The sequence below is a fragment of the Capricornis sumatraensis genome, chromosome 11 (assembly GCF_032405125.1).
Source record: "Capricornis sumatraensis isolate serow.1 chromosome 11, serow.2, whole genome shotgun sequence".
Lineage (NCBI taxonomy): Eukaryota > Metazoa > Chordata > Mammalia > Artiodactyla > Bovidae > Capricornis > Capricornis sumatraensis.
This window is the reverse complement of record NC_091079.1, coordinates 3,841,427-3,913,129: the sequence shown is the minus strand read 5'-3', so window position 1 is coordinate 3,913,129 and position 71,703 is coordinate 3,841,427.

Genomic DNA, 71,703 nt, shown 5'->3' with positions numbered 1-71,703 from the left:
AATTCCCGGCGTTCCCGTCGAATCTCAAGAGGAGGCACTCTCAACAGGAAAGGCGAGAGGAACTCCATGGTCGTACCACCATTCCAAGAGTCCCCCAGATGTCTCAGTCCATTCCAGAGGAACCTCTTTTCCTGCACTGGCTCATCTTTCACGCCGAGGATCGACTCACACCACGGTGGCACGTGGGACAGCCCTGTGGGAAAGCCTCGAGGGAAAGCCTCGAGGGAAAACCGCAGATCCTTTGATCCACGCGACGGGAAGCGTGACATTGCTGCTACAGCCTGGAAGGAAAGCGCACGTGCATGCCCCCACTCGAGACGAGGCCTGACTCCCCTGGGGAGACTCCTGAAGTTCCCAAAGATCCATGTCAGCCCCTGAGAGGAATCCTCGTTTCCGGCCCTGACTCCACACAAGGTTTTTGGCCCCGGTATCGACGGGAGAGGAATCCCGAGAGGCCCCCTAGCAACTCGCATGGGGACTGGCCTCTCCTGAGGCCACCAGGGCGGGTCCCTGAGGTTCCCGTCGTAACTCGGGAACACCTGCCGCAACTCGAGAAAATCCTGGAAGTTCTCCCTTCCAGGCGAGATGAGGCCTATTTCCCATGAGGCGTCTGGAGACTAATGACACCTAACCTCTGGAACTTCAAAGGGTCTTTCACACCCTTGCTGCAACTCAAGAAGTTCACCGCCATACCCGTCTCCACTCGAGAGGAAGCACGATGGTCCCGCCCACATCCAGAGGAGCCCCGTTTCCCCCTCGTAGCTCGAGATGAGGGATCCTTTCCCTGCTTTCAACGGGAAAGAATTCCCGGCGTTCCCGTCGCATCTCAAGAGGAGGCACTCTCAACAGGAAAGGCGAGAGGAACTCCATGGTCGTACCACCATTCCAAGAGTCCCCCAGATGTCTCAGTCCATTCCAGAGGAACCTCTTTGCCCTGCACTCGCTCATCTTTCACGCTGAGGATCGACTCACACCACGGTGGCACGTGGGACAGCCCTGTGGGAAAGCCTCGAGGGAAAGCCTCGAGGGAAAACCACAGATCCTTTGATCCACGCGACGGGAAGCGTGACATTGCTGCTACAGCCTGGAAGGAAAGCGCACGTGCATGCCCCCACTCGAGAGGAGGCCTGACTCCCCTGGGGAGACTCCAGAAGTACCCAAAGATCCATGTCAGCCCCTGAGAGGAATCCTCGGTTCCGGCCCTGACTCCACACAAGGTTTTTGGCCCCGGTATCGACGGGAGAGGAATCCCGAGAGGCCCCCTAGCAACTCGCATGGGGACTGGCCTCTCCTGAGGCCACCAGGGCGGGTCCCTGAGGTCCCCGTCGTAACTCGAGAACACCTGCCGCAACGCGAGAAAATCCAGGAAGTTCTCCCTTGCAGGCGAGATGAGGCCTATTTCCGATGAGGCGTCTGGAGACTAATGACACCTAACCTCTGGAACTTCGAAAGGGTCTTTCACACCCTTGCTGCAACTCAAGAAGTTAACCGCCATACCCGTCTCCACTCGAGAGGAAGCACGATGGTCCCGCCCACATCCAGAGGAGCCCCGTTTCCCCCTCGGAGCTCGAGATGAGGGATCCTTTCCCTGCTTTCAACGGGAAAGAATACCCGGCGTTCCCGTCGCATCTCAAGAGGAGGCACTCTCAACAGGAAAGGCGAGAGGAACTCCATGGTCGTACCACCATTCCAAGAGTCCCCCAGATGTCTCAGTCCATTCCAGAGGAACCTCTTTGCCCTGCACTGGCTCATCTTTCACGCCGAGGATCGACTCACACCACGGTGGCACGTGGGACAGCCCTGTGGGAAAGCCTCGAGGGAAAGCCTCGAGGGAAAACCACAGATCCTTTGATCCACGCGACGGGAAGCGTGACATTGCTGCCACAGCCTGGAAGGAAAGCGCACGTGCATGCCCCCACTCGAGACGAGGCCTGACTCCCCTGGGGAGACTCCAGAAGTACCCGCAGATCCATGTCAGCCCCTGAGAGGATTCCTCGGTTCCGGCCGTGACTCCACACAAGGTTTTTGGCCCCGGTTTCGACGGGAGAGGAATCCCGAGAGGCCCCCTAGCAACTCGAATTGGGACTGGCCTCTCCTGAGGCCACCAGGGCGGGTCCCTGAGGTTCCCGTCGTAACTCGAGAACACCTGCCGCAACTCGAGAAAATCCAGGAAGTTCTCCCTTCCAGGCGAGATGAGGCCTATTTCCGATGAGGCGTCTGGAGACTAATGACACCTAACCTCTGGAACTTCGAAAGGGTCTTTCACACCCTTGCTGCAACTCAAGAAGTTCCCCGCCATACCCGTCTCCACTCGAGGGGAAGCACGATGGTCCCGCCCACATCCAGAGGAGCCCCGTTTCCCCCTCGTAGCTCGAGATGAGGGATCCTTTCCCTGCTTTCAACGGGAAAGAATTCCCGGCGTTCCCGTCGCATCTCAAGAGGAGGCACTCTCAGCAGGAAAGGCGAGAGGAACTACATGGTCGTACCACCATTCCAAGAGTCCCCCAGATGTCTCAGTCCATTCCAGAGGAACCTCTTTGCCCTGCACTGGCTCATCTTTCACGCCGAGGATCGACTCACACCACGGTGGCACGTGGGACAGCCCTGTGGGAAAGCCTCGACGGAAAGCCTCGAGGGAAAACCACAGATCCTTTGATCCACGCGACGGGAAGCGTGACATTGCTGCCACAGCCTGGAAGGAAAGCGCACGTGCATGCCCCCACTCGAGACGAGGCCTGACTCCCCTGGGGAGACTCCAGAAGTACCCGCAGATCCATGTCAGCCCCTGAGAGGATTCCTCGGTTCCGGCCGTGACTCCACACAAGGTTTTTGGCCCCGGTATCAACGGGAGAGGAATCCCGAGAGGCCCCCTAGCAACTCGAATTGGGACTGGCCTCTCCTGAGGCCACCAGGGCGGGTCCCTGAGGTTCCCGTCGTAACTCGAGAACACCTGCCGCAACTCGAGAAAATCCAGGAAGTTCTCCCTTCCAGGCGAGATGAGGCCTATTTCCGATGAGGCGCCTGGAGACTAATGACACCTAACCTCTGGAACTTCGAAAGGGTCTTTCACACCCTTGCTGCAACTCAAGAAGTTCCCCGCCATACCCGTCTCCACTCGAGGGGAAGCACGATGGTCCCGCCCACATCCAGAGGAGCCCCGTTTCCCCCTCGTAGCTCGAGATGAGGGATCCTTTCCCTGCTTTCAACGGGAAAGAATTCCCGGCGTTCCCGTCGCATCTCAAGAGGAAGCACTCTCAGCAGGAAAGGCGAGAGGAACTCCATGGTCGTACCACCATTCCAAGAGTCCCCCAGATGTCTCAGTCCATTCCAGAGGAACCTCTTTGCCCTGCACTGGCTCATCTTTCACGCCGAGGATCGACTCACACCACGGTGGCACGTGGGACAGCCCTGTGGGAAAGCCTCGAGGGAAAGCCTCGAGGGAAAACCACAGATCCTTTGATCCACGCGACGGGAAGCGTGACATTGCTGCCACAGCCTGGAAGGAAAGCGCACGTGCATGCCCCCACTCGAGACGAGGCCTGACTCCCCTGGGGAGACTCCAGAAGTACCCACAGATCCATGTCAGCCCCTGAGAGGAATCCTCGGTTCCGGCCGTGACTCCACACAAGGTTTTTGGCCCCGGTATCGACGGGAGAGGAATCCCGAGAGGCCACCTAGCAACTCGCATTGGGACTGGCCTCTCCTGAGGCCACCAGGGCGGGTCCCTGAGGTCCCCGTCGTAACTCAAAAACACCTGCCGCAACTCGAGAAAATCCAGGAAGTTCTCCCTTCCAGGCGAGATGAGGCCTATTTCCGATGAGGCGTCTGGAGACTAATGACACCTAACCTCTGGAACTTCGAAAGGGTCTTTCACACCCTTGCTGCAACTCAAGAAGTTCCCCGCCATACCCGTCTCCACTCGAGGGGAAGCACGATGGTCCCGCCCACATCCAGAGGAGCCCCGTTTCCCCCTCGTAGCTCGAGATGAGGGATCCTTTCCCTGCTTTCAACGGGAAAGAATTCCGGGCGTTCCCGTCGCATCTCAAGAGGAGGCACTCTCAACAGGAAAGGCGAGAGGAACTCCATGGTCGTACCACCATTCCAAGAGTCCCCCAGATGTCTCAGTCCATTCCAGAGGAACCTCTTTGCCCTGCACTGGCTCATCTTTCACGCCGAGGATCGACTCACACCACGGTGGCACGTGGGACAGCCCTGTGGGAAAGCCTCGAGGGAAAGCCTCGAGGGAAAACCGCAGATCCTTTGATCCACGCGACAGGAAGCGTGACATTGCTGCTACAGCCTGGAAGGAAAGCGCACGTGCATGCCCCCACTCGAGACGAGGCCTGACTCCCCTGGGGAGACTCCACAAGTACCCAAAGATCCATATCAGCCCCTGAGAGGAATCCTCGGTTCCGGCCCTGACTCCACACAAAGTTTTTGGCCCCGGTATCGACGGGAGAGGAATCCCGAGAGGCCCCCTAGCAACTCGCCTGGGGACTGGCCTCTCCTGAGGCCACCAGGGCGGGTCCCTGAGGTCTCCGTCGTAACTCGAGAACACCTGCCGCAACTCGAGAAAATCCAGGAAGTTCTCCCTTCCAGGCGAGATGAGGCCTATTTCCGATGAGGCGTCTGGAGACTAATGACACCTAACCTCTGGAACTTCGAAAGGGTCTTTCACACCCTTGCTGCAACTCAAGAAGTTCCCCGCCATACCCGTCTCCACTCGAGGGGAAGCACGATGGTCCCGCCCACATCCAGAGGAGCCCCGTTTCCCCCTCGTAGCTCGAGATGAGGGATCCTTTCCCTGCTTTCAACGGGAAAGAATTCCCGGCGTTCCCGTCGCATCTCAAGAGGAGGCACTCTCAGCAGGAAAGGCGAGAGGAACTCCATGGTCGTACCACCATTCCAAGAGTCCCCCAGATGTCTCAGTCCATTCCAGAGGAACCTCTTTGCCCTGCACTGGCTCATCTTTCACGCCGAGGATCGACTCACACCACGGTGGCACGTGGGACAGCCCTGTGGGAAAGCCTCGAGGGAAAGCCTCGAGGGAAAACCACAGATCCTTTGATCCACGCGACGGGAAGCGTGACATTGCTGCCACAGCCTGGAAGGAAAGCGCACGTGCATGCCCCCACTCGAGACGAGGCCTGACTCCCCTGGGGAGACTCCAGAAGTACCCACAGATCCATGTCAGCCCCTGAGAGGAATCCTCGGTTCCGGCCGTGACTCCACACAAGGTTTTTGGCCCCGGTATCGACGGGAGAGGAATCCCGAGAGGCCCCCTAGCAACTCGCATTGGGACTGGCCTCTCCTGAAGCCACCAGGGCGGGTCCCTGAGGTTCCCGTCGTAACTCAAAAACACTTGCCGCAACTCGAGAAAATCCAGGAAGTTCTCCCTTCCAGGCGAGATGAGGCCTATTTCCGATGAGGCGTCTGGAGACTAATGACACCTAACCTCTGGAACTTCGAAAGGGTCTTTCACACCCTTGCTGCAACTCAAGAAGTTCCCCGCCATACCCGTCTCCACTAGAGGGGAAGCACGATGGTCCCGCCCACATCCAGAGGAGCCCCGTTTCCCCCTCGTAGCTCGAGATGAGGGATCCTTTCCCTGCTTTCAACGGGAAAGAATTCCCGGCGTTCCCGTCGCATCTCAAGAGGAGGCACTCTCAACAGGAAAGGCGAGAGGAACTCCATGGTCGTACCACCATTCCAAGAGTCCCCCAGATGTCTCAGTCCATTCCAGAGGAACCTCTTTTCCTGCACTGGCTCATCTTTCACGCCGAGGATCGACTCACACCACGGTGGCACGTGGGACAGCCCTGTGGGAAAGCCTCGAGGGAAAGCCTCGAGGGTAAACCGCAGATCCTTTGATCCACGCGACGGGAAGCGTGACATTGCTGCTACAGCCTGGAAGGAAAGCGCACGTGCATGCCCCCACTCGAGACGAGGCCTGACTCCCCTGGGGAGACTCCTGAAGTTCCCAAAGATCCATGTCAGCCCCTGAGAGGATTCCTCGTTTCCGGCCCTGACTCCACACAAGGTTTTTGGCCCCGGTATCGACGGGAGAGGAATCCCGAGAGGCCCCCTAGCAACTCGAATTGGGACTGGCCTCTCCTGAGGCCACCAGGGCGGGTCCCTGAGGTTCCCGTCGTAACTCGAGAACACCTGCCGCAACTCGAGAAAATCCAGGAAGTTCTCCCTTCCAGGCGAGATGAGGCCTATTTCCGATGAGGCGTCTGGAGACTAATGACACCTAACCTCTGGAACTTCGAAAGGGTCTTTCACACCCTTGCTGCAACTCAAGAAGTTCCCCGCCATACCCGTCTCCACTCGAGGGGAAGCACGATGGTCCCGCCCACATCCAGAGGAGCCCCGTTTCCCCCTCGTAGCTCGAGATGAGGGATCCTTTCCCTGCTTTCAACTGGAAAGAATTCCCGGCGTTCCCGTCGCATCTCAAGAGGAGGCACTCTCAGCAGGAAAGGCGAGAGGAACTCCATGGTCGTACCACCATTCCAAGAGTCCCCCAGATGTCTCAGTCCATTCCAGAGGAACCTCTTTGCCCTGCACTGGCTCATCTTTCACGCCGAGGATCGACTCACACCACGGTGGCACGTGGGACAGCCCTGTGGGAAAGCCTCGAGGGAAAGCCTCGAGGGAAAACCGCAGATCCTTTGATCCTCGCGACGGGAAGCGTGACATTGCTGCCACAGCCTGGAAGGAAAGCGCACGTGCATGCCCCCACTCGAGACGAGGCCTGACTCCCCTGGGGAGACTCCAGAAGTACCCACACATCCATGTCAGCCCCTGAGAGGAATCCTCGGTTCTGGCCTTGAATACACACAAGGTTTTTGGCCCCGGTATCGACGGGAGAGGAATCCCGAGAGGCCCCCTAGCAACTCGCTTGTGGACTGGCCTCTCCTGAGGACACCAGTGCGGGTCCCTGAGGTCCCCGTCGTAACTCAAAAACACCTGCCGCAACTCGAGAAAATCCAGGAAGTTCTCCCTTCCAGGCGAGATGAGGCCTATTTCCGATGAGGCGTCTGGAGACTAATGACACCTAACCTCTGGAACTTCGAAAGGGTCTTTCACACCCTTGCTGCAACTCAAGAAGTTCCCCGCCATACCCGTCTCCACTCGAGGGGAAGCACGATGGTCCCGCCCACATCCAGAGGAGCCCCGTTTCCCCCTCGTAGCTCGAGATGAGGGATCCTTTCCCTGCTTTCAACGGGAAAGAATTCCGGGCGTTCCCGTCGCATCTCAAGAGGAGGCACTCTCAACAGGAAAGGCGAGAGGAACTCCATGGTCGTACCACCATTCCAAGAGTCCCCCAGATGTCTCAGTCCATTCCAGAGGAACCGCTTTGCCCTGCACTGGCTCATCTTTCACGCCGAGGATCGACTCACACCACGGTGGCACGTGGGACAGCCCTGTGGGAAAGCCTCGAGGGAAAGCCTCGAGGGAAACCCGCAGAACCTTTGATCCACGCGACAGGAAGCGTGACATTGCTGCTACAGCCTGGAACGAAAGCGCACGTGCATGCCCCCACTCGAGACGAGGCCTGACTCCCCTGGGGAGACTCCAGAAGTACCCACAGATCCATGTCAGCCCCTGAGAGGAATCCTCGGTTCCGGCCCTGACTCCACACAAGGTTTTTGGCCCCGATATCGACGGGAGAGGAATCCCGAGAGGCCCCCTAGCAACTCGCATGGGGACTGGCCTCTCCTGAGGCCACCAGGGCGGGTCCCTGAGGTCCCCGTCGTAACTCGAGAACACCTGCCACAACTCGAGAAAATCCAGGAAGTTCTCCCTTCCAGGCGAGATGAGGCCTATTTCCGATGAGGCGTCTGGAGACTAATGACACCTAACCTCTGTAACTTCGAAAGGGTCTTTCACACCCTTGCTGCGACTCAAGAAGTTCACCGCCATACGCAACTCCACTCGAGGGGAAGCACGATGGTCCCGCCCACATCCAGAGGAGCCCTGTTTCCCCCTCGTAGCTCGAGATGAGGGATCCTTTCCCTGCTTTCAACGGGAAAGAATTCCCGGCGTTCCCGTCGCATCTCAAGAGGAGGCACTATCAACAGGAAAGGCGAGAGGAACTCCATGGTCGTACCACCATTCCAAGAGTCCCCCAGATGTCTCAGTCCATTCCAGAGGAACCTCTTTGCCCTGCACTGGCTCATCTTTCACGCCGAGGATCGACTCACACCACGGTGGCACGTGGGACAGCCCTGTGGGAAAGCCTCGAGGGAAAGCCTCGAGGGAAAACCACAGATCCTTTGATCCACGCCACGGGAAGCGAGACATTGCTGCCACAGCCTGGAAGGAAAGCGCACGTGCATGCCCCCACTCGAGACGAGGCCTGACTCCCCTGGGGAGACTCCAGAAGTACCCACAGATCCATGTCAGCCCCTGAGAGGAATCCTCGGTTCCGGCCGTGACTCCACACAAGGTTTTTGGCCCCGGTATCGACGGGAGAGGAATCCCGAGAGGCCCCCTAGCAACTCGAATTGGGACTGGCCTCTCCTGAGGCCACCAGGGCGGGTCCCTGAGGTTCCCGTCGTAACTCGAGAACACCTGCCGCAACTCGAGAAAATCCAGGAAGTTCTCCCTTCCAGGCGAGATGAGGCCTATTTCCGATGAGGCGTCTGGAGACTAATGACACCTAACCTCTGGAACTTCGAAAGGGTTTTTCACACCCTTGCTGCAACTCAAGAAGTTCCCCGCCATACCCGTCTCCACTCGAGGGGTAGCACGATGGTCCCGCCCACATCCAGAGGAGCCCCGTTTCCCCCTCGTAGCTCGAGATGAGGGATCCTTTCCCTGCTTTCATCGGGAAAGAATTCCCGGCGTTCCCGTCGCATCTCAAGAGGAGGCACTCTCAACAGGAAAGGCGAGAGGAACTCCATGGTCGTACCACCATTCCAAGAGTCCCCCAGATGTCTCAGTCCATTCCAGAGGAACCTCTTTGCCCTGCACTGGCTCATCTTTCACGCCGAGGATCGACTCACACCACGGTGGCACGTGGGACAGCCCTGTGGGAAAGCCTCGAGGGAAAGCCTCGAGGGAAAACCACAGATCCTTTGATCCACGCGACGGGAAGCGTGACATTGCTGCCACAGCCTGGAAGGAAAGCGCACGTGCATGCCCCCACTCGAGACGAGGCCTGACTCCCCTGGGGAGACTCCAGAAGTACCCACAGATCCATGTCAGCCCCTGAGAGGAATCCTCGGTTCCGGCCGTGACTCCACACAAGGTTTTTGGCCCCGGTATCGACGGGAGAGGAATCCCGAGAGGCCCCCTAGCAACTCGAATTGGGACTGGCCTCTCCTGAGGCCACCAGGGCGGGTCCCTGAGGTTCCCGTCGTAACTCGAGAACACCTGCCGCAACTCGAGAAAATCCAGGAAGTTCTCCCTTCCAGGCGAGATGAGGCCTATTTCCGATGAGGCGTCTGGAGACTAATGACACCTAACCTCTGGAACTTCGAAAGGGTTTTTCACACCCTTGCTGCAACTCAAGAAGTTCCCCGCCATACCCGTCTCCACTCGAGGGGTAGCACGATGGTCCCGCCCACATCCAGAGGAGCCCCGTTTCCCCCTCGTAGCTCGAGATGAGGGATCCTTTCCCTGATTTCAACGGGAAAGAATTCCCGGCGTTCCCGTCGCATCTCAAGAGGAGGCACTCTCAACAGGAAAGGCGAGAGGAACTCCATGGTCGTACCACCATTCCAAGAGTCCCCCAGATGTCTCAGTCCATTCCAGAGGAACCTCTTTGCCCTGCACTGGCTCATCTTTCACGCCGAGGATCGACTCACACCACGGTGGCACGTGGGACAGCCCTGTGGGAAAGCCTCGAGGGAAAGCCTCGAGGGAAAACCACAGATCCTTTGATCCACGCGACGGGAAGCGTGACATTGCTGCCACAGCCTGGAAGGAAAGCGCACGTGCATGCCCCCACTCGAGACGAGGCCTGACTCCCCTGGGGAGACTCCAGAAGTACCCACAGATCCATGTCAGCCCCTGAGAGGAATCCTCGGTTCCGGCCCTGACTCCACACAAGGGTTTTGGCCCCGGTATCGACGGGAGAGGAATCCCGAGAGGCCCCCTAGCAACTCGCATTGGGACTGGCCTTTCCTGAGGCCACCAGGGCGGGTCCCTGAGGTTCCCGTCGTAACTCGAGAACACCTGCCGCTACTCGAGAAAATCCAGGAAGTTCTCCCTTCCAGGCGAGATGAGGCCTATTTCCGATGAGGCGTCTGGAGACTAATGACACCTAACCTCTGGAACTTCGAAAGGGTCTTTCACACCCTTGCTGCAACTCAAGAAGTTCCCCGCCATACCCGTCTCCACTCGAGGGGAAGCACGATGGTCCCGCCCACATCCAGAGGAGCCCCGTTTCCCCCTCGTAGCTCGAGATGAGGGATCCTTTCCCTGCTTTCAACGGGAAAGAATTCCCGGCGTTCCCGTCGCATCTCAAGAGGAGGCACTTTCAACAGGAAAGGCGAGAGGAACTCCATGGTCGTACCACCATTCCAAGAGTCCCCCAGATGTCTCAGTCCATTCCAGAGGAACCTCTTTGCCCTGCACTGGCTCATCTTTCACGCCGAGGATCGACTCACACCACGGTGGAACGTGGGACAGCCCTGTGGGAAAGCCTCGAGGGAAAGCCTCGAGGGAAAACCACAGATCCTTTGATCCACGCGACGGGAAGCGTGACATTGCTGCTACAGCCTGGAAGGAAAGCGCACGTGCATGCCCCCACTCGAGACGAGGCTTGACTCCCCTGGGGAGAAACCAGAATAACCCAAAGATCCATGTCAGCCCCTGAGAGGAATCCTCGGTTCTGGCCCTGACTGCACACAAGGTTTTTGGCCCCGGTATCGACGGGAGAGGAATCCCGAGAGGCCCCCTAGCAACTCGCATGGGGACTGGCCTCTCCTGAGGCCACCAGGGCGGGTCCCTGAGGTCCCCGTCGTAACTCGAGAACACCTGCCGCAACTCGAGAAAATCCAGGAAGTTCTCCCTTCCAGGCGAGATGAGGCCTATTTCCGATGAGGCGTCTGGAGACTAATGACACCTAACCTCTGGAACTTCGAAAGGGTCTTTCACACCCTTGCTGCAACTCAAGAAGTTTACCGCCATACCCGTCTCCACTCGAGAGGAAGCACGATGGTCCCGCCCACATCCAGAGGATCCCCGTTTCCCCCTCGTAGCTCGAGAGGTGGGATCCTTTCCCTGCTTTCAACGGGAAAGAATTCCCGGCGTTCCCGTCGCATCTCAGGAGGAGGCACTCTCAACAGGAAAGGCGAGAGGAACTCCATGGTCGTACCACCATTCCAAGAGTCCCCCAGATGTCTCAGTCCATTCCAGAGGAACCTCTTTTCCTGCACTGTCTCATCTTTCACGCCGAGGATCGACTCACACCACGGTGGCACGTGGGACAGCCCTGTGGGAAAGCCTCGAGGGAAAGCCTCGAGGGAAAACTGCAGATCCTTTGATCCACGCCACGGGAAGCGTGACATTGCTGCTACAGCCTGGAAGGAAAGCGCACGTGCATGCCCCCAGTCGAGACGAGGCCTGACTCCCCTGGGGAGACTCCAGAAGTACCCAAAAATCCATGTCAGCCCCTGAGAGGAATCCTCGTTTCCGGCCCTGACTCCACACAAGGTTTTTGGCCCCGGTATCGACGGGAGAGGAATCCCGAGAGGGCCCCTAGCAACTCGCATGGGGACTGGCCTCTCCTGAGGCCACCAGGGCGGGTCCCTGAGGTTCCCGTCGTAACTCGGGAACACCTGCCGCAACTCGAGAAAATCCTGAAAGTTCTCCCTTCCAGGCGAGATAAGGCCTATTTCTGATGAGGCGTCTGGAGACTAATGACACCTAACCTCTGGAACTTCAAAAGGGTCTTTCACACCCTTGCTGCAACTCAAGAAGTTCATCGCCATACCCGTCTCCACTCGAGAGGAAGCACGATGGTCCCGCCCACATCCAGAGGAGCCCCGTTTCCCCCTCGTAGCTCGAGATGAGGGATCCTTTCCCTGCTTTCAACGGGAAAGAATTCCCGGCGTTCCCGTCGCATCTCAAGAGGAGGCACTCTCAACAGGAAAGGCGAGAGGAACTCCATGGTCGTACCACCATTCCAAGAGTCCCCCAGATGTCTCAGTCCATTCCAGAGGAACCTCTTTTCCTGCACTGGCTCATCTTTCACGCCGAGGATCGACTCACACCACGGTGGCACGTGGGACAGCCCTGTGGGAAAGCCTCGAGGGGAAGCCTCGAGGGAAAACCGCAGATCCTTTGATCCACGCGACGGGAAGCGTGACATTGCTGCTACAGCCTGGAAGGAAAGCGCACGTGCATGCCCCCAGTCGAGACGAGGCCTGACTCCCCTGGGGAGACTCCAGAAGTACCCAAAAATCCATGTCAGACCCTGAGAGGTATCCTCGGTTCCTGCCCTGACTCCACAAAAGGTTTTTGGCCCCGGTATCGACGGGAGAGGAATCCCGAGAGGCCCCCTACAAACTCGCATGAGGACCTCCCTCTCCTGAGGCCACCAGGGCGGGTCCCTGAGGTCCCCGTCGTAACTCGAGAACACCTGCCGCAACTCAAAAAAATCCAGGAAGTTCTCCCTTCCAGGCGAGATGAGGCCTATTTCCGATGAGGCGTCTGGAGACTAATGACACCTAACCTCTGGAACTTCAAAAGTGTCTTTCACAACCTTGCTGCAACTCAAGAAGTTCACCGCCATACCCGTCTCCACTCGAGAGGAAGCACGATGGTCCCGCCCACATCCAGAGGAGCCCCGTTTCCCCCTCGTAGCTCGAGAGGTGGGATCCTTTCCCTGCTTTCAACGGGAAAGAATTCCCGGCGTTCCCGTCGCATCTCAAGAGGAGGCACTCTCAACAGGAAAGGCGAGAGGAACTCCATGGTCGTACCACCATTCCAAGAGTCCCCCAGATGTCTCAGTCCATTCCAGAGGAACCTCTTTTCCTGCACTGGCTCATCTTTCACGCCGAGGATCGACTCACACCACGGTGGCACGTGGGACAGCCCTGTGGGAAAGCCTCGAGGGAAAGCCTCGAGGGAAAACCGCAGATCCTTTGATCCACGCCACGGGAAGCGTGACATTGCTGCTACAGCCTGGAAGGAAAGCGCACGTGCATGCCCCCAGTCGAGACGAGGCCTGACTCCCCTGGGGAGACTCCAGAAGTACCCAAAGATCCATGTCAGACCCTGAGAGGAATCCTTGGTTCCGGCCCTGACTCCACACAAGGTTTTTGGCCCCGGTATCGACGGGAGAGGAATCCCGAGAGGCCCCCTACAAACTCGCATGAGGACCTCCCTCTCCTGAGGCCACCAGGGCGGGTCCCTGAGGTCCCCGTCGTAACTCGAGAACACCTGCCGCAACTCGAGAAAATCCAGGAAGTTCTCCCTTCCAGGCGAGATGAGGCCTATTTCCGATGAGGCGTCTGGAGACTAATGACACCTAACCTCTGGAACTTCAAAAGGGTCTTTCACAACCTTGCTGCAACTCAAGAAGTTCACCGCCATACCCGTCTCCACTCGAGAGGAAGCACGATGGTCCCGCCCACATCCAGAGGAGCCCCGTTTCCCCCTCGTAGCTCGAGAGGTGGGAACCTTTCCCTGCTTTCAACGGGAAAGAATTCCCGGCGTTCCCGTCGCATCTCAAGAGGAGGCACTCTCAACAGGAAAGGCGAGAGGAACTCCATGGTCGTACCACCATTCCAAGAGTCCCCCAGATGTCTCAGTCCATTCCAGAGGAACCTCTTTTCCTGCACTGGCTCATCTTTCACGCCGAGGATCGACTCACACCACGGTGGCACGTGGGACAGCCCTGTGGGAAAGCCTCGAGGGAAAGCCTCGAGGGAAAACCGCAGATCCTTTGATCCACGCGACAGGAAGCGTGACATTGCTGCTACAGCCTGGAAGGAAAGCGCACGTGCATGCCCCCACTCGAGACGAGGCCTGACTCCCCTGGGGAGACTCCACAAGTACCCAAAGATCCATATCAGCCCCTGAGAGGAATCCTCGGTTCCGGCCCTGACTCCACACAAAGTTTTTGGCCCCGGTATCGACGGGAGAGGAATCCCGAGAGGCCCCCTAGCAACTCGCCTGGGGACTGGCCTCTCCTGAGGCCACCAGGGCGGGTCCCTGAGGTCCCCATCGTAACTCGAGAACACCTGCCGCAACTCGAGAAAATCCAGGAAGTTCTCCCTTCCAGGCGAGATGAGGCCTATTTCCGATGAGGCGTCTGGAGACTAATGATACCTAACCTCTGGAACTTCGAAAGGGTCTTTCACACCCTTGCTGCAACTCAAGAAGTTCCCCGCCATACCCGTCTCCACTCGAGGGGAAGCACGATGGTCCCGCCCACATCCAGAGGAGCCCCGTTTCCCCCTCGTAGCTCGAGATGAGGGATCCTTTCCCTGCTTTCAACGGGAAAGAATTCCCGGCGTACCCGTCGCATCTCAAGAGGAGGCACTCTCAACAGGAAAGGCGAGAGGAACTCCATGGTCGTACCACCATTCCAAGAGTCCCCCAGATGTCTCAGTCCATTCCAGAGGAACCTCTTTTCCTGCACTGTCTCATCTTTCACGCAGAGGATCGACTCACACCACGGTGGCACGTGGGACAGCCCTGTGGGAAAGCCTCGAGGGAAAGCCTCGAGGGAAAACCGCAGATCCTTTGATCCATGCGACGCGAAGCGTGACATTGCTGCTACAACCTGGAAGGAAAGCGCACGTGCATGCCCCCACTCGAGACGAGGCCTGACTCCCCTGGGGAGACTACAGAAGTACCCAAAGATCCATGTCAGCCCCTGAGAGGAATCCTCGGTTCCGGCCCTGACTCCACACAAGGTTTTTGGCCCCGGTATCGACGGGAGAGGAATCCCGAGAGGCCCCCTAGCAACTCGCATGGGGACTGGCCTCTCCTGAGGCCACCAGGGCGGGTCCCTGAGGTCCCCGTCGTAACTCGAGAACACCTGCCGCAACTCGAGAAAATCCAGGAAGTTCTCCCTTCCAGGCGAGATGAGGCCTATTTCCGATGAGGCGTCTGGAGACTAATGACACCTAACCTCTGGAACTTCGAAAGGGTCTTTCACACCCTTGCTGCAACTCAAGAAGTTAACCGCCATACCCGTCTCCACTCGAGAGGAAGCACGATGGTCCCGCCCACATCCAGAGGAGCCCCGTTTCCCCCTCGGAGCTCGAGATGAGGGATCCTTTCCCTGCTTTCAACGGGAAAGAATTCCCGGCGTTCCCGTCGCATCTCAAGAGGAGGCACTCTCAACAGGAAAGGCGAGAGGAACTCCATGGTCGTACCACCATTCCAAGAGTCCCCCAGATGTCTCAGTCCATTCCAGAGGAACCTCTTTGCCCTGCACTGGCTCATCTTTCACGCCGAGGATCGACTCACACCACGGTGGCACGTGGGACAGCCCTGTGGGAAAGCCTCGAGGGAAAGCCTCGAGGGAAAACCACAGAACCTTTGATCCACGCCACGGGAAGCGAGACATTGCTGCCACAGCCTGGAAGGAAAGCGCACGTGCATGCCCCCACTCGAGACGAGGCCTGACTCCCCTGGGGAGACTCCAGAAGTACCCACAGATCCATGTCAGCCCCTGAGAGGAATCCTCGGTTCCGGCCCTGACTCCACACAAGGTTTTTGGCCCCGGTATCGACGGGAGAGGAATCCCGAGAGGCCCCCTAGCAACTCGCATGGGGACTGGCCTCTCCTGAGGCCACCAGGGCGGGTCCCTGAGGTCCCCGTCGTAACTCGAGAACACCTGCCACAACTCGAGAAAATCCAGGAAGTTCTCCCTTCCAGGCGAGATGAGGCCTATTTCCGATGAGGCGTCTGGAGACTAATGACACCTAACCTCTGTAACTTCGAAAGGGTCTTTCACACCCTTGCTGCGACTCAAGAAGTTCACCGCCATACCCAACTCCACTCGAGGGGAAGCACGATGGTCCCGCCCACATCCAGAGGAGCCCCGTTTCCCCCTCGTAGCTCGAGATGAGGGATCCTTTCCCTGCTTTCAACGGGAAAGAATTCCAGGCGTTCCCGTCGCATCTCAAGAGGAGGCACTATCAACAGGAAAGGCGAGAGGAACTCCATGGTCGTACCACCATTCCAAGAGTCCCCCAGATGTCTCAGTCCATTCCAGAGGAACCTCTTTGCCCTGCACTGGCTCATCTTTCACGCCGAGGATCGAATCACACCACGGTGGCACCTGGGACAGCCCTGTGGGAAAGCCTCGAGGGAAAGCCTCGAGGGAAAACCGCAGATCCTTTGATCCATGCCACGGGAAGCGTGACATTGCTGCTACAGCCTGGAAGGAAGGCGCACGTGCATGCCCCCACTCGAGACGAGGCCTGACTCCCCTGGGGAGACTCCAGAAGTACCCAAAGATCCATGTCAGTCCCTGAGAGGAATCCTCGGTTCCGGCCCTCACTCCACACAAGGTTTTTGGCCACGGTTTCGACGGGAGAGGAATCCCGAGAGGCCCCCTAGCAACTCGCATGGGGACTGGCCTCTCCTGAGGCCACGAGGGCGGGTCCCTGAGATCCCCGTCGTAACTCGAGAACACCTGCCGCAACTCGAGAAAATCCAGGAAGTTCTCCCTTCCAGGCGAGATGAGGCCTATTTCCGATGAGGCGTCTGGAGACTAATGACACCTAACCTCTGGAACTTCGAAAGGGTCTTTCAAACCCTTGCTGCAACTCAAGAAGTTCCCCGCCATACCTGTCTCCACTCGAGGGGAAGCACGATGGTCCCGCCCACATCCAGAGGAGCCCCGTTTCCCCCTCGCAGCTCGAGATGAGGGATCCTTTCCCTGCTTTCAACGGGAAAGAATTCCCGGCGTTCCCGTCGCATCTCAAGAGGAGGCACTCTCAACAGGAAAGGCGAGAGGAACTCCATGGTCGTACCACCATTCCAAGAGTCCCCCAGATGTCTCAGTCCATTGCAGAGGAACCTCTTTTCCTGCACTGGCTCATCTTTCACGCCGAGGATCGACTCACACCACGGTGGAACGTGGGACAGCCCTGTGGGAAAGCCTCGAGGGAAAGCCTCGAGGGAAAACCGCAGATCCTTTGATCCACGCGACGGGAAGCGTGACATTGCTGCTACAGCCTGGAAGGAAAGCGCACGTGCATGCCCCCACTCGAGACGAGGCCTGATTCCCCTGGGGAGACTCCACAAGTACCCAAAGATCCATATCAGCCCCTGAGAGGAATCCTCGGTTCCGGCCCTGACTCCACACAAGGTTTTTGGCCCCGGTATCGACGGGAGAGGAATCCCGAGAGGCCCCCTAGCACCTCGCATGGGGACTGGCCTCTCCTGAGGCCACCAGGGCGGGTCCCTGAGGTCCCCGTCGTAACTCGAGAACACCTGCCGCAACTCGAGGAAATCCAGGAAGTTCTCCCTTCCAGGCGAGATGAGGCCTATTTCCGATGAGGCGTCTGGAGACTAATGACACCTAACCTCTGGAACTTCAAAAGGGTCTTTCACACCCTTGCTGCAACTCAAGAAGTTAACCGCCATACCCGTCTCCACTCGAGAGGAAGCACGATGGTCCCGCCCACATCCAGAGGAGCCCCGTTTCCCCCTCGGAGCTCGAGATGAGGGATCCTTTCCCTGCTTTCAACGGGAAAGAATTCCCGGCGTTCCCGTCGCATCTCAAGAGGAGGCACTCTCAACAGGAAAGGCGAGAGGAACTCCATGGTCGTACCACCATTCCAAGAGTCCCCGAGATGTCTCAGTCCATTCCAGAGGAACCTCTTTGCCCTGCACTGGCTCATCTTTCACGCCGAGGATCGACTCACACCACGGTGGCACGTGGGACAGCCCTGTGGGAAAGCCTCGAGGGAAAGCCTCGAGGGAAAACCACAGATCCTTTGATCCACGCCACAGGAAGCGAGACATTGCTGCCACAGCCTGGAAGGAAAGCGCACGTGCATGCCCCCACTCGAGACGAGGCCTGACTCCCCTGGGGAGACTCCAGAAGTACCCACAGATCCATGTCAGCCCCTGAGAGGAATCCTCGGTTCCGGCCCTGACCCCACACAAGGTTTTTGGCCCCGGTATCGACGGGAGAGGAATCCCGAGAGGCCCCCTAGCAACTCGCATGGGGACTGGCCTCTCCTGAGGCCACCAGGGCGGGTCCCTGAGGTCCCCGTCGTAACTCGAGAACACCTGCCGCAACTCGAGAAAATCCAGGAAGTTCTCCCTTCCAGGCGAGATGAGGCCTATTTCCGATGAGGCGTCTGGAGACTAATGACACCTAACCTCTGGAACTTCGAAAGGGTCTTTCACACCCTTGCTGCAACTCAAGAAGTTCACCGCCATACCCGTCTCCACTCGAGAGGAAGCACGATGGTCCCGCCCACATCCAGAGAAGCCCCGTTTCCCCCTCGTAGCTCGAGAGGTGGGATCCTTTCCCTGCTTTCAACGGGAAAGAATTCCCGGCGTTGCCGTCGCATCTCAAGAGGAGGCACTCTCAACAGGAAAGGCGAGAGGAACTCCATGGTCGTACCACCGTTCCAAGAGTCCCCCAGATGTCTCAGTCCATTCCAGAGGAACCTCTTTTCCTGCACTGGCTCATCTTTCACGCCGAGGATCGACTCACACCACGGTGGCACTTGGGACAGCCCTGTGGGAAAGCCTCGAGGGAAAGCCTCGAGGGAAAACCGCAGATCCTTTGATCCACGCCACGGGAAGCGTGACATTGCTGCTACAGCCTGGAAGGAAAGCGCACGTGCATGCCCCCACTCGAGACGAGGCCTGACTCCCCTGGGGAGACTCCAGAAGTACCCAAAGATCCATGTCAGACCCTGAGAGGAATCCTCGGTTCCGGCCCTGACTCCACACAAGGTTTTTGGCCCCGGTATCGACGGGAGAGGAATCCCGAGAGGCCCCCTACAAACTCGCATGAGGACCTCCCTCTCCTGAGGCCACCAGGGCGGGTCCCTGAGGTCCCCGTCGTAACTCGAGAACACCTGCCGCAACTCGAGAAAATCCAGGAAGTTCTCCCTTCCAGGCGAGATGAGGCCTATTTCCGATGAGGCGTCTGGAGACTAATGACACCTAACCTCTGGAACTTCGAAAGGGTTTTTCACACCCTTCTGCAACTCAAGAAGTTCACCGCCATACCCGTCTCCACTCGAGGGGAAGCACGATGGTCCCGCCCACATCCAGAGGAGCCCCGTTTCCCCCTCGTAGCTCGAGATGAGGGATCCTTTCCCTGCTTTCAACGGGAAAGAATTCCCGGCGTTCCCGTCGCATCTCAAGAGGAGGCACTCTCAACAGGAAAGGCGAGAGGAACTCCATGGTCGTACCAGCATTCCAAGAGTCCCCCAGATGTCTCAGTCCATTCCAGAGGAACCTCTTTGCCCTGCACTGGCTCATCTTTCACGCCGAGGATCGACTCACACCACGGTGGCACGTGGGACAGCCCTGTGGGAAAGCTTCGAGGGAAAGCCTCGAGGGAAAACCACAGATCCTTTGATCCACGCCACGGGAAGCGAGACATTGCTGCCACAGCCTGGAAGGAAAGCGCACGTGCATGCCCTCACTCGAGACGAGGCCTGACTCCCCTGGGGAGACTCCAGAAGTACCCACAGATTCATGTCAGCCCCTGAGAGGAATCCTCGGTTCCGGCCGTGACTCCACACAAGGTTTTTGGCCCCGGTATCGACGGGAGAGGAATCCCGAGAGGCCCCCTACAAACTCGCATTGGGACTGGCCTCTCCTGAGGCCACCAGGGCGGGTCCCTGAGGTTCCCGTCGTAACTCGAGAACACCTGCCGCAACTCGAGAAAATCCAGGAAGTTCTCCGTTCCAGGCGAGATGAGGCCTATTTCCGATGAGGCGTCTGGAGACTAATGACACCTAACCTCTGGAACTTCGAAAGGGTCTTTCACACCCTTGCTGCAACTCAAGAAGTTCCCCGCCATACCCGTCTCCACTCGAGGGGAAGCACGATGGTCCCGCCCACATCCAGAGGAGCCCCGTTTCCCCCTCGTAGCTCAAGATTAGGGATCCTTTCCCTGCTTTCAACGGGAAAGAATTCCCGGCGTACCCGTCTCATCTCAAGAGGAGGCACTCTCAACAGGAAAGGCGAGAGGAACTCCATGGTCATACCACCATTCCAAGAGTCCCCCAGATGTCTCAGTCCATTCCAGAGGAACCTCTTTTCCTGCACTGTCTCATCTTTCACGCAGAGGATCGACGCACACCACGGTGGCACGTGGGACAGCCCTGTGGGAAAGCCTCGAGGGAAAGCCTCGAGGGAAAACCGCAGATCCTTTGATCCATGCGACGGGAAGCGTGACATTGCTGCTACAGCCTGGAAGGAAAGCGCACGTGCATGCCCCCACTCGAGACGAGGCCTGACTCCCCTGGGGAGACTCCTGAAGTTCCCAAAGATCCATGTCAGCCCCTGAGAGGAATCCTCGTTTCCGGCCCTGACTCCACACAAGGTTTTTGGCCCCGGTATCGACGGGAGAGGAATCCCGAGAGGCCCCCTAGCAACTCGCATGGGGACTGGCCTCTCCTGAGGCCACCAGGGCGGGTCCCTGAGGTTCCCGTCGTAACTCGGGAACACCTGCCGCAACTCGAGAAAATCCTGGAAGTTCTCCCTTCCAGGCGAGATGATGCCTATTTCCCATGAGGCGTCTGGAGACTAATGACACCTAACCTCTGGAACTTCAAAAGGGTCTTTCACACCCTTGCTGCAACTCAAGAAGTTCACCGCCATACCCGTCTCCACTCGAGAGGAAGCACGATGGTCCCGCCCACATCCAGAGGAGCCCCGTTTCCCCCTCGTAGCTCGAGATGAGGGATCCGTTCCCTGCTTTCAACGGGAAAGAATTCCCGGCGTTCCCGTCGCATCTCAAGAGGAGGCACTCTCAACAGGAAAGGCGAGAGGAACTCCATGGTCGTACCACCATTCCAAGAGTCCCCCAGATGTCTCAGTCCATTCCAGAGGAACCTCTTTGCCCTGCACTGGCTCATCTTTCACGCTGAGGATCGACTCACACCACGGTGGCACGTGGGACAGCCCTGTGGGAAAGCCTCGAGGGAAAGCCTCGAGGGAAAACCACAGATCCTTTGATCCACGCGACGGGAAGCGTGACATTGCTGCTACAGCCTGGAAGGAAAGCGCACGTGCATGCCCCCACTCGAGACGAGGCCTGACTCCCCTGGGGAGACTCCAGAAGTACCCAAAGATCCATGTCAGCCCCTGAGAGGAATCCTCGGTTCCGGCCCTGACTCCACACAAGGTTTTTGGCCCCGGTATCGACGGGAGAGGAATCCCGAGAGGCCCCCTAGCAACTCGCATGGGGACTGGCCTCTCCTGAGGCCACCAGGGCGGGTCCCTGAGGTCCCCGTCGTAACTCGAGAACACCTGCCGCAACTGGAGAAAATCCAGGAAGTTCTCCCTTCCAGGCGAGATGAGGCCTATTTCCGATGAGGCGTCTGGAGACTAATGACACCTAACCTCTGGAACTTCGAAAGGGTCTTTCACACCCTTGCTGCAACTCAAGAAGTTAACCGCCATACCCGTCTCCACTCGAGAGGAAGCACGATGGTCCCGCCCACATCCAGAGGAGCCCCGTTTCCCCCTCGGAGCTCGAGATGAGGGATCCTTTCCCTGCTTTCAACGGGAAAGAATTCCCGGCGTTCCCGTCGCATCTCAAGAGGAGGCACTCTCAACAGGAAAGGCGAGAGGAACTCCATGGTCGTACCAGCATTCCAAGAGTCCCCCAGATGTCTCAGTCCATTCCAGAGGAACCTCTTTGCCCTGCACTGGCTCATCTTTCACGCCGAGGATCGACTCACACCACGGTGGCACGTGGGACAGCCCTGTGGGAAAGCCTCGAGGGAAAGCCTCGAGGGAAAACCACAGAACCTTTGATCCACGCCACGGGAAGCGAGACATTGCTGCCACAGCCTGGAAGGAAAGCGCACGTGCATGCCCCCACTCGAGACGAGGCCTGACTCCCCTGAGGAGACTCCAGAAGTACCCACAGATCCATGTCAGCCCCTGAGAGGAATCCTCGGTTCCGGCCCTGACCCCACACAAGGTTTTTGGCCCCGGTATCGACGGGAGAGGAATCCCGAGAGGCCCCCTAGCAACTCGCATGGGGACTGGCCTCTCCTGAGGCCACCAGGGCGGGTCCCTGAGGTCCCCGTCGTAACTCGAGATCACCTGCCACAACTCGAGAAAATCCAGGAAGTTCTCCCTTCCAGGCGAGATGAGGCCTATTTCCGATGAGGCGTCTGGAGACTAATGACACCTAACCTCTGGAACTTCGAAAGGGTCTTTCACACCCTTGCTGCGACTCAAGAAGTTCACCGCCATACCCAACTCCACTCGAGGGGAAGCACGATGGTCCCGCCCACATCCAGAGGAGCCCCGTTTCCCCCTCGTAGCTCGAGATGAGGGATCCTTTCCCTGCTTTCAACGGGAAAGAATTCCAGGCGTTCCCGTCGCATCTCAAGAGGAGGCACTATCAACAGGAAAGGCGAGAGGAACTCCATGGTCGTACCACCATTCCAAGAGTCCCCCAGATGTCTCAGTCCATTCCAGAGGAACCTCTTTGCCCTGCACTGGCTCATCTTTCACGCCGAGGATCGAATCACACCACGGTGGCACCTGGGACATCCCTGTGGGAAAGCCTCGAGGGAAAGCCTCGAGGGAAAACCGCAGATCCTTTGATCCACGCCACGGGAAGCGAGACATTGCTGCTACAGCCTGGAAGGAAGGCGCACGTGCATGCCCCCACTCGAGACGAGGCCTGACTCCCCTGGGGAGACTCCAGAAGTACCCAAAGATCCATGTCAGTCCCTGAGAGGAATCCTCGGTTCCGTCCCTCACTCCACACAAGGTTTTTGGCCACGGTTTCGACGGGAGAGGAATCCCGAGAGGCCCCCTAGCAACTCGCATGGGGACTGGCCTCTCCTGAGGCCACGAGGGCGGGTCCCTGAGATCCCCGTCGTAACTCGAGAACACCTGCCGCAACTCGAGAAAATCCAGGAAGTTCTCCCTTCCAGGCGAGATGAGGCCTATTTCCGATGAGGCGTCTGGAGACTAATGACACCTAACCTCTGGAACTTCAAAAGGGTCTTTCACAACCTTGCTGCAACTCAAGAAGTTCACCGCCATACCCGTCTCCACTCGAGAGGAAGCACGATGGTCCCGCCCACATCCAGAGGAGCCCCGTTTCCCCCTCGTAGCTCGAGAGGTGGGATCCTTTCCCTGCTTTCAACGGGAAAGAATTCCCGGCGTTCCCGTCGCATCTCAAGAGGAGGCACTCTCAACAGGAAAGGCGAGAGGAACTCCATGGTCGTACCACCATTCGAAGAGTCCCCCAGATGTCTCAGTCCATTCCAGAGGAACCTCTTTTCCTGCACTGGCTCATCTTTCACGCCGAGGATCGACTCACACCACGGTGGCACGTGGGACAGCCCTGTGGGAAAGCCTCGAGGGAAAGCCTCGAGGGAAAACCGCAGATCCTTTGATCCACGCGACGGGAAGCGTGACATTGCTGCCACAGCCTGGAAGGAAAGCGCACGTGCATGCCCCCACTCGAGACGAGGCCTGACTCCCCTGGGGAGACTCCAGAAGTACCCACAGATTCATGTCAGCCCCTGAGAGGAATCCTCGGTTCCGGCCGTGACTCCACACAAGGTTTTTGGCCCCGGTATCGACGGGAGAGGAATCCCGAGAGGCCCCCTAGCAACTCGCATTGGGACTGGCCTCTCCTGAGGCCACCAGGGCGGGTCCCTGAGGTTCCCGTCGTAACTCGAGAACACCTGCCGCAACTCGAGAAAATCCAGGAAGTTCTCCCTTCCAGGCGAGATGAGGCCTATTTCCGATGAGGCGTCTGGAGACTAATGACACCTAACCTCTGGAACTTCGAAAGGGTCTTTCACACCCATGCTGCAACTCAAGAAGTTCCCCGCCATACCTGTCTCCACTCGAGGGGATGCACGATGGTCCCGCCCACATCCAGAGGAGCCCCGTTTCCCCCTCGCAGCTCGAGATGAGGGATCCTTTCCCTGCTTTCAACGGGAAAGAATTCCCGGCGTTCCCGTCGCATCTCAAGAGGAGGCACTCTCAACAGGAAAGGCGAGAGGAACTCCATGGTCGTACCACCATTCCAAGAGTCCCCCAGATGTCTCAGTCCATTGCAGAGGAACCTCTTTTCCTGCACTGGCTCATCTTTCACGCCGAGGATCGACTCACACCACGGTGGCACGTGGGACAGCCCTGTGGGAAAGCCTCGAGGGAAAGCCTCGAGGGAAAACCGCAGAGCCTTTGATCCACGCGACGGGAAGCGTGACATTGCTGCTACAGCCTGGAAGGAAAGCGCACGTGCATGCCCCCACTCGAGACGAGGCCTGACTCCCCTGGGGAGACTCCACAAGTACCCAAAGATCCATATCAGCCCCTGAGAGGAATCCTCGGTTCCGGCCCTGACTCCACACAAGGTTTTTGGCCCCGGTATCGACGGGAGAGGAATCCCGAGAGGCCCCCTAGCACCTCGCATGGGGACTGGCCTCTCCTGAGGCCACCAGGGCGGGTCCCTGAGGTCCCCGTCGTAACTCGAGAACACCTGCCGCAACTCGAGGAAATCCAGGAAGTTCTCCCTTCCAGGCGAGATGAGGCCTATTTCCGATGAGGCGTCTGGAGACTAATGACACCTAACCTCTGGAACTTCAAAAGGGTCTTTCACACCCTTGCTGCAACTCAAGAAGTTAACCGCCATACCCGTCTCCACTCGAGAGGAAGCACGATGGTCCCGCCCACATCCAGAGGAGCCCCGTTTCCCCCTCGGAGCTCGAGATGAGGGATCCTTTCGTACTTTCAACGGGAAAGACTTCCCGGCGTTCCCGTCGCATCTCAAGAGGAGGCACTCTCAACAGGAAAGGCGAGAGGAACTCCATGGTCGTACCACCATTCCAAGAGTCCCCGAGATGTCTCAGTCCATTCCAGAGGAACCTCTTTGCCCTGCACTGGCTCATCTTTCACGCCGAGGATCGACTCACACCACGGTGGCACGTGGGACAGCCCTGTGGGAAAGCCTCGAGGGAAAGCCTCGAGGGAAAACCACAGATCCTTTGATCCACGCCACAGGAAGCGAGACATTGCTGCCACAGCCTGGAAGGAAAGCGCACGTGCATGCCCCCACTCGAGACGAGGCCTGACTCCCCTGGGGAGACTCCAGAAGTACCCACAGATCCATGTCAGCCCCTGAGAGGAATCCTCGGTTCCGGCCCTGACCCCACACAAGGTTTTTGGCCCCGTTATCGACGGGAGAGGAATCCCGAGAGGCCCACTAGCAACTCGCATGGCGACTGGCCTCTCCTGAGGCCACCAGGGCGGGTCCCTGAGGTCCCCGTCGTAACTCGAGAACACCTGCCGCAACTCGAGAAAATCCAGGAAGTTCTCCCTTCCAGGCGAGATGAGGACTATTTCCGATGAGGCGTCTGGAGACTAATGACACCTAACCTCTGGAACTTCGAAAGGGTCTTACACACCCTTGCTGCAACTCAAGAAGTTCACCGCCATACCCGTCTCCACTCGAGAGGAAGCACGATGGTCCCGCCCACATCCAGAGAAGCCCCGTTTCCCCCTCGTAGCTCGAGAGGTGGGATCCTTTCCCTGCTTTCAACGGGAAAGAATTCCCGGCGTTGCCGTCGCATCTCAAGAGGAGGCACTCTCAACAGGAAAGGCGAGAGGAACTCCATGGTCGTACCACCATTCCAAGAGTCCCCCAGATGTCTCAGTCCATTCCAGAGGAACCTCTTTTCCTGCACTGGCTCATCTTTTACGCCGAGGATCGACTCACACCACGGTGGCACGTGGGACAGCCCTGTGCGAAAGCCTCGAGGGAAAGCCTCGAGGGAAAACCACAGATCCTTTGATCCAAGCCACGGGAAGCGTGACATTGCTGCTACAGCCTGGAAGGAAAGCACACGTGCATGCCCCCACTCGAGACGAGGCCTGACTCCCCTGGGGAGACTCCAGAAGTACCCAAAGATACATGTCAGCCCCTGAGAGGAATCCTCGATTCCGGCCCTGACTCCACACAAGGTTTTTGGCCCTGGTATCGATGGGAGAGGAATCCCGAGAGGCCCCCTAGCAACTCGCATGGGGACTGGCCTCTCCTGAGGCCACCAGGGCGGGTCCTTTAGGTCCCCGTCGTAACTTGAGAACACCTGCCGCAACTCGAGAAAATCCAGGAAGTTCTCCCTTGCAGGCGAGATGAGGCCTATTTCCGATGAGGCGTCTGGAGACTAATGACACCTAACCTCTGTAACTTCGAAAGGGTCTTTCACACCCTTGCTGCAACTCAAGAAGTTCACCGCCATACCCGTCTCCACTCGAGAGGAAGCAGGATGGTCCCGCCCACATCCAGAGGAGCCCCGTTTCCCCCTCGGAGCTCGAGATGAGGGATCCTTTCCCTGCTTTCAACGGGAAAGAATTCCCGGCGTTCCCGTCGCATCTCAAGAGGAGGCACTCTCAACAGGAAAGGCGAGAGGAACTCCATGGTCGTACCAGCATTCCAAGAGTCCCCCAGATGTCTCAGTCCATTCCAGAGGAACCTCTTTGCCCTGCACTGGCTCATCTTTCACGCCGAGGATCGACTCACACCACGGTGGCACGTGGGACAGCCCTGTGCGAAAGCCTCGAGGGAAAGCCTCGAGGGAAAACCACAGATCCTTTGATCCACGCCACGGGAAGCGAGACATTGCTGCCACAGCCTGGAAGGAAAGCGCACGTGCATGCCCCCACTCGAGACGAGGCCTGACTCCCCTGGGGAGACTCCAGAAGTACCCACAGATCCATGTCAGCCCCTGAGAGGAATCCTCGGTTCCGGCCCTGACTCCAAACAAGGTTTTTGGCCCCGGTATCGACGGGAGAGGAATCCCGAGAGGCCCCCTAGCAACTCGCATGGGGACTGGCCTCTCCTGAGGCCACCAGGGCGGGTCCCTGAGGTCCCCGTCGTAACTCGAGAACACCTGCCGCAACTCGAGAAAATCCAGGAAGTTCTCCCTTCCAGGCGAGATGAGGCCTATTTCCGATGAGGCGTCTGGAGACTAATGACACCTAATCTCTGGAACTTCGAAAGGGTCTTTCACACCCTTGCTGCAACTCAAGAAGTTCACCGCCATACCCGTCTCCACTCGAGGGGAAGCACGATGGTCCCGCCCACATCCAGAGGAGCCCCGTTTCCCCCTCGTAGCTCGAGATGAGGGATCCTTTCCCTGCTTTCAACGGGAAAGAATTCCCGGCGTTCCCGTCGCATCTCAAGAGGAGGCACTCGCAACAGGAAAGGCGAGAGGAACTCCATGGTCGTACCAGCATTCCAAGAGTCCCCCAGATGTCTCAGTCCATTCCAGAGGAACCTCTTTGCCCTGCACTGGCTCATCTTTCACGCCGAGGATCGACTCACACCACGGTGGCACGTGGGACAGCCCTGTGGGAAAGCCTCGAGGGAAAACCACAGATCCTTTGATCCACGCCACGGGAAGCATGACATTGCTGCTACAGCCTGGAAGGAAAGCGCACGTGCATGCCCCCACTCGAGACGAAGCCTGACTCCCCTGGGGAGACTCCAGAAGTACCCACAGATCCATGTCAGCCCCAGAGAGGAATCCTCGGTACCGGCCCTGACTCCACACAAGGTTTTTGGCCCCGGTATCGAAGGGAGAGGAATCCCGAGAGGCCCCCTTGCAACTAGCATGGGGACTGGGCTCTCCTGAGGCCACCAGGGCGGGTCCCTGAGGTCCCCGTCGTAACTCCAGAACACCAGCCGCAACTCGAGAAAATCCAGGAGGTTCTCCCTTCCAGGCGAGATGAGGCCTATATCCGATGAGGCGTCTGGAGACTAATGACACCTAACCTCTGGAACTTCGAAAGGGTCTTTCACACCCTTGCTGCGACTCAAGAAGTTCACCGCCATACCCGTCTCCACTCGAGGGGAAGCACGATGGTCCCGCCCACATCCAGAGGAGCCCAGTTTCCCCCTCGTAGCTCGAGATGAGGGAACCTTTCCCTGCTTTCAACAGGAAAGAATTCCCGGCGTTCCCGTCGCATCTCAAGAGGAGGCACTCTCAACAGGAAAGACGAGAGGAACTCCATGGTCGTACCACCATTCCAAGAGTCCCCCAGATGTCTCAGTCCATTCCAGAGGAACCTCTTTGCCCTGCACTGGCTCATCTTTCACGCCGAGGATGGACTCACACCACGGTGGCACGTGGGACAGCCCTGTGGGAAAGCCTCGAGGGAAAGCCTCGAGGGAAAACCGCAGATCCTTTGATCCACGCCACGGAAAGGGTGACATTGCTGCCACAGCCTGGAAGGAAAGCGCACGTGCATGCCCCCACTCGAGACGAGGCCTGACTCCCCTGGGGAGACTCCAGAAGTACCCAAAGATCCATGTCAGTCCCTGAGAGGAATCCTCGGTTCCGGCCCTGACTCCACACAATTTTTTTGGCCACGGTTTCGACGGGAGAGGAATCCCGAGAGGCCCCCTAGCAACTCGCATGGGGACTGGCCTCTCCTGATGCCACCAGGGCGGGTCCCTGAGGTCCCCGTCGTAACTCGAGAACACCTGCCCCAACTCGAGAAAATCCAGGAAGTTCTCCCTTCCAGGCGAGATGAGGCCTATTTCCGATGAGGCGTCTGGAGACTAATGACACCTAACCTCTGGAACTTCGAAAGGGTCTTTCACACCGTTGCTGCAACTCAAGAAGTTCACCACCATACCCGTCTCCACTCGAGGGGAAGCACGATGGTCCCGCCCACATCCAGAGGAGCCCAGTTTCCCCCTCGTAGCTCGAGATGAGGGATCCTTTCCCTGCATTCAACGTGAAAGAATTCCTGGCGTTCCCGTCGCATCTCAGATGGAGGCACTCTCAACAGGAAAGGCGAGAGGAACTCCATGGTCGTACCAGCATTCCAAGAGTCCCCCAGATGTCTCAGTCCATTCCAGAGGAACCTCTTTGCCCTGCACTGGCTCATCTTTCACGCCGAGGATCGACTCACACCACGGTGGCACGTGGGACAGCCCTGTGGGAAAGCCTCGAGGGAAAACCACAGATCCTTTGATCCAAGCCACGGGAAGCGTGACATTGCTGCCACAGCCTGGAAGGAAAGCGCACGTGCATGCCCCTACTGGAGACGAGGCCTGACTCCCCTGGGGAGACTCCAGAAGTACCCACAGATCCATGTCAGCCCCTGAGAGGAATCCTCGGTTCCGGCCCTGACTCCACACAAGGGTTTTGGCCCCGGTATCGACGGGAGAGGAATCACGAGAGGCCCCCTAGCAACTCGCATGGGGACTGGCCTCTCCTGAGGCCACCAGGGCGGGTCCCTGAGGTCCCCGTCGTAACTCGAGAACACCTGCCGCAACTCGAGAAAATCCAGGAAGTTCTCCCTTCCAGGCGAGATGAGGCCTATTTCCGATGACGCGTCTGGAGACTAATAACACCTAACCTCTGGTATTTCGAAAGGGTCTTTCACACCCTTGCTGCAACTCATAAATTTCACCGCCATACCCGTCTCCACTCGAGAGGAAGCACGATGGTCCCGCCCACATCCAGAGGAGCCCCGTTTCCCCCTCGTAGCTCGAGATGAGTGATCCTTTCCCTGCTTTCAACGGGAAAGAATTCCCGGCGTTCCCGTCGCATCTCAAGAGGAGGCACTCTCAACAGGAAAGGCGAGAGGAACTCCATGGTCGTACCACCATTCCAAGAGTCCCCCAGATGTCTCAGTCCATTCCAGAGGAACCTCTTTGCCCTGCACTGGCTCATCTTTCACGCCGAGGATCGACTCACACCACGTTGGCACGTGGGACAGCCCTGTGGGTAAGCCTCGAGGGAAAACCACAGATCCTTTGATCCACGCCACGGGAAGCATGACATTGCTGCTACAGCCTGGAAGGAAAGCGCACGTGCATGCCCCCACTCGAGACGAGGCCTGACTCCCCTGGGGAGACTCAACAAGTACCCAAAGATCCATGTCAGCCCCTGAGAGGAATCCTCGGTTCCGGGCCTGACTCCACAGAAGGTTTTTGGCCCCGGTATCGACGGGAGAGGAATCCCGAGAGGCCCCCTAGCAACTCGCATGGGGACTGGCCTCTCCTGAGGCCACCAGGGCGGGTCCCTGAGGTCCCCGTCGTAACTCGAGAACACCAGCCGCAACTCGAGAAAATCCAGGAGGTTCTCCCTTCCAGGCGAGATGAGGCCTATTTCCGATGAGGCGTCTGGAGACTAATGACACCTAACCTCTGGAACTTCGAAAGGGTCTTTCACACCCTTGCTGCGACTCAAGAAGTTCACTGCCATACCCGTCTCCACTCGAGGGGAAGCACGATGGTCCCGCCCACATCCAGAGGAGCCCAGTTTCCCCCTCGTAGCTCGAGATGAGGGAACCTTTCCCTGCTTTCAACGGGAAAGAATTCCCGGCGTTCCCGTCGCATCTCAAGAGGAGGCACTCTCAACAGGAAAGACGAGAGGAACTCCATGGTCGTACCACCATTCCAAGAGTCCCCCAGATGTCTCAGTCCATTCCAGAGGAACCTCTTTGCCCTGCACTGGCTCATCTTTCACGCCGAGGATGGACTCACACCACGGTGGCACGTGGGACAGCCCTGTGGGAAAGCCTCGAGGGAAAGCCTCGAGGGAAAACCGCAGATCCTTTGATCCACGCCACGGGAAGCGTGACATTGCTGCCACAGCCTGGAAGGAAAGCGCACGTGCATGCTCCCACTCGAGACGAGGCCTGACTCCCCTGGGGAGACTCCACAAGTACCCAAAGATCCATGTCAGTCCCTGAGAGGAATCCTCGGTTCCGGCCCTGACTCCACACAATTTTTTTGGCCACGGTTTCGACGGGAGAGGAATCCCGAGAGGCCCCCTAGCAACTCGCATGGGGACTGGCCTCTCCTGATGCCACCAGGGCGGGTCCCTGAGGTCCCCGTCGTAACTCGAGAACACCTGCCGCAACTCGAGAAAATCCAGGAAGTTCATCCTTCCAGGCGAGATGAGGCCAATTTCCGATGAGGCGTCTGGAGACTAATGACACCTAACCTCTGGAACTTCGAAAGGGTCTTTCACACCGTTGCTGCCACTCAAGAAGTTCACCGCCATACCCGTCTCCACTCGAGGGGAAGCACGATGGTCCCGCCCACATCCAGAGGAGCCCAGTTTCCCCCTTGTAGCTCGAGATGAGGGATCCTTTCCCTGCTATCAACGTGAAAGAATTCCTGGCGTTCCCGTCGCATCTCAGGTGGAGGCACTCTCAACAGGAAAGGCGAGAGGAACTCCATGGTCGTACCAGAATTCCAAGAGTCCCCCAGATGTCTCAGTCCATTCCAGAGGAACCTCTTTGCCCTGCACTGGCTCATCTTTCACGCCGAGGATCGACTTACACCACGGTGGCACGTGGGACAGCCCTGTGGGAAAGCCTCGAGGGAAAGCCTCGAGGGAAAACCACAGATCCTTTGATCCACGCGACGGGAAGCGTGACATTGCTGCTACAGCCTGGAAGGAATGCGCACGTGCATGCCCCCACTCGAGACGAGGCCTGACTCCCCTGGGGAGACTCCAGAAGTACCCAAAGATCCATGTCAGCCCCTGAGAGGAATCCTCGGTTCCGGCCCTGACTCCACACAAGGTTTTTGGCCCCGGTATCGACGGGAGAGGAATCCCGAGAGGCCCCCTAGCAACTCGCATGGGGACTGGCCTCTCCTGAGGCCACCAGGGCGGGTCCCTGAGGTCCCCGTCGTAACTCGAGAACACCTGCCGCAACTCGAGAAAATCCAGGAAGTTCTCCCTTCCAGGCGAGATGAGGCCTATTTCCGATGAGGCGTCTGGAGACTAATGACACCTAACCTCTGGAACTTCGAAAGGGTCTTTCACACCCTTGCTGCGACTCAAGAAGTTCACCGCCATACCCGTCTCCACTCGAGGGGAAGCACGATGGTCCCGCCCACATCCAGAGGAGCCCAGTTTCCCCCTCGTAGCTCGAGATGAGGGATCCTTTCCCTGCTATCAACGTGAAAGAATTCCTGGCGTTCCCGTCGCATCTCAGGTGGAGGCACTCTCAACAGGAAAGGCGAGAGGAACTCCATGGTCGTACCAGCATTCCAAGAGTCCCCCAGATGTCTCAGTCCATTCCAGAGGAACCTCTTTGCCCTGCACTGGCTCATCTTTCACGCCGAGGATCGACTCACACCACGGTGGCACGTGGGACAGCCCTGTGGGAAAGCCTCGAGGGAAAGCCTCGAGGGAAAACCACAGATCCTTTGATCCAAGCCACGGGAAGCGTGACATTGCTGCCACAGCCTGGAAGGAAAGCGCACGTGCATGCCCCTACTGGAGACGAGGCCTGACTCCCCTGGGGAGACTCCAGAAGTACCCACAGATCCATGTCAGCCCCTGAGAGGAATCCTCGGTTCTGGCCCTGACTCCACACAAGGGTTTTGGCCCCGGTATCGACGGGAGAGGAATCCCGAGAGGCCCCCTAGCAACTCGCATGGGGACTGGCCTCTCCTGAGGCCACCAGGGCGGGTCCCTGAGGTCCCCGTCGTAACTCGAGAACACCTGCCGCAACTCGAGAAAATCCAGGAAGTTCTCCCTTCCAGGCGAGATGAGGCCTATTTCCGATGAGGCGTCTGGAGACTAATAACACCTAACCTCTGGTATTTCGAAAGGGTCTTTCACACCCTTGCTGCAACTCATGAATTTCACCGCCATACCCGTCTCCACTCGAGAGGAAGCACGATGGTCCCGCCCACATCCAGAGGAGCCCCGTTTCCCCCTCGTAGCTCGAGATGAGGGATCCTTTCCCTGCTTTCAACGGGAAAGAATTCCCGGCGTTCCCGTCGCATCTCAAGAGGAGGCACTCTCAACAGGAAAGGCGAGAGGAACTCCATGGTCGTACCACCATTCCAAGAGTCCCCCAGATGTCTCAGTCCATTCCAGAGGAACCTCTTTGCCCTGCACTGGCTCATCTTTCACGCCGAGGATGGACTCACACCACGGTGGCACGTGGGACAGCCCTGTGGGAAAGCCTCGAGGGAAAGCCTCGAGGGAAAACCACAGATCCTTTGATCCACGCGACGGGAAGTGTGACATTGCTGCTACAGCCTGGAAGGAAAGCGCACGTGCATGCCCCCACTCGAGACGAGGCCTGACTCCCCTGGGGAGACTCCACAAGTACCCAAAGATCCATGTCAGCCCCTGAGAGGAATCCTCGGTTCCGGCCCTGACTCCACACAAGGTTTTTGGCCCCGGTATCGACGGGAGAGGAATCCCGAGAGGCCCCCTAGCAACTCGCATGGGGACTGGCCTCTCCTGAGGCCACCAGGGCGGGTCCCTGAGGTCCCCGTCGTAACTCGAGAACACCTGCCGCAACTCGAGAAAATCCAGGAAGTTCTCCCTTCCAGGCGAGATGAGGCCTATTTCCGATGAGGCGTCTGGAGACTAATGACACCTAACCTCTGTAACTTCGAAAGGGTCTTTCACACCCTTGCTGCGACTCAAGAAGTTCAACGCCATACCCAACTCCACTCGAGGGGAAGCACGATGGTCCCGCCCACATCCAGAGGAGCCCCGTTTCCCCCTCGTAGATCGAGATGAGGGATCCTTTCCCTGCTTTCAACGGGAAAGAATTCCCGGCGTTCCCGTCGCATCTCAAGAGGAGGCACTCTCAACAGGAAAGGCGAGAGGAACTCCATGGTCGTACCACCATTCCAAGAGTCCCCCAGATGTCTCAGTCCATTCCAGAGGAACCTCTTTGCCCTGCACTGGCTCATCTTTCACGCCGAGGATCGACTCACACCACGTTGGCACGTGGGACAGCCCTGTGGGTAAGCCTCGAGGGAAAACCACAGATCCTTTGATCCACGCCACGGGAAGCATGACATTGCTGCTACAGCCTGGAAGGAAAGCGCACGTGCATGCCCCCACTCGAGACGAGGCCTGACTCCCCTGGGGAGACTCAACAAGTACCCAAAGATCCATGTCAGCCCCTGAGAGGAATCCTCGGTTCCGGCCCTGACTCCACACAAGGTTTTTGGCCCCGGTATCGACGGGAGAGGAATCCCGAGAGGCCCCCTAGCAACTCGCATGGGGACTGGCCTCTCCTGAGGCCACCAGGGCGGGTCCCTGAGGTCCCCGTCGTAACTCGAGAACACCAGCCGCAACTCGAGAAAATCCAGGAGGTTCTCCCTTCCAGGCGAGATGAGGCCTATTTCCGATGAGGCGTCTGGAGACTAATGACACCTAACCTCTGGAACTTCGAAAGGGTCTTTCACACCCTTGCTGCGACTCAAGAAGTTCACTGCCATACCCGTCTCCACTCGAGGGGAAGCACGATGGTCCCGCCCACATCCAGAGGAGCCCAGTTTCCCCCTCGTAGCTCGAGATGAGGGAATCTTTCCCTGCTTTCAACGGGAAAGAATTCCCGGCATTCCCGTCGCATCTCAAGAGGAGGCACTCTCAACAGGAAAGACGAGAGGAACTCCATGGTCGTACCACCATTCCAAGAGTCCCCCAGATGTCTCAGTCCATTCCAGAGGAACCTCTTTGCCCTGCACTGGCTCATCTTTCACGCCGAGGATGGACTCACACCACGGTGGCACGTGGGACAGCCCTGTGGGAAAGCCTCGAGGGAAAGCCTCGAGGGAAAACCGCAGATCCTTTGATCCACGCCACGAGAACCGTGACATTGCTGCCACAGCCTGGAAGGAAAGCGCACGTGCATGCCCCCACTCGAGACGAGGCCTGACTCCCCTGGGGAGACTCCAGAAGTACCCAAAGATCCATGTCAGTCCCTGAGAGGAATCCTCGGTTCCGGCCCTTACTCCACACAATTTTTTTGGCCACGGTTTCGACGGGAGAGGAATCCCGAGAGGCCCCCTAGCAACTCGCATGGGGACTGGCCTCTCCTGATGCCACCAGGGCGGGTCCCTGAGGTCCCCGTCGTAACTCGAGAACACCTGCCGCAACTCGAGAAAATCCAGGAAGTTCTCCCTTCCAGGCGAGATGAGGCCTATTTCCGATGAGGCGTCTGGAGACTAATGACACCTAACCTCTGGAACTTCGAAAGGGTCTTTCACACCGTTGCTGCCACTCAAGAAGTTCACCGCCATACCCGTCTCCACTCGAGGGGAAGCACGATGGTCCCTCCCACTTCCAGAGGAGCCCAGTTTCCCCCTCGTAGCTCGAGATGAGGGATCCTTTCCCTGCTTTCAACGGGAAAGAATTCCCGGCGTTCCCGTCGCATCTCAAGAGGAGGCACTCTCAACAGGAAAGGCGAGAGGAACTCCATGGTCGTACCACCATTCCAAGAGTCCCCCAGATGTCTCAGTCCATTCCAGAGGAACCTCTTTGCCCTGCACTGGCTCATCTTTCACGCCGAGGATCGACTCACACCACGTTGGCACGTGGGACAGCCCTGTGGGTAAGCCTCGAGGGAAAACCACAGATCCTTTGATCCACGCCACGGGAAACATGACATTGCTGCTACAGCCTGGAAGGAAAGCGCACGTGCATGCCCCCACTCGAGACGAGGCCTGACTCCCCTGGGGAGACTCAACAAGTACCCAAAGATCCATGTCAGCCCCTGAGAGGAATCCTCGGTTCCGGCCCTGACTCCACACAAGGTTTTTGGCCCCGGTATCGACGGGAGAGGAATCCCGAGAGGCCCCCTAGCAACTCGCATGGGGACTGGCCTCTCCTGAGGCCACCAGGGCGGGTCCCTGAGGTCCCCGTCGTAACTCGAGAACACCAGCCGCAACTCGAGAAAATCCAGGAGGTTCTCCCTTCCAGGCGAGATGAGGCCTATTTCCGATGAGGCGTCTGGAGACTAATGACACCTAACCTCTGGAACTTCGAAAGGGTCTTTCACACCCTTGCTGCGACTCAAGAAGTTCACTGCCATACCCGTCTCCACTCGAGGGGAAGCACGATGGTCCCGCCCACATCCAGAGGAGCCCAGTTTCCCCCTCGTAGCTCGAGATGAGGGAATCTTTCCCTGCTTTCAACGGGAAAGAATTCCCGGCATTCCCGTCGCATCTCAAGAGGAGGCACTCTCAACAGGAAAGACGAGAGGAACTCCATGGTCGTACCACCATTCCAAGAGTCCCCCAGATGTCTCAGTCCATTCCAGAGGAACCTCTTTGCCCTGCACTGGCTCATCTTTCACGCCGAGGATGGACTCACACCACGGTGGCACGTGGGACAGCCCTGTGGGAAAGCCTCGAGGGAAAGCCTCGAGGGAAAACCGCAGATCCTTTGATCCACGCCACGAGAAGCGTGACATTGCTGCCACAGCCTGGAAGGAAAGCGCACGTGCATGCCCCCACTCGAGACGAGGCCTGACTCCCCTGGGGAGACTCCAGAAGTACCCAAAGATCCATGTCAGTCCCTGAGAGGAATCCTCGGTTCCGGCCCTTACTCCACACAATTTTTTTGGCCACGGTTTCGACGGGAGAGGAATCCCGAGAGGCCCCCTAGCAACTCGCATGGGGACTGGCCTCTCCTGATGCCACCAGGGCGGGTCCCTGAGGTCCCCGTCGTAACTCGAGAACACCTGCCGCAACTCGAGAAAATCCAGGAAGTTCTCCCTTCCAGGCGAGATGAGGCCTATTTCCGATGAGGCGTCTGGAGACTAATGACACCTAACCTCTGGAACTTCGAAAGGGTCTTTCACACCGTTGCTGCCACTCAAGAAGTTCACCGCCATACCCGTCTCCACTCGAGGGGAAGCACGATGGTCCCTCCCACTTCCAGAGGAGCCCAGTTTCCCCCTCGTAGCTCGAGATGAGGGATCCTTTCCCTGCTATCAACGTGAAAGAATTCCTGGCGTTCCCGTCGCATCTCAGGTGGAGGCACTCTCAACAGGAAAGGCGAGAGGAACTCCATGGTCGTACCAGAATTCCAAGAGTCCCCCAGATGTCTCAGTCCATTCCAGAGGAACCTCTTTGCCCTGCACTGGCTCATCTTTCACGCCGAGGATCGACTTACACCACGGTGGCACGTGGGACAGCCCTGTGGGAAAGCCTCGAGGGAAAGCCTCGAGGGAAAACCACAGATCCTTTGATCCACACGACGGGAAGCGTGACATTGCTGCTACAGCCTGGAAGGAATGCGCACGTGCATGCCCCCACTCGAGACGAGGCCTGACTCCCCTGGGGAGACTCCAGAAGTACCCAAAGATCCATGTCAGCCCCTGAGAGGAATCCTCGGTTCCGGCCCTGACTCCACACAAGGTTTTTGGCCCCGGTATCGACGGGAGAGGAATCCCGAGAGGCCCCCTAGCAACTCGCATGGGGACTGGCCTCTCCTGAGGCCACCAGGGCGGGTCCCTGAGGTCCCCGTCGTAACTCGAGAACACCTGCCGCAACTCGAGAAAATCCAGGAAGTTCTCCCTTCCAGGCGAGATGAGGCCTATTTCCGATGAGGCGTCTGGAGACTAATGACACCTAACCTCTGGAACTTCGAAAGGGTCTTTCACACCCTTGCTGCGACTCAAGAAGTTCACCGCCATACCCGTCTCCACTCGAGGGGAAGCACGATGGTCCCGCCCACATCCAGAGGAGCCCAGTTTCCCCCTCGTAGCTCGAGATGAGGGAACCTTTCCCTGCTTTCAACTGGAAAGAATTCCCGGGGTTCCCGTCGCATCTCAAGAGGAGGCACTCTCAACAGGAAAGACGAGAGGAACTCCATGGTCGTACCACCATTCCAAGAGTCCCCCAGATGTCTCAGTCCATTCCAGAGGAACCTCTTTGCCCTGCACTGGCTCATCTTTCACGCCGAGGATGGACTCACACCACGGTGGCACGTGGGACAGCCCTGTGGGAAAGCCTCGAGGGAAAGTCTCGAGGGAAAACCGCAGATCCTTTGATCCACGCCACGGGTAGCGTGACATTGCTGCCACAGCCTGGAAGGAAAGCGCACGTGCATGCCCCCACTCGAGACGAGGCCTGACTCCCCTGGGGAGACTCCAGAAGTACCCAAAGATCCATGTCAGTCCGTGTGAGGAATCCTCGGTTCCGGCCCTGACTCCACACAATTTTTTTGGCCACGGTTTCGACGGGAGAGAAATCCCGAGAGGCCCCCTAGCAACTCGCATGGGGACTGGCCTCTCCTGATGCCACCAGGGCGGGTCCCTGAGGTCCCCGTCGTAACTCGAGCACACCTGCCGCAACTCGAGAAAATCCAGGAAGTTTTCCCTTCCAGGCGAGATGAGGCCTATTTCCGATGAGGCGTCTGGAGACTAATGACACCTAACCTCTGGAACTTCGAAAGGGTCTTTCACACCGTTGCTGCAACTCAAGAAGTTCACCGCCATACCCGTCTCCACTCGAGGGGAAGCACGATGGTCCCGCCCACATCCAGAGGAGCCCACTTTCCCCCTCGTAGCTCGAGATGAGGGATCCTTTCACTGCTATCAACGTGAAAGAATTCCTGGCGTTCCCGTCGCATCTCAGGTGGAGGCACTCTCAACAGGAAAGGCGAGAGGAACTCCATGGTCGTACCAGCATTCCAAGAGTCCCCCAGATGTCTCAGTCCATTCCAGAGGAACCTCTTTGCCCTGCACTGGCTCATCTTTCACGCCGAGGATCGACTCACACCACGGTGGCACGTGGGACAGCCCTGTGGGAAAGCCTCGAGGGAAAGCCTCGAGGGAAAACCACAGATCCTTTGATCCAAGCCACGGGAAGCGTGACATTGCTGCCACAGCCTGGAAGGAAAGCGCACGTGCATGCCCCTACTGGAGACGAGGCCTGACTCCCCTGGGGAGACTCCAGAAGTACCCACAGATCCATGTCAGCCCCTGAGAGGAATCCTCGGTTCCGGCCCTGACTCCACACAAGGGTTTTGGCCCCGGTATCGACGGGAGAGGAATCCCGAGAGGCCCCCTAGCAACTCGCATGGGGACTGGCCTCTCCTGAGGCCACCAGGGCGGGTCCCTGAGGTCCCCGTCGTAACTCGAGAACACCTGCCGCAACTCGAGAAAATCCAGGAAGTTCTCCCTTCCAGGCGAGATGAGGCCTATTTCCGATGAGGCGTCTGGAGACTAATAACACCTAACCTCTGGTATTTCGAAAGGGTCTTTCACACCCTTGCTGCAACTCATGAATTTCACCGCCATACCCGTCTCCACTCGAGAGGAAGCACGATGGTCCCGCCCACATCCAGAGGAGCCCAGTTTCCCCCTCGTAGCTCGAGATGAGGGATCCTTTCCCTGCTTTCAACGGGAAAGAATTCCCGGCGTTCCCGTCGCATCTCAAGAGGAGGCACTCTCAACAGGAAAGGCGAGAGGAACTCCATGGTCGTACCACCATTCCAAGAGTCCCCCAGATGTCTCAGTCCATTCCAGAGGAACCTCTTTGCCCTGCACTGGCTCATCTTTCACGCCGAGGATGGACTCACACCACGGTGGCACGTGGGACAGCCCTGTGGGAAAGCCTCGAGGGAAAGCCTCGAGGGAAAACCACAGATCCTTTGATCCACGCGACGGGAAGCGTGACATTGCTGCTACAGCCTGGAAGGAAAGCGCACGTGCATGCCCCCACTCGAGACGAGGCCTGACTCCCCTGGGGAGACTCCACAAGTACCCAAAGATCCATGTCAGCCCCTGAGAGGAATCCTCGGTTCCGGCCCTGACTCCACACAAGGTTTTTGGCCCCGGTATCGACGGGAGAGGAATCCCGAGAGGCCCCCTAGCAACTCGCATGGGGACTGGCCTCTCCTGAGGCCACCAGGGCGGGTCCCTGAGGTCCCCGTCGTAACTCGAGAACACCAGCCGCAACTCGAGAAAATCCAGGAGGTTCTCCCTTCCAGGCGAGATGAGGCCTATTTCCGATGAGGCGTCTGGAGACTAATGACACCTAACCTCTGGAACTTCAAAAGGGTCTTTCACACCCTTGCTGCGACTCAAGAAGTTCACTGCCATACCCGTCTCCACTCGAGGGGAAGCACGATGGTCCCGCCCACATCCAGAGGAGCCCAGTTTCCCCCTCGTAGCTCGAGATGAGGGAATCTTTCCCTGCTTTCAACGGGAAAGAATTCCCGGCGTTCCCGTCGCATCTCAAGAGGAGGCACTCTCAACAGGAAAGACGAGAGGAACTCCATGGTCGTACCACCATTCCAAGAGTCCCCCAGATGTCTCAGTCCATTCCAGAGGAACCTCTTTGCCCTGCACTGGCTCATCTTTCACGCCGAGGATGGACTCACACCACGGTGGCACGTGGGACAGCCCTGTGGGAAAGCCTCGAGGGAAAGCCTCGAGGGAAAACCGCAGATCCTTTGATCCACGCCACGGGAAGCGTGACATTGCTGCCACAGCCTGGAAGGAAAGCGCACGTGCATGCCCCCACTCGAGACGAGGCCTGACTCCCCTGGGGAGACTCCACAAGTACCCAAAGATCCATGTCAGTCCCTGAGGGGAATCCTCGGTTCCGGCCCTGACTCCACACAATTATTTTGGCCACGGTTTCGACGGGAGAGGAATCCCGAGAGGCCCCCTAGCAACTCGCATGGGGACTGGCCTCTCCTGATGCCACCAGGGCGGGTCCCTGAGGTCCCCGTCGTAACTCGAGAACACCTGCCGCAACTCGAGAAAATCCAGGAAGTTCTCCCTTCCAGGCGAGATGAGGCCTATTTCCGATGAGGCGTCTGGAGACTAATGACACCTAACCTCTGGAACTTCGAAAGGGTCTTTCACACCGTTGCTGCCACTCAAGAAGTTCACCGCCATACCCGTCTCCACTCGAGGGGAAGCACGATGGTCCCGCCCACATCCAGAGGAGCCCAGTTTCCCCCTCGTAGCTCGAGATGAGGGATCCTTTCCCTGCTATCAACGTGAAAGAATTCCTGGCGTTCCCGTCGCATCTCAGGTGGAGGCACTCTCAACAGGAAAGGCGAGAGGAACTCCATGGTCGTACCACCATTCCAAGAGTCCCCCAGATGTCTCAGTCCATTCCAGAGGAACCTCTTTGCCCTGCACTGGCTCATCTTTCACGCCGAGGATCGACTTACACCACGGTGGCACGTGGGACAGCCCTGTGGGAAAGCCTCGAGGGAAAGCCTCGAGGGAAAACCACAGATCCTTTGATCCACGCGACGGGAAGCGTGACATTGCTGCTACAGCCAGGAAGGAAAGCGCACGTGCATGCCCCCACTCGAGACGAGGCCTGACTCCCCTGGGGAGACTCCACAAGTACCCAAAGATCCATGTCAGCCCCTGAGAGGAATCCTCGGTTCCGGCCCTGACTCCACACAAGGTTTTTGGCCCCGGTATCGACGGGAGAGGAATCCCGAGAGGCCCCCTAGCAACTCGCATGGGGACTGGCCTCTCCTGAGGCCACCAGGGCGGGTCCCTGAGGTCCCCGTCGTAACGCGAGAACACCTGCCGCAACTCGAGAAAATCCAGGAAGTTCTCCCTTCCAGGCGAGATGAGGCCTATTTCCGATGAGGCGTCTGGAGACTAATGACACCTAACCTCTGGAACTTCGAAAGGGTCTTTCACACCCTTGCTGCGACTCAAGAAGTTCACCGCCATACCCGTCTCCACTCGAGGGGAAGCACGATGGTCCCGCCCACATCCAGAGGAGCCCAGTTTCCCCCTCGTAGCTCGAGATGAGGGAACCTTTCCCTGCTTTCAATGGGAAAGAATTCCCGGCGTTCCCGTCGCATCTCAAGAGGAGGCACTCTCAACAGGAAAGACGAGAGGAACTCCATGGTCGTACCACCATTCCAAGAGTCCCCCAGATGTCTCAGTCCATTCCAGAGGAACCTCTTTGCCCTGCACTGGCTCATCTTTCACGCCGAGGATGGACTCACACCACGGTGGCACGTGGGACAGCCCTGTGGGAAACCCTCGAGGGAAAGCCTCGAGGGAAAACCGCAGATCCTTTGATCCACGCCACGGGTAGCGTGACATTGCTGCCACAGCCTGGAAGGAAAGCGCACGTGCATGCCCCCACTCGAGACGAGGCCTGACTCCCCTGGGGAGACTCCAGAAGTACCCAAAGATCCATGTCAGTCCGTGTGAGGAATCCTCGGTTCCGGCCCTGACTCCACACAATTTTTTTGGCCACGGTTTCGACGGGAGAGAAATCCCGAGAGGCCCCCTAGCAACTCGCATGGGGACTGGCCTCTCCTGATGCCACCAGGGCGGGTCCCTGAGGTCCCCGTCGTAACTCGAGAACACCTGCCGCAACTCGAGAAAATCCAGGAAGTTCTCCCTTCCAGGCGAGATGAGGCCTATTTCGGATGAGGCGTCTGGAGACTAATGACACCTAACCTCTGTAACTTCGAAAGGGTCTTTCACACCCTTGCTGCGACTCAAGAAGTTCACCGCCATACCCAACTCCACACGAGGGGAAGCACGATGGTCCCGCCCACATCCAGAGGAGCCCCGTTTCCCCCTCGTAGATCGAGATGAGGGATCCTTTCCCTGCTTTCAACGGGAAAGAATTCCCGGCGTTCCCGTCGCATCTCAAGAGGAGGCACTCTCAACAGGAAAGGCGAGAGGAACTCCATGGTCGTACCACCATTCCAAGAGTCCCCCAGATGTCTCAGTCCATTCCAGAGGAACCTCTTTGCCCTGCACTGGCTCATCTTTCACGCCGAGGATCGACTCACACCACGTTGGCACGTGGGACAGCCCTGTGGGTAAGCCTCGAGGGAAAACCACAGATCCTTTGATCCACGCCACGGGAAGCATGACATTGCTGCTACAGCCTGGAAGGAAAGCGCACGTGCATGCCCCCACTCGAGACGAGGCCTGACTCCCCTGGGGAGACTCAACAAGTACCCAAAGATCCATGTCAGCCCCTGAGAGGAATCCTCGGTTCCGGCCCTGACTCCACACAAGGTTTTTGGCCCCGGTATCGACGGGAGAGGAATCCCGAGAGGCCCCCTAGCAACTCGCATGGGGACTGGCCTCTCCTGAGGCCACCAGGGCGGGTCCCTGAGGTCCCCGTCGTAACTCGAGAACACCAGCCGCAACTCGAAAAAATCCAGGAGGTTCTCCCTTCCAGGCGAGATGAGGCCTATTTCCGATGAGGCGTCTGGAGACTAATGACACCTAACCTCTGGAACTTCGAAAGGGTCTTTCACACCCTTGCTGCGACTCAAGAAGTTCACTGCCATACCCGTCTCCACTCGAGGGGAAGCACGATGGTCCCGCCCACATCCAGAGGAGCCCAGTTTCCCCCTCGTAGCTCGAGATGAGGGAATCTTTCCCTGCTTTCAACGGGAAAGAATTCCCGGCGTTCCCGTCGCATCTCAAGAGGAGGCACTCTCAACAGGAAAGACGAGAGGAACTCCATGGTCGTACCACCATTCCAAGAGTCCCCCAGATGTCTCAGTCCATTCCAGAGGAACCTCTTTGCCCTGCACTGGCTCATCTTTCACGCCGAGGATGGACTCACACCACGGTGGCACGTGGGACAGCCCTGTGGGAAAGCCTCGAGGGAAAGCCTCGAGGGAAAACCGCAGATCCTTTGATCCACGCCACGGGAAGCGTGACATTGCTGCCACAGCCTGGAAGGAAAGCGCACGTGCATGCCCCCACTCGAGACGAGGCCTGACTCCCCTGGGGAGACTCCAGAAGTACCCAAAGATCCATGTCAGTCCCTGAGAGGAATCCTCGGTTCCGGCCCTGACTCCACACAATTTTTTTGGCCACGGTTTCGACGGGAGAGGAATCCCGAGAGGCCCCCTAGCAACTCGCATGGGGACTGGCCTCTCCTGATGCCACCAGGGCGGGTCCCTGAGGTCCCCGTCGTAACTCGAGAACACCTGCTGCAACTCGAGAAAATCCAGGAAGTTCTCCCTTCCAGGCGAGATGAGGCCTATTTCCGATGAGGTGTCTGGAGACTAATGACACCTAACCTCTGGAACTTCGAAAGGGTCTTTCACACCGTTGCTGCCACTCAAGAAGTTCACCGCCATACCCGTCTCCACTCGAGGGGAAGCACGATGGTCCCGCCCACATCCAGAGGAGCCCAGTTTCCCCCTCGTAGCTCGAGATGAGGGATCCTTTCCCTGCTATCAACGTGAAAGAATTCCTGGCGTTCCCGTCGCATCTCAGGTGGAGGCACTCTCAACAGGAAAGGCGAGAGGAACTCCATGGTCGTACCAGAATTCCAAGAGTCCCCCAGATGTCTCAGTCCATTCCAGAGGAACCTCTTTGCCCTGCACTGGCTCATCTTTCACGCCGAGGATCGACTTACACCACGGTGGCACGTGGGACAGCCCTGTGGGAAAGCCTCGAGGGAAAGCCTCGAGGGAAAACCACAGATCCTTTGATCCACGCGACGGGATGCGTGACATTGCTGCTACAGCCTGGAAGGAAAGCGCACGTGCATGCCCCCACTCGAGACGAGGCCTGACTCCCCTGGGGAGACTCCAGAAGTACCCAAAGATCCATGTCAGCCCCTGAGAGACATCCTCGGTTCCGGCCCTGACTCCACACAAGGTTTTTGGCCCCGGTATCGACGGGAGAGGAAACCCGAGAGGCCCCCTAGCAACTCGCATGGGGACTGGCCTCTCCTGAGGCCACCAGGGCGGGTCCCTGAGGTCCCCGTCGTAACGCGAGAACACCTGCCGCAACTCGAGAAAATCCAGGAAGTTCTCCCTTCCAGGCGAGATGAGGCCTATTTCCGATGAGGCGTCTGGAGACTAATGACACCTAACCTCTGGAAATTCGAAAGGGTCTTTCACACCCTTGCTGCGACTCAAGAAGTTCACCGCCATACCCGTCTCCACTCGAGGGGAAGCACGATGGTCCCGCCCACATCCAGAGGAGCCCAGTTTCCCCCTCGTAGCTCGAGATGAGGGAACCTTTCCCTGCTTTCAACTGGAAAGAATTCCCGGCGTTCCCGTCGCATCTCAAGAGGAGGCACTCTCAACAGGAAAGGCGAGAGGAACTCCATGGTCGTACCACCATTCCAAGAGTCCCCCAGATGTCTCAGTCCATTCCAGAGGAACCTCTTTGCCCTGCACTGGCTCATCTTTCACGCCGAGGATCGACTCACACCACGTTGGCACGTGGGACAGCCCTGTGGGTAAGCCTCGAGGGAAAACCACAGATCCTTTGATCCACGCCACGGGAAGCATGACATTGCTGCTACAGCCTGGAAGGAAAGCGCACGTGCATGCCCCCACTCGAGACGAGGCCTGACTCCCCTGGGGAGACTCAACAAGTACCCAAAGATCCATGTCAGCCCCTGAGAGGAATCCTCGGTTCCGGCCCTGACTCCACACAATTTTTTTGGCCACGGTTTCGACGGGAGAGAAATCCCGAGAGGCCCCCTAGCAACTCGCATGGGGACTGGCCTCTCCTGATGCCACCAGGGCGGGTCCCTGAGGTCCCCGTCGTAACTCGAGAACACCTGCCGCAACTCGAGAAAATCCAGGAAGTTTTCCCTTCCAGGCGAGATGAGGCCTATTTCCGATGAGGCGTCTGGAGACTAATGACACCTAACCTCTGGAACTTCGAAAGGGTCTTTCACACCGTTGCTGCAACTCAAGAAGTTCACCGCCATACCCGTCTCCACTCGAGAGGAAGCACGATGGTCCCGCCCACATCCAGAAGAGCCCCGTTTCCCCCTCGTAGCTCGAGATGTGGGATCCTTTCCCTGCTTTCAACGGGAAAGAATTCCCGGCGTTCCCGTCGCATCTCAAGAGGAGGCACTCTCAACAGGAAAGGCGAGAGGAACTCCATGGTCGTACCACCATTCCAAGAGTCCCCCAGATGTCTCAGTCCATTCCAGAGGAACCTCTTTGCCCTGCACTGGCTCATCTTTCACGCCGAGGATGGACTCACACAACGGTGGCACGTGGGACAGCCCTGTGGGAAAGCCTCGAGGGAAAGCCTCGAGGGAAAACCACAGATCCTTTGATCCACGGGACGGGAAGCGTGACATTGCTGCTACAGCCTGGAAGGAAAGCGCACGTGCATGCCCCCACTCGAGACGAGGCCTGACTCCCCTGGGGAGACTCCACAAGTACCCACAGATCCATGTCAGCCCCTGAGAGGAATCCTCGGTTCCGGCCCTGACTCCACACAAGGTTTTTGGCCCCGGTATCGACGGGAGAGGAATCCCGAGAGGCCCCCTAGCAACTCGCATGGGGACTGGCCTCTCCTGAGGCCACCAGGGCGGGTCCCTGAGGTCCCCGTCGTAACTCGAGAACACCTGCCGCAACTCGAGAAAATCCAGGAAGTTCTCCCTTCCAGGCGAGATGAGGCCTATTTCCGATGAGGCGTCTGGAGACTAATGACACCTAACCTCTGTAACTTCGAAAGGGTCTTTCACACCCTTGCTGCGACTCAAGAAGTTCACCGCCATACCCAACTCCACTCGAGGGGAAGCACGATGGTCCCGCCCACATCCAGAGGAGCCCCGTTTCCCCCTCGTAGATCGAGATGAGGGATCCTTTCCCTGCTTTCAACGGGAAAGAATTCCCGGCGTTCCCGTCGCATCTCAAGAGGAGGCACTCTCAACAGGAAAGGCGAGAGGAACTCCATGGTCGTACCACCATTCCAAGAGTCCCCCAGATGTCTCAGTCCATTCCAGAGGAACCTCTTTGCCCTGCACTGGCTCATCTTTCACGCCGAGGATCGACTCACACCACGTTGGCACGTGGGACAGCCCTGTGGGTAAGCCTCGAGGGAAAACCACAGATCCTTTGATCCACGCCACGGGAAGCATGACATTGCTGCTACAGCCTGGAAGGAAAGCGCACGTGCATGCCCCCACTCGAGACGAGGCCTGACTCCCCTGGGGAGACTCAACAAGTACCCAAAGATCCATGTCAGCCCCTGAGAGGAATCCTCGGTTCCGGCCCTGACTCCACACAAGGTTTTTGGCCCCGGTATCGACGGGAGAGGAATCCCGAGAGGCCCCCTAGCAACTCGCATGGGGACTGGCCTCTCCTGAGGCCACCAGGGCGGGTCCCTGAGGTCCCCGTCGTAACTCGAGAACACCAGCCGCAACTCGAGAAAATCCAGGAGGTTCTCCCTTCCAGGCGAGATGAGGCCTATTTCCGATGAGGCGTCTGGAGACTAATGACACCTAACCTCTGGAACTTCGAAAGGGTCTTTCACACCCTTGCTGCGACTCAAGAAGTTCACTGCCATACCCGTCTCCACTCGAGGGGAAGCACGATGGTCCCGCCCACATCCAGAGGAGCCCAGTTTCCCCCTCGTAGCTCGAGATGAGGGAATCTTTCCCTGCTTTCAACGGGAAAGAATTCCCGGCGTTCCCGTCGCATCTCAAGAGGAGGCACTCTCAACAGGAAAGGCGAGAGGAACTCCATGGTCGTACCACCATTCCAAGAGTCCCCCAGATGTCTCAGTCCATTCCAGAGGAACCTCTTTGCCCTGCACTGGCTCATCTTTCACGCCGAGGATGGACTCACACCACGGTGGCACGTGGGACAGCCCTGTGGGAAAGCCTCGAGGGAAAGCCTCGAGGGAAAACCGCAGATCCTTTGATCCACGCCACGGGAAGCGTGACATTGCTGCCACAGCCTGGAAGGAAAGCGCACGTGCATGCCCCCACTCGAGACGAGGCCTGACTCCCCTGGGGAGACTCCAGAAGTACCCAAAGATCCATGTCAGTCCCTGAGAGGAATCCTCGGTTCCGGCCCTGACTCCACACAATTTTTTTGGCCACGGTTTCGACGGGAGAGGAATCCCGAGAGGCCCCATAGCAACTCGCATGGGGACTGGCCTCTCCTGATGCCACCAGGGCGGGTCCCTGAGGTCCCCGTCGTAACTCGAGAACACCTGCCGCAACTCGAGAAAATCCAGGAAGTTCTCCCTTCCAGGCGAGATGAGGCCTATTTCCGATGAGGCGTCTGGAGACTAATGACACCTAACCTCTGGAACTTCGAAAGGGTCTTTCACACCGTTGCTGCCACTCAAGAAGTTCACCGCCATACCCGTCTCCACTCGAGGGGAAGCACGATGGTCCCGCCCACATCCAGAGGAGCCCAGTTTCCCCCTCGTAGCTCGAGATGAGGGATCCTTTCCCTGCTATCAACGTGAAAGAATTCCTGGCGTTCCCGTCGCATCTCAGGTGGAGGCACTCTCAACAGGAAAGGCGAGAGGAACTCCATGGTCGTACCAGAATTCCAAGAGTCCCCCAGATGTCTCAGTCCATTCCAGAGGAACCTCTTTGCCCTGCACTGGCTCATCATTCATGCCGAGGATCGACTTACACCACGGTGGCACGTGGGACAGCCCTGTGGGAAAGCCTCGAGGGAAAGCCTCGAGGGAAAACCACAGATCCTTTGATCCACGCGACGGGAAGCGTGACATTGCTGCTACAGCCTGGAAGGAAAGCGCACGTGCATGCCCCCACTCGAGACGAGGCCTGACTCCCCTGGGGAGACTCCACAAGTACCCAAAGATCCATGTCAGCCCCTGAGAGGAATCCTCGGTTCCGGCCCTGACTCCACACAAGGTTTTTGGCCCCGGTATCGACGGGAGAGGAATCCCGAGAGGCCCCCTAGCAACTCGCATGGGGACTGGCCTCTCCTGAGGCCACCAGGGCGGGTCCCTGAGGTCCCCGTCGTAACGCGAGAACACCTGCCGCAACTCGAGAAAATCCAGGAAGTTCTCCCTTCCAGGCGAGATGAGGCCTATTTCCGATGAGGCGTCTGGAGACTAATGACACCTAACCTCTGGAACTTCGAAAGGGTCTTTCACACCCTTGCTGCGACTCAAGAAGTTCACCGCCATACCCGTCTCCACTCGAGGGGAAGCACGATGGTCCCGCCCACATCCAGAGGAGCCCAGTTTCCCCCTCGTAGCTCGAGATGAGGGAACCTTTCCCTGCTTTCAACTGGAAAGAATTCCCGGCGTTCCCGTCGCATCTCAAGAGGAGGCACTCTCAACAGGAAAGACGAGAGGAACTCCATGGTCGTACCACCATTCCAAGAGTCCCCCAGATGTCTCAGTCCATTCCAGAGGAACCTCTTTGCCCTGCACTGGCTCATCTTTCACGCCGAGGATGGACTCACACCACGGTGGCACGTGGGACAGCCCTGTGGGAAAGCCTCGAGGGAAAGCCTCGAGGGAAAACCGCAGATCCTTTGATCCACGCCTCGGGAAGCGTGACATTGCTGCCACAGCCTGGAAGGAAAGCGCACGTGCATGCCCCCACTCGAGACGAGGCCTGACTCCCCTGGGGAGACTCCAGAAGTACCCAAAGATCCATGTCAGTCCGTGAGAGGAATCCTCGGTTCCGGCCCTGACTCCACACAATTTTTTTGGCCACGGTTTCGACGGGAGAGGAATCCCGAGAGGCCCCCTAGCAACTCGCATGGGGACTGGCCTCTCCTGATGCCACCAGGGCGGGTCCCTGAGGTCCCCGTCGTAACTCGAGAACACCTGCCGCAACTCGAGAAAATCCAGGAAGTTTTCCCTTCCAGGCGAGATGAGGCCTATTTCCGATGAGGCGTCTGGAGACTAATGACACCTAACCTCTGGAACTTCGAAAGGGTCTTTCACACCGTTGCTGCAACTCAAGAAGTTCACCGCCATACCCGTCTCCACTCGAGGGGAAGCACGATGGTCCCGCCCACATCCAGAGGAGCCCAGTTTCCCCCTCGTAGCTCGAGATGAGGGATCCTTTCCCTGCTATCAACGTGAAAGAATTCCTGGCGTTCCCGTCGCATCTCAGGTGGAGGCACTCTCAACAGGAAAGGCGAGAGGAACTCCATGGTCGTACCAGCATTCCAAGAGTCCCCCAGATGTCTCAGTCCATTCCAGAGGAACCTCTTTGCCCTGCACTGGCTCATCTTTCACGCCGAGGATCGACTCACACCACGGTGGCACGTGGGACAGCCCTGTGGGAAAGCCTCGAGGGAAAGCCTCGAGGGAAAACCACAGATCCTTTGATCCAAGCCACGGGAAGCGTGACATTGCTGCCACAGCCTGGAAGGAAAGCGCACGTGCATGCCCCTACTGGAGACGAGGCCTGACTCCCCTGGGGAGACTCCAGAAGTACCCACAGATCCATGTTAGCCCCTGAGAGGAATCCTCGGTTCCGGCCCTGACTCCACACAAGGGTTTTGGCCCCGGTATCGACGGGAGAGGAATCCCGAGAGGCCCCCTAGCAACTCGCATGGGGACTGGCCTCTCCTGAGGCCACCAGGGCGGGTCCCTGAGGTCCACGTCGTAACTCGAGAACACCTGCCGCAACTCGAGAAAATCCAGGAAGTTCTTCCTTCCAGGCGAGATGAGGCCTATTTCCGATGAGGCGTCTGGAGACTAATAACACCTAACCTCTGGTATTTCGAAAGGGTCTTTCACACCCTTGCTGCAACTCATGAATTTCACCGCCATACCCGTCTCCACTCGAGAGGAAGCACGATGGTCCCGCCCACATCCAGAGGAGCCCCGTTTCCCCCTCGTAGCTCGAGATGAGGGATCCTTTCCCTGCTTTCAACGGGAAAGAATTCCCGGCGTTCCCGTCGCATCTCAAGAGGAGGCACTCTCAACAGGAAAGGCGAGAGGAACTCCATGGTCGTACCACCATTCCAAGAGTCCCCCAGATGTCTCAGTCCATTCCAGAGGAACCTCTTTGCCCTGCACTGGCTCATCTTTCACGCCGAGGATGGACTCACACCACGGTGGCACGTGGGACAGCCCTGTGGGAAAGCCTCGAGGGAAAGCCTCGAGGGAAAACCACAGATCCTTTGATCCACGCGACGGGAAGCGTGACATTGCTGCTACAGCCTGGAAGGAAAGCGCACGTGCATGCCCCCACTCGAGACGAGGCCTGACTCCCCTGGGGAGACTCCACAAGTACCCAAAGATCCATGTCAGCCCCTGAGAGGAATCCTCGGTTCCGGCCCTGACTCCACACAAGGTTTTTGGCCCCGGTATCGACGGGAGAGGAATCCCGAGAGGCCCCCTAGCAACTCGCCTGGGGACTGGCCTCTCCTGAGGCCACCAGGGCGGGTCCCTGAGGTCCCCGTCGTAACTCGAGAACACCTGCCGCAACTCGAGAAAATCCAGGAAGTTCTCCCTTCCAGGCGAGATGAGGCCTATTTCCGATGAGGCGTCTGGAGACTAATGACACCTAACCTCTGGAACTTCGAAAGGGTCTTTCACACCCTTGCTGCGACTCAAGAAGTTCACCGCCATACCCAACTCCACTCGAGGGGAAGCACGATGGTCCCGCCCACATCCAGAGGAGCCCCGTTTCCCCCTCGTAGATCAAGATGAGGGATCCTTTCCCTGCTTTCAACGGGAAAGAATTCCCGGTGTTCCCGTCGCATCTCAAGAGGAGGCACTCTCAACAGGAAAGGTGAGAGGAACTCCATGGTCGTACCACCATTCCAAGAGTCCCCCAGATGTCTCAGTCCATTCCAGAGGAAACTCTTTGCCCTGCACTGGCTCATCTTTCACGCCGAGGATCGACTCACACCACGGTGGCACGTGGGACAGCCCTGTGGGAAAGCCTCTAGGGAAAGCCTCGAGGGAAATCCGCAGAATCTTTGATCCACGCGACGGGAAGCGTGGCATTGCTGCTACAGCCTGGAAGGAAAGCGCACGTGCATGCCCCCACTCGAGACGAGGCCTGACTCCCCTGGGGAGACTCCACATGTACCCAAAGATCCATGTCAGCCCCTGAGAGGAAAACTCGTTTCCGGCCCTGACTCCACACAAGGTTTTTGGCCCCGGTATCGACGGGAGAGGAATTCCGAGAGGCCCCCTAGCAACTCGCATGGGGACTGGCCTCTGCTGAGGCCACCAGGGCGGGTCCCTGAGGTACCCGTCGTAACTCGAGAACACCTGCCGCAACTCGAGAAAATTCAGGAAGTTCTCCCTTCCAGGCGAGATGAGGCCTATTTCCGATGAGGCGTCTGGAGACTAATGACACCTAACCTCTGGAACTTCGAAAGGGTCTTTCACACCCTTGCTGCAACTCAAGAAGTTCACCGCCATACCCGTCTCCACTCGAGAGGAACCACGATGGTCCCGCCCACATCCAGAGGAGCCCCGTTTCCCCCTCGTAGCTCGAGATGAGGGATCCTTTCCCTGCTTTCAACGGGAAAGAATTCCCGGCGTTCCCGTCGCATCTCAAGAGGAGGCACTCTCAACAGGAAAGGCGAGAGGAACTCCATGGTCGTACCACCATTCCAAGAGTCCCCCAGATGTCTCAGTCCATTCCAGAGGAATCTCTTTGCTCTGCACTGGCTCGTCTTTCACGCTGAGGATCGCCTCACACCACGGTTGCACGTGGGACAGCCCTGTGGGAAAGCCTCGAGGGAAAGCCTCGAGGGAAAACCACAGATCCTTTGATCCACGCGACGGGAAGCGTGACATTGCTGCTACAGCCTGGAAGGAAAGCGCACGTGCATGCCCCCACTCGAGACGAGGCCTGTCTCCCCTGGGGAGACTCCAGAAGTACCCAAAGATCCATATCAGCCCATGAGAGGAATCCTCGTTTCCGGCCCTGTCTCCACACAAGGTTTTTGGCCCCGGTATCGTCGGGAGAGGAATCCCGAGAGGCCCCCTAGCAACTCGCCTGGGGACTGGCCTCTCCTGAGGCCACCAGGGCGGGTCCCTGAGGTCCCAGTCCTAACTCGAGAACACCTGCCGCAACTCGAGAAAATCCAGGAAGTTCTCCCTTCCAGGCGAGATGAGGCCTATTTCCGATGAGGCGTCTGGAGACTAATGACACCTAACCTCTGGAACTTCGAAAGGGTCTTTCACACCCTTGCTGCGACTCAAGAAGTTCACCGCCATACCCAACTCCACTCGAGGGGAAGCACGATGGTCCCGCCCACATCCAGAGGAGCCCCGTTTCCCCCTCGTAGATCAAGATGAGGGATCCTTTCCCTGCTTTCAACGGGAAAGAATTCCCGGTGTTCCCGTCGCATCTCAAGAGGAGGCACTCTCAACAGGAAAGGTGAGAGGAACTCCATGGTCGTACCACCATTCCAAGAGTCCCCCAGATGTCTCAGTCCATTCCAGAGGAAACTCTTTGCCCTGCACTGGCTCATCTTTCACGCCGAGGATCGACTCACACCACGGTGGCACGTGGGACAGCCCTGTGGGAAAGCCTCTAGGGAAAGCCTCGAGGGAAATCCGCAGAATCTTTGATCCACGCGACGGGAAGCGTGGCATTGCTGCTACAGCCTGGAAGGAAAGCGCACGTGCATGCCCCCACTCGAGACGAGGCCTGACTCCCCTGGGGAGACTCCACATGTACCCAAAGATCCATGTCAGCCCCTGAGAGGAATCCTCGTTTCCGGCCCTGACTCCACACAAGGTTTTTGGCCCCGGTATCGACGGGAGAGGAATTCCGAGAGGCCCCCTAGCAACTCGCATGGGGACTGGCCTCTGCTGAGGCCACCAGGGCGGGTCCCTGAGGTACCCGTCGTAACTCGAGAACACCTGCCGCAACTCGAGAAAATTCAGGAAGTTCTCCCTTCCAGGCGAGATGAGGCCTATTTCCGATGAGGCGTCTGGAGACTAATGACACCTAACCTCTGGAACTTCGAAAGGGTCTTTCACACCCTTGCTGCAACTCAAGAAGTTCACCGCCATACCCGTCTCCACTCGAGAGGAACCACGATGGTCCCGCCCACATCCAGAGGAGCCCCGTTTCCCCCTCGTAGCTCGAGATGAGGGATCCTTTCCCTGCTTTCAACGGGAAAGAATTCCCGGCGTTCCCGTCGCATCTCAAGAGGAGGCACTCTCAACAGGAAAGGCGAGAGGAACTCCATGGTCGTACCACCATTCCAAGAGTCCCCCAGATGTCTCAGTCCATTCCAGAGGAATCTCTTTGCTCTGCACTGGCTCGTCTTTCACGCTGAGGATCGCCTCACACCACGGTTGCACGTGGGACAGCCCTGTGGGAAAGCCTCGAGGGAAAGCCTCGAGGGAAAACCACAGATCCTTTGATCCACGCGACGGGAAGCGTGACATTGCTGCTACAGCCTGGAAGGAAAGCGCACGTGCATGCCCCCACTCGAGACGAGGCCTGTCTCCCCTGGGGAGACTCCAGAAGTACCCAAAGATCCATATCAGCCCATGAGAGGAATCCTCGTTTCCGGCCCTGTCTCCACACAAGGTTTTTGGCCCCGGTATCGTCGGGAGAGGAATCCCGAGAGGCCCCCTAGCAACTCGCCTGGGGACTGGCCTCTCCTGAGGCCACCAGGGCGGGTCCCTGAGGTCCCAGTCCTAACTCGAGAACACCTGCCGCAACTCGAGAAAATCCAGGAAGTTCTCCCTTCCAGGCGAGATGAGGCCTATTTCCGATGAGGCGTCTGGAGACTAATGACACCTAACCTCTGGAACTTCGAAAGGGTCTTTCACACCCATGCTGCAACTCAAGAAGTTCACCGCCATACCCGTCTCCACTCGAGAGGAAGCACGATTGTCCCGCCCACATCCAGAGGAGCCCCGTTTCCCCCTCGTGGCACGAGATGAGGGATCGTTTCCCTGCTTTCAACGGGAAAGAATTCCCGGGTTCCCGTCGCATCTCAAGAGGAGGCACTCTCAACAGGAAAGGCGAGAGGAACTCCATGGTCGTACCACCATTCCAAGAGTCCCCCAGATGTCTCAGTCCATTCCAGAGGAAACTCTTTGCCCTGCACTGGCTCATCTTTCACGCCGAGGATCGACTCACACCACGGTGGCACGTGGGACAGCCCTGTGGGAAAGCCTCGAGGGAAAGCCTCGAGGGAAAACCGCAGATCCTTTGATCCACGCGACGGGAAGCGTGACATTGCTGCTACAGCCTGGAAGGAAAGCGCACGTGCATGCCCCCACTCGAGACGAGGCCTGACTCCCCTGGGGAGACTCCAGAAGTACCCAAAGATCCATGTCAGCCCCTGAGAGGAATCCTCGGTTCCGGCCCTGACTGCACACAAGGTTTTTGGCCCCGGTATCGACGGGAGAGGAATCCCGAGAGGCCCCCTAGCAACTCGCCTGGGGACTGGCCTCTGCTGAGGCCACCAGGTCGGGTCCCTGAGGTCCCCGTCGTAACTCGAGAACACCTGCCGCAACTCGGGAAATTCCAGGAAGTTCTCCCTTCCAGGCGAGATGAGGCCTATTTCCGATGAGGCGTCTGGAGACTAATGACACCTAACCTCTGGAACTTCGAAAGGGTCTTTCACACCCTTGCTGCAACTCAAGAAGATCACCGCCATAACCGTCTCCACTCGAGAGGAAGCACGATGGTCCCGCCCACATCCAGAGGAGCCCCGTTTCCCCCTCGTAGCTCGAGAGGTGGGATCCTTTTCCTACTTTCAACGGGAAAGAATTCCCGGCGTTCCCGACGCATCTCAAGAGGAGGCACTCTCAACAGGAAAGGCGAGAGGAACTCCATGGTCGTACCACCATTCCAAGAGTCCCCCAGATGTCTCAGTCCATTCCAGAGGAACCTCTTTTCCTGCACTGGCTCATCTTTCACGCCGAGGATCGACTCACACCACGGTGGCACGTGGGACAGCCCTGTGGGAAAGCCTCGAGGGAAAGCCTCGAGGGAAAACCGCAGATCCTTTGATCCACGCGACGGGAAGCGTGACATTGCTGCTAGAGCCTGGAAGGAAAGCGCACGTGCATGCCCCAACTCGAGACGAGGCCTGACTCCCCTGGGGAGACTCCAGAAGTTCCCAAAGATCCATGTCAGCCTCTGTGAGGAATCCTCGGTTCCGGCCCTGACTCCACACAAGGTTTTTGGCCCCGGTATCTATGGGAGAGGAATCCCGAGAGGCCCCCTACCAACTCGCATGGGGACTGGCCTCTCCTGAGGCCACCAGGGCGGGTCCCTGAGGTCCCCGTCGTAACTCGAGAACACCTCCCGCAACTCGAGAAAATCCAGGAAGTTCTCCCTTCCAGGCGAGATGAGGCCTATTTCCGATGAGGCGTCTGGAGACTAATAACACCTAACCTCTGGAACTTCGAAAGGGTCTTTTACAACCTTGCTGCAACTCAAGAAGTTCACTGCCATAACCGTCTCCACTCGAGAGGAAGCACGATGGTCCCGCCCACATCCAGAGGAGCCCCGTTTCCCCCTCGTAGCTCGAAATGAGGGATCCTTTCCCTGTTTTCAACGGGAAAGAATTCCCGGCGTTCCCGTCGCATCTCAAGAGGAGGCACTCTCAACAGGAAAGGCGAGAGGAACTCCATGGTCGTACCACCATTCCAAGAGTCCCCCAGATGTCTCAGTCCATTCCAGAGGAACCTCTTTTCCTGCACTGGCTCATCTTTCACGCCGAGGATCGACTCACACCACGGTGGCACGTGGGACAGCCCTGTGGGAAAGCCTCGTGGGAAAGCCTCGAGGGAAAACCACAGATCCTTTGATCCACGCGACGGGAAGCGTGACATTGCTGCTACAGCCTGGAAGGAAAGCGCACTTGCATGCCCCCACTCGAGACGAGGCCTGATTCCCCTGGGGAGACTCCAGAAGTACCCAAAGATCCATGTCAGCCCTTGAGAGGAATCCTCGGTTCCGGCCCTGACTCCACAGAAGGTTTTTGGCCCCGGTATCGACGGGAGAGGAATCCCGAGAGGCCCCCTAGCAACTCGCATGGGGACTGGCCTCTCCTGAGGCCACCAGGGCGGGTCCATGAGGTCCCCGTCGTAACTCGAGAACACCTGCCGCAACTCGAGAAAATCCAGGAAGTTCTCCCTTCCAGGCGAGATGAGGCCTATTTCCGATGAGGCGTCTGGAGACTAATGACACCTAACCTCTGGAACTTCGAAAGGGTCTTTCACACCCTTGCTGCAACTCAAGAAGTTCACCGCCATACCCGTCTCCACTCGAGAGTAAGCACGATGGTCCCGCCCACATCCAGAGGAGTCCCGTTTCTCCCTCGTAGCTCGTGAGGTGGGATACTTTCCCTGCTTTCAACGGGAAAGAATTCCCGGCGTTCCCGTCGCATCTCAAGAGGAGGCACTCTCAACAGGAAAGGCGAGAGGAACTCCATGATCGTACCACCATTCCAAGAGTCCCCCAGATGTCTCAGTCCATTCCAGAGGAACCTCTTTTCCTGCACTGGCTCATCTTTCACGCCGAGGATCGACTCACACCATGGTGGCACGTGGGACAGCCCTGTGTTAAAGCCTCGAGGGAAAGCCTCGAGGGAAAACCGCAGATCCTTGGATCCACGCGACGGGAAGCGTGACATTGCTGCTACAGCCTGGAAGGAAAGCGCACGTGCATGCCCCCACTCGAGAAGAGGCCTGACTCCCCTGGGGAGACTCCAGAAGTACCCAAAGATCCATGTCAGCCCCTGAGAGGAATTCTCGGTTCCGGCCCTGACTCTTCACAAGGTTTTTGGCCCCGGTATCGACGGGAGAGGAATCCTGAGATGCCCCCTAGCAACTCGCATGGGGACTGGCCGCTCCTGAGGCCACCAGGGCGGGTCCCTGAGGTCCCCGTCGTAACTCGAGAACACCTGCCGCAACTCGATAAAATCCAGGAAGTTCTCCCTTCCAGGCGAGATAAGGCCTATTTCCGATGAGGCGTCTGGAGACTAATGACACCTAACTTCTGGAACTTCGTAAGGGTTTTTCACACCCTTGCTGCAACTCAAGAAGTTCACCGCCATACCCGTCTCCACTCGAGAGGAAGCACGATGGTCCCGCCCACATCCAGAGGAGCCCCGTTTCCCCCTCGGAGCTCGAGATGAGGGATCCTTTCCCTGCTTTCAACGGGAAAGAATTCCCGGCGTTCCCGTCGCATCTCAAAAGGAGGCACTCTCAACAGGAAAGGCGAGAGGAACTCCATGGTCGTACCAGAATTCCAAGAGTCCCCCAGATGTCTCAGTCCATTCCAGAGGAACCTCTTTGCCCTGCACTGGCTCATCTTTCACGCCGAGGATCGACTCACACCACGGTGGCACGTGGGACAGCCCTGTGGGAAAGCCTCGAGGGAAAGCCTCGAGGGAAAACCACAGATCCTTTGATCCACGGGACGGGAAGCGTGACATTGCTGCTACAACATGGAAGGAAAGCGCACGTGCATACCCCCACACGAGACGAGGCCTGACTCCCCTGGGGAGACTCCAGAAGTACCCAAAGATCCATGTCTGCCCCTGAGAGGAATCCTCGGTTCCGGCCCTGACTCCACACAAGGTTTTTGGCCCCGGTATCGAAGGGAGAGGAATCCCGAGAGGCCCCCAAGCACCTCGCATGGGGACTGGCCTCTCCTTAGGCCACCAGGCGGGTCCCTGAGGTCCCCGTCGTAACTCGAGAACACCTGCCGCAACTCGAGAAAATCCAGGAAGTTCTCCCTTCCAGGCGAGATGAGGCCTATTTCCGATGAGGCGTCTGGAGACTAATGACACCTAACCTCTGGAACTTCGAAAGGGTCTTTCACACCCTTGCTGCAACTCAAGAAGTTCACCGCCATACCCGTCTCCACTCGAGAGGAAGCACGATGGTCCCGCCCACATCCAGAGGAGCCCCGTTTCCCCCTCGTAGCTCGAGATGAGGGATCCTTTCCCTGCTTTCAACGGGAAAGAATTCCCGGCGTTCCCGTCGCATCTCAAGAGGAGGCACTCTCAACAGGAAAGGCGAGAGGAACTCCATGGTCGTACCACCATTCCAAGAGTCCCCCAGATGCCTCAGTTCATTCCAGAGGAACCTCTTTGCCCTGCACTGGCTCATCTTTCACGCCGAGGATCGACTCACACCACGGTGGCACGTGGGACAGCCCTGTGGGAAAGCCTCGAGGGAAAGCCTGGAGGGAAAACCACAGATCCTTTGATCCACGCGACGGGAAGCTTGACATTGCTGCTACAGCCTGGAAGGAAAGCGCACGTGCATGCTACCACTCGAGACGAGGACTGACTCCCCTGGGGAGACTCCACAAGTACCCAAAGATCCATGTCAGCCACTGAGAGGAATCCTCGGTTCCTGCCCTGACTCCACACAAGGTTTTTGGCACCGGTATCGACGGGAGAAGAATCCCGAGAGGCCCCCTAGCAACTCGCATGGGGACTGGCCTCTCCTGAGGCCACCAGGGAGGGTCCCTAAGGTCCCCGTCGTAACTCGAGAACACCTGCCGCAACTCGAGAAAATCCAGGAAGTTCTCCCTTTCAGGCGAGATGAGGCCTATTTCCGATGAGGTGTCTGGAGACTAATGACACCTAACCTCTGGAACTTCGAAGGGGTCTTTCACACCCTTGCTGCAACTCAAGAAGTTCACCGCCATACCCGTCTCCACTCGAGAGGAAGCACGATGGTCCCGCCCACATCCAGAGGAGCCCCGTTTCCCCCTCGTAGCTCCAGATGAGGGATCCTTTCCCTGCTTTCAACGGGAAAGAATTCCCGGCATTCCCGTCGCATCTCAAGAGGAGACACTCTCAACAGGAAAGGCGAGAGGAACTCCATGGTCGTACCACCATTCCAAGAGTCCCCCAGATGTCTCAGTCCATTCCAGAGGAACCTCTTTGCCCTGCACTGGCTCATCTTTCACGCCGAGGATCGACTCACACCACGGTGGCACGTGGGACAGCCCTGTGGGAAAGCCTCGAGGGAAAACCACAGATCCTTTAATCCACGCGACGGGAAGCGTGCCATTGCTGCTACAGCCTGGAAGGAAAGCGCACGTGCATGCCCCCACTCGAGACGAGGCCTGACTCCCCTGGGGAGACTCCAGAAGTACCCAAAGATCCATGTCAGCCCCTGAGAGGAATCCTCGGTTCCGGCCCTGACTCCACACAAGGTTTTTGGCCCCGGTATCGACGGGAGAGGTATCCCGAGAGGCCCCCTAGCACCTCGCATGGGGACTGGCCTCTCCTGAGGCCACCAGGGCGGGTCCCTGAGGTCCCCGTCGTAACTCGAGAACACCTGCCGCAACTCGAGAAAATCCAGGAAGTTCTCCCTTCCAGGCGAGATGAGGCCTATTTCCGATGAGGCGTCTGGAGACTAATGACACCTAACCTCTGAAACTTCGAAAGGGTCTTTCACACCCTTGCTGCAACTCAAGAAATTCACTGCCATACCCATCTCCACTCGAGAGGAAGCACGATGGTCCCGCCCACATCCAGAGGAGCCCCGTTTCCCCCTCGGAGCTCGAGATGAGGGATCCTTTCCCTGCTTTTAATGGGAAAAAATTCCCGGCGTTCCCGTCGCATCTCAAGAGGAGGCACTCTCAACAGGAAAGGCGAGAGGAACTCCATGGTCGTACCACCATTCCTAGAGTCCCCCAGATGTCTCAGTCCATTCCAGAGGAACCTCTTTGCCCTGCACTGGCTCATCTTTCACGCCGAGGATCGACTCACACCACGGTGGCACGTGGGACAGCCCTGTGGGAAAGCCTCGAGGGAAAGCCTCGAGGGAAAACCACAGATGCTTTGATCCACGCCACGGGAAGCGTGACATTTCTGCTACAGCCTGGAAGGAGAGCGCACGTGCATGCCCCCACTCGAGACGAGGCCTGACTCCCCTGGGGAGACTCCAGAAGTACCCAAAGATCCATGTCAGCCCCTGAGAGGAATCCTCGGTTCCGGCCCTGACTCCACACAAGGATTTTGGCCCCGGTATCGACGGAAGAGGAAACCCGAGAGGCCCCCTAGCACCTCGCATGGGGACTGGCCTCTCCTGATGCCACCAGGGCGGGTCCCTGAGGTCCCCGTCGTAACTCGAGAACACCTGCCGCAACTCGAGAAAATCCAGGAAGTTCTCCCTTCCAGGGGAGATGAGGCCTATTTCCGATGAGGCGTCTGGAGACTAATGACACCTAAACTCTGGAACTTCGAAAGGGTCTTTTACAACCTTGCTGCAACTCAAGAAGTTCACTGCCATACCCGTCTCCACTCGAGAGGAAGCACGATGGTCCCGCCCACATCCAGAGGAGCCCCGTTTCCCCCTCGGAGCTCGAAATGAGGGATCCTTTCCCTGCTTTCAACGGGAAAGAATTCCCGGCGTTCCCGTCGCATCTCAAGAGGAGGCACTCTCAACAGGAAAGGCGAGAGGAACTCCATGGTCGTACCACCATTCCAAGAGTCCCCCAGATGTCTCAGTCCATTCCAGAGGAACCTCTTTTCCTGCACTGGCTCATCTTTCACGCCGAGGATCGACTCACACCACGGTGGCACGTGGGACAGCCCTGTGGGAAAGCCTCGTGGGAAAGCCTCGAGGGAAAACCACAGATCCTTTGATCCACGCGACGGGAAGCGTGACATTGCTGCTACAGCTTGGAAGGAAAGCGCACTTGCATGCCCCCACTGGAGACGAGGCCTGACTCCCCTGGGGAGACTCCAGAAGTACCCAAAGATCCATGTCAGCACTTGAGAGGAATCCTCGGTTCCGGCCCTGACTCCACAGAAGGTTTTTGGCCCCGGTATCGACGGGAGAGGAATCCCGAGAGGCCCCTAGCAACTCGCATGGGGACTGGCCTCTCCTGAGGCCACCAGGGCGGGTCCCTGAGGTCCCCGTCGTAACTCGAGAACACCTGCCGCAACTCGAGAAAATCCAGGAAGTTCTCCCTTCCAGGCGAGATGAGGCCTATTTCCGATGAGGCGTCTGGAGACTAATGACACCTAACCTCTGGAACTTCGAAAGGGTCTTTCACACCCTTGCTGCAACTCAAGAAGATCACCGCCATACCCGTCTCCACTCGAGAGGAAGCACGATGGTCCCGCCCACATCCAGAGGAGCCCCGTTTCCCCCTCGTAGCTCGAGAGGTGGGAACCTTTCCCTGCTTTCAACGGGAAAGAATTCCCGGCGCTCCCGTCGCATCTCAAGAGGAGGCACTCTCAACAGGAAAGGCGAGAGGAACTCCATGGTCGTACCACCATTTCAAGAGTCCCCAGATGTCTCAGTCCATTCCAGAGGAATCTCATTTCCTGCACTGGCTCATCTTTCACGCCGAGGATCGACTCACACCACGGTGGCACGTGGGACAGCCCTGTGGAAAAGCCTCGAGGGAAATCCTCGAGGGAAAACCGCAGATCCTTTGATCCACCCGACGGGAAGCGTGACATTGCTGCTACAGCCTGGAAGGAAAGCGCACGTGCATGCCCCCACTCGAGACGAGGCCTGACTCCCCTGGGGAGACTCCAGAAGTACCCAAAGATCCATGTCAGCCCCTGAGAGGAATCCTCGGTTCCGGCCCTGACTCCACACAAGGTTTTTGGCCACGGTATCGAGGGGAGAGGAATCACGAGAGGCCCCCTACCAACTCGCATGAGGACTGGCCTCTCCTGAGGCCACCAGGGCGGGTCCCTGAGGTCCCCTTCGTAACACGAGAACACCTGCTGCAACTCGAGAAAATCCAGGAAGTTCTCCCTTCCAGGCGAGATGAGGCCTATTTCCGATGAGGCGTCTGGAGACTAATGACACCTAACCTCTGGAACTTCGAAAGGGTCTTTCACACCCTTGCTGCAACTCAAGAAGTTCACCGCCATACCCGTCTCCACTCGAGAGGAAGCACGATGGTCCCGCCCACATCCAGAGAAGCCCCGTTTCCCCCTCGTATCTCGAGAGGTGGGATCCTTTCCCTGCTTTCAACGGGAAAGTATTACCGGCGTTCCCGTCGCATCTCAAGAGGAGGCACTCTCAACAGGAAAGGCGAGAGGAACTCCATGGTCGTACCACCATTACAAGAGTCCCCCAGATGTCTCAGTCCATTCCAGAGGAATCTCTTTTCCTGCACTGGCTCATCTTTCACGCCGAGGATCGACTCACACCACGGTGGCACGTGGGACAGCCCTGTGGGAAAGCCTCGAGGGAAAGCCTCGAGGGAAAACCACAGATCCTTTGATCCACGCCACGGGAAGCGTGACAATTCTGCCACAGCCTGGAAGGAAAGCGCACGTGCATGCCCCCACTCGAGACGAGGCCTGACTCCCCTGGGGAGACTCCAGAAGTACCCAAAGATCCATGTCAGCCCCTTAGAGGAATCCTCGGTTCCGGCCCTGACTCCACACAAGGATTTTGGCCCCGGTATCGACGGGAGAGGAATCCCGAGAGGCCCCTTACCAACTCGCATGAGGACTGGCCTCTCCTGAGGCCACCAGGGCGGGTCCCTGAGGTCCCCGTCGTAACTCGAGAACACCTGCCGCAACTCGAGAAAATCCAGGAAGTTCTCCCTTCCAGGCGAGATGAGGCCTATTTCCGATGAGGCGTCTGGAGACTAATGACACCTAAACTCTGGAACTTCGAAAGGGTCTTTCACACCATTGCTGCAACTCAAGAAGTTCACCGCCATACCCGTCTCAACGCGAGAGGAAGCACGATGGTCCCGCCCACATCCAGAGGAGCCCCGTTTCCCCCTCGGAGCTCGAGATGAGGGATCCTTTCCCTGCTTTCAACGGGAAAGAATTCCCGGCGTTCCCGTCGCATCTCAAGAGGAGGCACTCTCAACAGGAAAGGCGAGAGGAACTCCATGGTCGTACCACCATTCCAAGAGTCCCCCAGATGTCTCAGTCCATTCCAGAGGAACCTCTTTGCCCTGCACTGGCTCATCTTTCACGCCGAGGATCGACTCACACCACGGTGGCACGTGGGACAGCCCTGTGGGAAAGCCTCGAGGGAAAGCCTCGAGGGAATACCACAGATCCTTTGATCCACGCCACGGGAAGCGTGACAATTCTGCCACAGCCTGGAAGGAAAGCGCACGTGCATGCCCCCACTCGAGACGAGGCCTGACTCCCCTGGGGAGACTCCAGAAGTAGCCAAAGATCTATGTCAGCCCCTGAGAGGAATCCTCGTTTCCGGCCCTGACTCCACACAAGGTTTTTGGCCCCGGTATCGACGGGAGAGGAATCCCGAGAGGCCCCCTAGCAACTCGCATGGGGACTGGCCTCTCCTGAGGCCACCAGGGCGGGTCCCTGAGGTCCCCGTCGTAACTCGAGAACACCTGCCGCAACTCCAGAAAATCCAGGAAGTTCTCCCTTCCAGGCGAGATGAGGCCTTTTTCCGATGAGACGTCTGGAGACTAATGACACCTAACCTCTGGAACTTCGAAAGGGTCTTTCACACCCTTGCTGCGACTCAAGAAGTTCACCGCCATACCCGTCTCCACTCGAGGGAAGCACGATGGTCCCGCCCACATCCAGAGGAGCCCCGTTTCCCCCTCGTAGCTCGAGATGAGGGATCCTTTCCCTGCTATCAACGGGAAAGAATTCCCGGCGTTCCTGTGTCAACTGAAGAGGAGGCACTCTCAACAGGAAAGGCGAGAGGAACTCCATGGTCGTACCACCATTCCAAGAGTCCCCCATATGTCTCAGTCCATTCCAGAGGAACCTCTTTGCCCTGCACTGGCTCATCTTTCACGCCGAGGATCGACTCACACCACGGAGGCACGTGGGACAGCCCTGTGGGAAAGCCTCGAGGGAAAGCCTCGAGGGAAAACCACATATCTTTGATCCACGCGACGGGAAGCGTGACATTGCTGCCACAGCCTGGAAGGAAAGCGCACGTGCATGCCCCCACTCGAGACGAGGCCTGACTCCACTGGGGAGACTCCAGAAGTACCCAAAGATCCATGTCAGCCCCTGAGAGGAATCCTCGGTTCCGGCCCTGACTCCACACAAGGTTTTTGGCCCCGGTATCGACGGGATAGGAATCCTGAGAGGCCCCCTAGCAACACGCATTGGGACTGGCCTCTCCTGAGGCCACCAGGGCGGGTCCCTGAGGTCCCCGTCGTAACTCGAGAACACCTGCCGCAACTCGAGAAAATCCAGGAAGTTCTCCCTTCCAGGCGAGATGAGGCCTATTTCCGATGAGGCGTCTGGAGACTAATGACACCTAACCTCTGGAACTTCGAAAGGGTCTTTCACACCCTTGCTGCAACTCAAGAAGTTCACCGCCATACCCGTCTCCACTCGAGGGGAAGCACGATGGTCCCGCCCACATCCAGAGGAGCCCCGTTTCCCCGCGTAGCTCGAGATGACGGATCCTTTCCCTGCTTTCAACGGGAAAGAATTCCCGGCGTTCCCGTCGCATCTCAAGAGGAGGCACTCTCAACAGGAAAGGCGAGAGGAACTCCATGTTCGTACCACCATTCCAAGAGTCCCCCAGATGTCTCAGTCCATTCCAGAGGAACCTATTTTCCTGCACTGGCTCATCTTTCATGCCGAGGATCGACTCACACCAAGGTGGCACGTGGGACAGCCCTGTGGGAAAGCCTCGAGGGAAAGCCTCGAGGGAAAACCACAGATTCTTTGATCCACGCGATGGGAAGCGTGACATTGCTGCTACAGCCTGGAAGGAAACCGCACGTGCATGCCCCCACTCGAGACGAGGCCTGACTCCCCTGGGGAGACTCCAGAAGAAGCGTGACATTGCTGCTACAGCCTGGAAGGAAAGCGCACGTGCATGCCCTCACTCGAGACGAGGCCTAACTCCCCTGGGGAGACTCCAGAAGTACCCAAAGATCCATGTCAGCCCCTGAGAGGAATCCTCGGTTCCGGCCCTGACTCCACACAAGGTTTTTGGCCCCGGTATCGACGGGAGAGAAAACCCGAGAGGCCCCCTAGCACCTCGCATGGGGACTGGACTCTCCTGAGCCCACCAGGGCGGGTCCCTGAGGTCCCCGTCGTAACTCGAGAACACCTGCCGCAACTCGAGAAAATCCAGGAAGTTCTCCCTTCCAGGCGAGATGAGGCCTATTTCCGATGAGGCGTCTGGAGACTAATGACACCTAACCTCTGGAACTTCGAAAGGGTCTTTCACACCCTTGCTGCAACTCAAGAAGTTCACCGCCAAACCCGTCTCCACTCGAGAGGAAGCACGATGGTCCCGCCCACATCCAGAGGAGCCCCGTTTCCCCCTCGTAGCTCGAGATGAGGGATCCTTTCCCTTTTTTCAAAGGGAAAGAATTCCCGGCGTTCCCGTCGCATCTCAAGAGGAGGCACTCTCAACAGGAAAGGCGAGAGGAACTCCATGGTCGTACCACCATTCCAAGAGTCCCCCAGATGTCTCAGTCCATTCCAGAGGAACCTCTTTGCCCTGCACTGGCTCATCTTTCACGCCGAGGATCGACTCACACCACGGTGGCACGTGGGACAGCCCTGTGGGAAAGCCTCGAGGGAAAACCACAGATCCTTTGATCCACGCCACGGGAAGCGTGACATTGCTGCTACAGCCTGGAAGGAAAGCGCACGTGCATGCCCCCACTCGAGACGAGGCCTGACTCCCCTGGGGAGTCTCCAGAAGTACCCAAAGATCCATGTCAGCCCCTGAGAGGAATCCTCGGTTCCGGCCCTGACTGCACACAAGGTTTTTGACTCCGGTATCAACGGGAGAGGAAACCCGAGAGGCGCCCTACCACCTCGCATGGGGACTGGCCTCTCCTGAGGCCACCAGGGCGGGTCCCTGAGGTCCCCGTCGTAACTCGAGAACACCTGCCGCAACTCGAGAAAATCCAGGAAGTTCTTCCTTCCAGGAGAGATGAGGCTTATTTCCGATGAGGCGTCTGGAGACTAATGACACCTAACCTCTGGAACTTCGAAAGGGTCTTTCACACCCTTGCTGCAACTCAAGAAGTTCACCGCCATATCCGTCTCCACTCGAGAGGAAGCACGATGGTCCCTCCCACTTCCAGAGGAGCCCCGTTTCCCCCTCGTAGCTCGAGATGAGGGACCCTTTCCCTGCTTTCAAAGGGAAAGAATTCCCTGCGTTCCCGTCGCATCTCAAGAGGAGGCACTCTCAACAGGAAAGGCGAGAGGAACTCCATGGTCGTACCACCATTCCAAGAGTCCCCCAGATGTCTCAGTCCATTCCTGAGGAACCTCTTTGCCCTGCACTGGCTCATCTTTCACGCCGAGGATCGACTCACACCACGGTGGCACGTGGGACAGCCCTGTGGGAAAGCCTCGAGGGAAAGTCTCGAGGGAAAACCACAGATCCTTTGATCCACGCGACAGGAAGCGTGACATTGCTGCTACAGCCTGGAAGGAAAGGGCACGTGCATGCCCTCACTCGAGACGAGGCCTGACTCCCCTGGGGAGACTCCAGAAGTACCCAAAGATCCATGTCAGCCCCTGAGAGGAATCCTCGGTTCCGGCCCTGACTCCACACAAGGTTTTTGGCCCCGGTATCGACGGGAGAGAAAACCCGAGAGGACCCCTAGCACCTCGCATGGGGACTGGACTCTCCTGAGCCCACCAGGGCGGGTCCCTGAGGTCCCCGTCGTAACTCGAGAACACCTGCTGCAACTCGAGAAAATCCAGGAAGTTCTCCCTTCCAGGCGAGATGAGGCCTATTTCCGATGAGGCGTCTGTAGACTAATGACACCTAACCTCTGGAACTTCGAAAGGGTCTTTCACACCCTTGCTGCAACTCAAGAAGTTCACCGCCATACCCGTCTCCACTCGAGAGGAAGCACGATGGTCCCGCCCACATCCAGAGGAGACCCGTTTCCCCCTCGGAGCTCGAGATGAGGGATCCTTTCGTGCTTTCAACGGGAAAGAATTCCCGGCGTTCCCGTCGCATCTCAAGAGGAGGCACTCTCAACAGGAAAGGCGAGAGGAACTCCATGGTCGTACCACCATTCCAAGAGTCCCCCAGATGTCTCAGTCCATTCCAGAGGAACCTCTTTGCCCTGCACTGGCTCATCTTTCACGCCGAGGATCGACTCACACCACGGTGGCACGTGGGACAGCCCTGTGGGAAAGCCTCGAGGGAAAGCCTCGAGGGAAAACCACAGATCCTTTGATCCACGCGACGGGAAGCGTGACATTGCTGCTACAGCCTGGAAGGAAAGCGGACGTGCATTCCCCCACTTGAGACGAGGCCTGACTTCCCTGGGGAGACTCCAGAAGTACCCAAAGATCCATGTCAGCCCCTGAGAGGAATTCTCGGTTCCGGCCCTGATTCTTCACAAGGTTTTTGGCCCCGGTATCGACGGGAGAGGAATCCTGAGATGCCCCCTAGCAACTCGCATGGGGACTGGCCTCTCCTGAGGCCACCAGGGCGGGTCCCTGAGGTCCCCGTCGTAACTCGAGAACACCTGCCGCAACTCGAGAAAATCCAGGAAGTTCTCCCTTCCAGGCGAGATAAGGCCTATTTCCGATGAGGCGTCTGGAGACTAATGACACCTAACTTCTGGAACTTCGAAAGGGTCTTTCACACCCTTGCTGCAACTCAAGAAGTTCACCGCCATACCCGTCTCCACTCGAGAGGAAGCACGATGGTCCCGCCCACATCCAGAGGAGCCCCGTTTCCCCCTCGTAGCTCGAGAGGTGGGAACCTTTCCCTGCTTTCAACGGGAAAGAATTCCCGGCGTTCCCGTCGCATCTCAAGAGGAGGCACTCTCAACAGGAAAGGCGAGAGGAACTCCATGGTCGTACCACAATTTCAAGAGTCCCCAGATGTCTCAGTCCATTCCAGAGGAATCTCATTTCCTGCACTGGCTCATCTTTCACGCCGAGGATCGACTCACACCACGGTGGCACGTGGGACAGCCCTGTGGAAAAGCCTCGAGGGAAATCCTCGAGGGAAAACCGCAGATCCTTTGATCCACCCGACGGGAAGCGTGACATTGCTGCTACAGCCTGGAACGAAAGCGCACGTGCATGCCCCCACTCGAGACGAGGCCTGACTCCCCTGGGGAGACTCCAGAAGTACCCAAAGATCCATGTCAGCCCCTGAGAGGAATCCTCGGTTCCGGCCCTGACTCCACACAAGGATTTTGGCCCCGGTATCGACGGAAGAGGAAACCCGAGAGGCCCCCTAGCACCTCGCATGGGGACTGGCCTCTCCTGATGCCACCAGGGCGGGTCCCTGAGGTCCCCGTCGTAACTCGAGAACACCTGCCGCAACTCGAGAAAATCCAGGAAGTTCTCCCTTCCAGGGGAGATGAGGCCTATTTCCGATGAGGCGTCTGGAGACTAATGACACCTAAACTCTGGAACTTCGAAAGGGTCTTTTACAACCTTGCTGCAACTCAAGAAGTTCACTGCCATACCCGTCTCCACTCGAGAGGAAGCACGATGGTCCCGCCCACATCCAGAGGAGCCCCGTTTCCCCCTCGGAGCTCGAAATGAGGGATCCTTTCCCTGCTTTCAACGGGAAAGAATTCCCGGCGTTCCCGTCGCATCTCAAGAGGAGGCACTCTCAACAGGAAAGGCGAGAGGAACTCCATGGTCGTACCACCATTCCAAGAGTCCCCCAGATGTCTCAGTCCATTCCAGAGGAACCTCTTTTCCTGCACTGGCTCATCTTTCACGCCGAGGATCGACTCACACCACGGTGGCACGTGGGACAGCCCTGTGGGAAAGCCTCGTGGGAAAGCCTCGAGGGAAAACCACAGATCCTTTGATCCACGCGACGGGAAGCGTGACATTGCTGCTACAGCTTGGAAGGAAAGCGCACTTGCATGCCCCCACTGGAGACGAGGCCTGACTCCCCTGGGGAGACTCCAGAAGTACCCAAAGATCCATGTCAGCACTTGAGAGGAATCCTCGGTTCCGGCCCTGACTCCACAGAAGGTTTTTGGCCCCGGTATCGACGGGAGAGGAATCCCGAGAGGCCCCTAGCAACTCGCATGGGGACTGGCCTCTCCTGAGGCCACCAGGGCGGGTCCCTGAGGTCCCCGTCGTAACTCGAGAACACCTGCCGCAACTCGAGAAAATCCAGGAAGTTCTCCCTTCCAGGCGAGATGAGGCCTATTTCCGATGAGGCGTCTGGAGACTAATGACACCTAACCTCTGGAACTTCGAAAGGGTCTTTCACACCCTTGCTGCAACTCAAGAAGATCACCGCCATACCCGTCTCCACTCGAGAGGAAGCACGATGGTCCCGCCCACATCCAGAGGAGCCCCGTTTCCCCCTCGTAGCTCGAGAGGTGGGAACCTTTCCCTGCTTTCAACGGGAAAGAATTCCCGGCGCTCCCGTCGCATCTCAAGAGGAGGCACTCTCAACAGGAAAGGCGAGAGGAACTCCATGGTCGTACCACCATTTCAAGAGTCCCCAGATGTCTCAGTCCATTCCAGAGGAATCTCATTTCCTGCACTGGCTCATCTTTCACGCCGAGGATCGACTCACACCACGGTGGCACGTGGGACAGCCCTGTGGAAAAGCCTCGAGGGAAATCCTCGAGGGAAAACCGCAGATCCTTTGATCCACCCGACGGGAAGCGTGACATTGCTGCTACAGCCTGGAAGGAAAGCGCACGTGCATGCCCCCACTCGAGACGAGGCCTGACTCCCCTGGGGAGACTCCAGAAGTACCCAAAGATCCATGTCAGCCCCTGAGAGGAATCCTCGGTTCCGGCCCTGACTCCACACAAGGTTTTTGGCCACGGTATCGAGGGGAGAGGAATCACGAGAGGCCCCCTACCAACTCGCATGAGGACTGGCCTCTCCTGAGGCCACCAGGGCGGGTCCCTGAGGTCCCCTTCGTAACACGAGAACACCTGCTGCAACTCGAGAAAATCCAGGAAGTTCTCCCTTCCAGGCGAGATGAGGCCTATTTCCGATGAGGCGTCTGGAGACTAATGACACCTAACCTCTGGAACTTCGAAAGGGTCTTTCACACCCTTGCTGCAACTCAAGAAGTTCACCGCCATACCCGTCTCCACTCGAGAGGAAGCACGATGGTCCCGCCCACATCCAGAGAAGCCCCGTTTCCCCCTCGTATCTCGAGAGGTGGGATCCTTTCCCTGCTTTCAACGGGAAAGTATTACCGGCGTTCCCGTCGCATCTCAAGAGGAGGCACTCTCAACAGGAAAGGCGAGAGGAACTCCATGGTCGTACCACCATTACAAGAGTCCCCCAGATGTCTCAGTCCATTCCAGAGGAATCTCTTTTCCTGCACTGGCTCATCTTTCACGCCGAGGATCGACTCACACCACGGTGGCACGTGGGACAGCCCTGTGGGAAAGCCTCGAGGGAAAGCCTCGAGGGAAAACCACAGATCCTTTGATCCACGCCACGGGAAGCGTGACAATTCTGCCACAGCCTGGAAGGAAAGCGCACGTGCATGCCCCCACTCGAGACGAGGCCTGACTCCCCTGGGGAGACTCCAGAAGTACCCAAAGATCCATGTCAGCCCCTTAGAGGAATCCTCGGTTCCGGCCCTGACTCCACACAAGGATTTTGGCCCCGGTATCGACGGGAGAGGAATCCCGAGAGGCCCCTTACCAACTCGCATGAGGACTGGCCTCTCCTGAGGCCACCAGGGCGGGTCCCTGAGGTCCCCGTCGTAACTCGAGAACACCTGCCGCAACTCGAGAAAATCCAGGAAGTTCTCCCTTCCAGGCGAGATGAGGCCTATTTCCGATGAGGCGTCTGGAGACTAATGACACCTAAACTCTGGAACTTCGAAAGGGTCTTTCACACCATTGCTGCAACTCAAGAAGTTCACCGCCATACCCGTCTCAACGCGAGAGGAAGCACGATGGTCCCGCCCACATCCAGAGGAGCCCCGTTTCCCCCTCGGAGCTCGAGATGAGGGATCCTTTCCCTGCTTTCAACGGGAAAGAATTCCCGGCGTTCCCGTCGCATCTCAAGAGGAGGCACTCTCAACAGGAAAGGCGAGAGGAACTCCATGGTCGTACCACCATTCCAAGAGTCCCCCAGATGTCTCAGTCCATTCCAGAGGAACCTCTTTGCCCTGCACTGGCTCATCTTTCACGCCGAGGATCGACTCACACCACGGTGGCACGTGGGACAGCCCTGTGGGAAAGCCTCGAGGGAAAGCCTC